The sequence below is a fragment of the Alligator mississippiensis genome, chromosome 16 (assembly GCF_030867095.1).
Source record: "Alligator mississippiensis isolate rAllMis1 chromosome 16, rAllMis1, whole genome shotgun sequence".
In the NCBI taxonomy this organism is placed as follows: domain Eukaryota; kingdom Metazoa; phylum Chordata; order Crocodylia; family Alligatoridae; genus Alligator; species Alligator mississippiensis.
Window position 1 is genome coordinate 1,521,729 of NC_081839.1, and position 52,342 is coordinate 1,574,070.

At 64.4% G+C, this 52,342-nt stretch overlaps 5 protein-coding genes and 1 long non-coding RNA gene across 13 annotated transcripts; 3 read left to right on the plus strand and 3 right to left on the minus strand.

Annotated features, from left to right (window-relative positions):
- Window positions 1-215: 215 nt before the first annotated feature.
- Window positions 216-19,329, minus strand: MEF2B (myocyte enhancer factor 2B). Of its 2 annotated transcripts, none has more exons than XM_059719630.1 (9): window positions 19,233-19,329; window positions 7,569-7,648; window positions 6,515-6,718; window positions 6,150-6,278; window positions 5,821-6,001; window positions 3,692-3,837; window positions 3,270-3,381; window positions 2,939-3,047; window positions 216-1,088 (listed from the first exon to the last, which is right to left on the minus strand). In XM_059719630.1, exons 2-9 carry the CDS (start codon window positions 7,620-7,622, stop codon window positions 776-778), a joined length of 1,248 nt encoding a protein of 415 aa, XP_059575613.1. In that variant the 5' UTR covers window positions 7,623-7,648; window positions 19,233-19,329; the 3' UTR covers window positions 216-775. The 2 variants fall into 2 exon arrangements, with proteins under 2 accessions (XP_059575613.1, XP_059575612.1); XM_059719629.1 differs by having other exon boundaries at window positions 3,270-3,384.
- Window positions 19,330-19,511: 182 nt separating this feature from the next.
- LOC132246585 (uncharacterized) lies at window positions 19,512-24,995 on the plus strand. Its single transcript, XR_009457982.1, has 3 exons — window positions 19,512-19,681; window positions 20,082-20,302; window positions 24,358-24,995. It is a non-coding gene; the product is annotated as an uncharacterized LOC132246585 (long non-coding RNA).
- A 54-nt stretch (window positions 24,996-25,049) lies between these two features.
- On the plus strand, window positions 25,050-33,564 carry TMEM221 (transmembrane protein 221). Of its 2 annotated transcripts, XM_006271036.4 has the most exons (3): window positions 25,059-25,674; window positions 30,834-30,919; window positions 31,225-33,564. In XM_006271036.4, exons 1-3 carry the CDS (start codon window positions 25,379-25,381, stop codon window positions 31,740-31,742), a joined length of 900 nt encoding a protein of 299 aa, XP_006271098.3. In that variant the 5' UTR covers window positions 25,059-25,378; the 3' UTR covers window positions 31,743-33,564. The 2 variants fall into 2 exon arrangements, with proteins under 2 accessions (XP_059575871.1, XP_006271098.3); XM_059719888.1 differs by lacking the exon at window positions 31,225-33,564 and having other exon boundaries at window positions 25,050-25,674; window positions 26,477-30,918.
- Window positions 33,454-39,667, minus strand: BORCS8 (BLOC-1 related complex subunit 8). The gene is made up of 4 exons (XM_014604023.3): window positions 39,547-39,667; window positions 37,941-38,053; window positions 34,630-34,694; window positions 33,454-33,853 (listed from the first exon to the last, which is right to left on the minus strand). Exons 1-4 carry the CDS (start codon window positions 39,581-39,583, stop codon window positions 33,742-33,744), a joined length of 327 nt encoding a protein of 108 aa, XP_014459509.1. The 5' UTR covers window positions 39,584-39,667; the 3' UTR covers window positions 33,454-33,741.
- A 109-nt stretch (window positions 39,668-39,776) lies between these two features.
- On the plus strand, window positions 39,777-47,029 carry RFXANK (regulatory factor X associated ankyrin containing protein). Of its 5 annotated transcripts, none has more exons than XM_059719889.1 (10): window positions 39,777-40,540; window positions 41,386-41,610; window positions 42,036-42,107; window positions 42,793-42,873; window positions 42,996-43,061; window positions 43,625-43,725; window positions 44,908-45,033; window positions 45,755-45,821; window positions 46,139-46,219; window positions 46,682-47,029. In XM_059719889.1, the coding sequence occupies exons 2-10, from the start codon at window positions 41,394-41,396 to the stop codon at window positions 46,738-46,740; spliced, it is 870 nt and encodes a 289-aa protein (XP_059575872.1). In that variant the 5' UTR covers window positions 39,777-40,540; window positions 41,386-41,393; the 3' UTR covers window positions 46,741-47,029. The 5 variants fall into 5 exon arrangements, with proteins under 5 accessions (XP_059575872.1, XP_019354537.1, XP_014459508.1 ...); XM_014604022.3 differs by lacking the exon at window positions 39,777-40,540 and adding an exon at window positions 40,774-40,944; XM_019498990.2 differs by lacking the exon at window positions 39,777-40,540 and adding an exon at window positions 40,774-40,944 and having other exon boundaries at window positions 42,039-42,107.
- A 1,578-nt stretch (window positions 47,030-48,607) lies between these two features.
- NR2C2AP (nuclear receptor 2C2 associated protein) lies at window positions 48,608-50,451 on the minus strand. 2 transcript variants are annotated; one of them, XM_059719891.1, is made up of 5 exons: window positions 50,332-50,451; window positions 50,146-50,236; window positions 49,884-49,953; window positions 49,352-49,420; window positions 48,608-49,064 (listed from the first exon to the last, which is right to left on the minus strand). In XM_059719891.1, exons 1-5 carry the CDS (start codon window positions 50,370-50,372, stop codon window positions 48,949-48,951), a joined length of 387 nt encoding a protein of 128 aa, XP_059575874.1. In that variant the 5' UTR covers window positions 50,373-50,451; the 3' UTR covers window positions 48,608-48,948. The 2 variants fall into 2 exon arrangements, with proteins under 2 accessions (XP_059575874.1, XP_059575873.1); XM_059719890.1 differs by having other exon boundaries at window positions 49,884-49,989; window positions 50,332-50,449.
- Window positions 50,452-52,342: the final 1,891 nt, after the last annotated feature.

Here is a 52,342-nt window from a genome sequence, read left to right on the forward strand (position 1 = left end):
TCCCCCGAGGGCCAGCACTGCAGCAGTGACCCGTCCATCAGCGGCAGCAAAAGTAGGTTGGCTTCCTGCTGCAGAAAGCCTCTGCTGGGCCCTGGGCTCAGAGAAGAGCCACTGCTTGCATCCCTCCCACCCCAGCATGGCCGGCGCAGCTCTGCCAGGGATGGGCGCTGGGGGCAGCGACTCACGCTGCAAAAAAAGGGGCACGGTGGCGGGGCTGGATGCACCCGGATTTTATTGGTCGAACCCATGGATGGAGCACAATAAATAGAAAAGGATCCCAGGCGGCACCTGAACACTGTGAACCCCCCCATCGGCCTGGCCTGGGGCTGGACCTGCTCTTGTCTGCAGGGCACCCAGCTGGGGCGGCACACCGGCATCCTGACCGTCGCCCAGGTTGTGGCTGGGCTAGCGGGCTGACGCCTTGGCCATGCAGCTGCCGCCCCTGGCACGAAGGCAGGAGGGGGGAAGACGTCACTGCGGGCTTGGCTGGCGTGGGGAGTGGAGAGGGTCAAAAGCCAGACGGGCACCCCTCCCTGGCAGGGAGCCCAGCCCCGCTCCGGGAAACGGCCCTGTTCTCCGACACTACGGACGCCGGGAACAGAGAACAAGGGGGCCGGGGGTGGCTCAGGTAGAGGGAGGGGGCCACGGGCATGCACAGGGCAGGGTGCTGGGAGAGGCACCCCCAGCTCCTTCGGGGGTGAGGACTTGCCCCTGAGTGCTGCCCGCTTGTGCCCTGCTGCCCGCCTGGGGCAGCCCCCGCTGGCCGGCCCACCCACTATCTCTGCCACATGTCCGTCACTTGCAGGCGCCGCATGGGGATGCCGCCGCGCTGCTCCTCCGCCAGGGGCCGGGGCAGGACGAGGGAGTAGGGGTACCCCTTGCTGTACTCCTCCCGCGGGTGGAGGTCCCCAGGCTCCCGGGGGCCATCGCCGAGGGGGGCCAGGCCGCTTGCGGGGGGCTGGGGGGTGGCCGAGCTGCAGCTCACTACCGGGGAGACCCGCTCGGACTTGATGTTGATGGGTTGCTGCTGGGGAGAAGAGCTGGGGACCGGGGCCGCCTCGTCGGTGGGGAGGATCCTGCTGGGGGTCCTGGGGATGGAAAGAAGAAGGCGTGAGCCATGCGGGGGCTGCGGGTCACGTAGGGGATGCCAATTCCCTCGGCACAGGGCTGAGATCTGGGCTTACGCTGCCAGCAGCCAGGGGCTCCCGGGGGGTGATGGGGGAGGGTGGATGCGTTCCCCTGGACACATCCAATTTTACACAGGCTCGGCAAACAGCCCGCAGCCCTGGGACAAGGCACTGGGCATGTTCCCAGGAGCAGGCCTTGCCGGGAAGCCAGGGGCACCGGGACTCACAGCCCTGGGCTTCCCCCTGCTATCCTTGCACTGGGCCTGCACCTCTGGCAAAGCGGCTGGGTTTGGAGGGCTCCGTTCCCACGCATCGAGGCCGAGGGGAGCCCCGTGCTTCGTGTCCAAGCATCGTGCAGCACAGCACCGTGACCGAGGCCTGGGGCCGGGGGACCTGCTCTTTGCCGTGGCCACTGGACACGTGCCACGTGAATCGGCGTGGCGGGAGAGCCCTGGTCGCTCCAGCCCAGGGCAGCTCCTGCCACCAGGTGGAGCCAGGACCTCTGCAGAGGAGGCTTCGCTCCAGCGCTGGCATCTCCCGGGTGGGCAGGCGGGCCCGTCCCTTCCAAGCAGGCATGAAGGGTGTGGCAGAAAGCCACCTTTGTTTCCCTCCCAAAAACCTCAGCTCTGCGACAATTGTAATTAGGACGGGCCACGCCGAGAGAGCCATCCTACCTTCTCTCTTTGGGTCACCCGAGCTGGACACGTTCCCGAGGGAGGGGGAACCTGCTCCCTCTGCCTACCTGACTAGCATGCATACCTGGGTGAGGGGCTTCCCTCCTGGTGGGCCAGAGTCTGCCCAGCAACTAGTGATGTCGTTCAAATTGGTTGGCTGAGAGCCAACAGGTGCTGGCCTCCACTGGACCAGGTAACTGAGGTCACAAGAGCTAGTAAGTTAAGGGCTGCCGGGGCTGGGGGGCAGCAGCCATGAGGGAGACTCAGGAACAAAGAGGAGCTGCACCATCTGAAACTTGCTCTCTCTCTCAAAACTCGTGATCGAGGAACCGCCTGCCTCCAGAGGATTCTCCAACCGCCCCGGGATGATACTTGTGAGCGAGCTACCGGAGATCTAGCTAGACATACAGCTTGCAGCAACTCCCATGCAAGACCAAAGGCTACCCAGCCAGGGGAGTTTGCTCGATGGGATTTCTCCGATATTGCTCTCCCCTGCCCCCTATTCCAGCCCTGCCCTCCGTGACCAATAAAGTTCTCCTTTGTACCTAGCGTGGGAGACTTCTTGGGAGTGGGTCTAGATTATGCCTTGGGGTCCCCTCGGTTCGGCTAAGGGAGGCCACTACTGGCGGAGGGAAGCACCCCAACTTCTTGAAGTGAATCAAGTCCCCTTGAGGGCTACTAGGCCTGTGTTTCCCAGAGTGCGCAGAGCCCGAATTCAGTCCAGACCCTGGGTGGTGGCAGTGAAACCCCGGGCTAGCGGGCATGCTCCAGGACGGGGTCGGCCAGGCGGGAGGCACCCCAGGGAGGCACTGGACGGTGGTCGGGCGCAGGGAGGTGGGTGGCTCAACGCAGGAGCACCCCCTACTGGCACGCCACAAAGGGCAGGGTCTCCCCAGCTCCCTGCAGCAGCCCCTCGCCAGGCTCCGTGCCTGCACTGCTGGCGGTGGCCGGGGAGCTTGGAGGAGGAGTGCAGTGCAGGCACAGGGTCCCAGGGCTTGGGGCTCTGGCTGTCAGGTCCCGGGCCCACCCCATGGCTCTGTCTGGAAGGGGGCGCGGGGGCAGAGCAAGGGTGGGGTGCTCCAGGGCCACGGGTCCCGACTTGTCTCCAGCAGCAGAGAGCCCCGGCGCGGTTCTTACCCCAGCAGCGGGTGGGCGGAGGCTGCCATGTCCCGGTGGTGCTGCCAGGAGGCCATGGTGTTGGGCTGGAGGAAGCTGGGGTGCACGGAGGCCTCCCCGGAGCCGTACTCTGCCAACGAGAGAGCGACAGGCTGCTCAGGGGAGGCAGGCGGGGGGAGCTGCCGGGCGCCGGGCCCCAGCACCACGGAGCAGGCAAAGCCCCTGCGAGGTGGGGAGTCGGCCCGGCTCCGGGAGTGGCCCCCGCGCCTCCCCTGGGGGGGACAGGAGGGCAGATTTGACCGTGATGGGATGGAGCCATGCTAAGGGACAGGGCGTCAGCCCAGGGGCTTACCTGACTGGCCCGAGGTGAGGAAGGGGAAGGCCCCGAGCCCTTGGCCTGGCATGCTGGCGTTGCCCGCGGGGATCACTGGGCTCATGCTCTGCAGCCCGGGATAGAGCGAGCGCTGCTGAGAAACACAAGTCTGCTCCAGCCGGGTGCCCCAGGACTGTGGCTCCTCTGCCCTACTCCTTTCCCTCCCCGGCCCCCAACCTACACATGCACACACAACTGGGCAGGGACACATGGCTGCGTGCGTGCAGGCACCGACGAACACGCGTGGCACAAGGGCCAAGTCATCTCACGTCTCCCCCCTCAATCCTTCCCAGCCCACGGCCCCCAAGCCCACCCCAGCCCCGTGTCTCCATGGGCGAGCCGCAGCACCGGGAGATGCCAGTTCCCACATGCCAGCTCTCCAGGCCGTGCCCAGCACTCACCGCTGCTGTCAGGTTGCTCCTGGCACTGGACAAGCTGGTGTGGACGTCAGCCCTGCGGCCTTCTGCCCCCAGATAGAGCGGGGGAGAGGTCCTGGTGGCCAGGGCACGGTTCAGGTTCCCGTGGGAGAAGAGGGGGTAGCCGATGCCTGAGCAGAGAAGGGAACAGGCAAGGGTCAGTGCAGCTGGGAAGCGCCAGGCTGGGCTGGGGAAGGGTCCCCAGTGCCGTGGCTGCCCTTCTTTGGGGTGCAGGGCAGGAGATGGGGGACTTAAATGCCCCAGTGGGTGTAGGGGACCCAGGTGGAGCCCACATCGGGGCTCCTTTGCCTGGAATTGGGGGAAACTCAGGCCCTCTGGGGAGGACAGGGAGAGGGCCTGGAGCTGCCCACAAGCTGCTGGCCCGGCTCCCGTGCTGGCGGGGAGCAGCGAGCGGCCGCCGAGCAGCGCACAAGGGCGCACGGCGGAAATCTCCCCTGCTCCGGAGCCTGCAAACCCACTTCCTCTGCGAGGCGGCCCCGGGGCTCGTCCGAGCAGAGCAGCCTCGCACCTGGGCTGCGGCCGGGGCCAGCGGAAGCCATTTGCTAACAGCCCCGGTGGCTGGGCCAGCCCGGGACTTGCGGGCCAGCCCCACGCGCGCCGTCGGAGGCCAAGCACCGAGTTTGGCATCAACCCCAGCTGGTCCTCCCCGCCCCTGGGCAAGGCAGGAAACAGGGTGCCCCTTCCCCACCTTCCCCCAGCCCGGCCTGTCGGCCAAGCCTGGCTCCAGCAGCGCTGCTGCGCGGTGCATGGGAGACCTCCAGCGGCCGCTGGCATCCTTCCCTGCGCACGGCTTGCCGGGGCCGACGGGGGGGCCGGCGGGAGCCTGGCAGGCGGCACAAGCTGACAGCCCCCCCTTCATTTGCTGCTTGGGGGAGGGGAAATGAGGCACCTCGGGGGGCAGGTACAGCGCAGCCCAGGTGAAAGAGGGCTGATGGGGGGCAAGGGGGGCTCCTGGCCGCTGCCCAGCCCCACAGGTCTCTCCTGGCTGCCTGGGGGCTCTGTCTGAAGGGCCCGGGTGGCTCTCCATCCTGTCCCCAGGACGAGCATCTGCTTCACTGCAACCCACCCGCAGAGAGCACGGGCCTGTTGGGCCAGAGGGCAGCTGGAGAAGGGCGGAGGGGTCTGGCCCGAGCGCCTGCCCCCAAGCACGCAGGAGAGGTGAGCTCTCCCCCAGCACTGATTACCCAGGGCCTTCCGGTGCGGGGGCGAGCACCAGGGCCCTGCACAGACCGCGTGGGCGCTGCCCCCAGCGCGCCATCTCCGGCACCGCGCGGCCGCAGCGAAGCCACATGCTCCCCCTGGCCCCCTCATCACCTCCCCGCCTGCGCCCCCGGGGAGTTTCCACTGGTCAGCCTCAGTCACTTTTTCCAGCTGACGGGTGCTTTCAAGCCAGGCTGCACTCAGCAGGGTTGAGATTTCCACCGCCTCCCACTGCTCCCAGCCCAGCCTCGCTGCAGCCCCGAGCAGAGCCAGGAGGCAGAGGGACCCCTGCCTCTCCCCTCCCCACAGGGCACTGGAGCACCCCCCATGGCAGCAAAGCGTGCATGTGAGCACGCGGGGGCGGCATGCACATGCACGGGAAGTGTGCACCGATGGGTGCGTGTGCCCGTGCGCACAGCCGCAGAAGCCGTGACTCAGCACGGTGCCGGAAGCAGCTGTGGGGAGCCAGGAGGAGACACCTGCCCAGCTGCCGCCTGCCCCCCCCTCCGCCCGTGCATGCCCAGACACAGCAGCAGCAAGCGCTTTGCACGGCCGCAGCCGCCGCCCCTCACCCCAGCTCTCCCCCCAGCGCCAAATCACAGCAGTGCCAGGGTGGAGGTGGCCCATTTCCCCCGTGGGTCCCTGCCCTACCTGCTGGGACGCTGAGGACGTGCCAAGGGCTTGGAAGCCACCAGAGTCCTGCTCCGATGCTGCCACAGCCCCCTGCCTCGGGGCACCGGTCCCCCCCTTGCAGCCGGGGAGACGTCGGTGGGTTTTTTGCTTTACCAGAACAAACCCTGTCCTGGTTTGACGGGGAAACCGAGGCACAGAGGAGAGGGGCCAGGTTTGCATGGTGTGGCTGCAGCCCAGCCCGGCCCCAACTCATCACGCACCTGGCGGGAGAGGCCCTGGGGACCGCACCGAGGGCGGGCCGTGCTTCGGGATGGCCGGCTTGAACGCGGGCGGGCGGCTCTGGTGCTGCGGCGACCCGCTGGTGCTGCTCAGGCCCCCCTCGCTCCCGGAGGGCGGCGTGCCTGCATAGGCGGCTTCGTGGCTGGGCAGGGAGGACGGCAGCTGCAGGGGGACAGCGGGGTCATGGCAGGACTTGGGGGTGCCCGTGCCTTGCCCAGACACCGTGGGCACGACTCCTCCAGCGCTTGCACTCTCTGTGGCTCTGGCCACTGGGGTACAAGGCAGGGGCAGGGGGGAGCCAGCTACTCACGTAGAGCCGTGGCCGCGCCATCGTCAGGTCCACGCCCTCGTCCAGCTTGCGAAGCTTTTCCACGGAGTCCAGCCCGTCCTCCAGCTCCAGCTCCTGGCTCTCCAGCCCCAGCCCCTTCCGCTTCAGCGTCTGACGGGGAAGGCGGCAGTGAGCGACTAGGACCTGCGTGGCCAGCACCCAGCCCCTGCCCTGCTCCATCTGCACCCCACCCCAGGGCCCACTGCCCTGTGCACTGGAGCACCGGGGCTCAGGCGGGCACCCCGCTTCCAGCCCGAGCCCCTGCAAACTTGTGTCCTGCAGGGCTCGGCTCGGCTCAGGGCCCTGGCTCCACTGCTCGCCGCCTGGGCCCGGCCCCGCGCAGGTACCTCGAGGATGTCCGAGTTGGTGCGGCTCTCGTGGGGCTCGCTGTACTCGGTGTACTTGAGCAGCACCTTGTCCATGTCGGTGCTGGCGTACTGGAAGAGGCGGTTGGTGCTGTTGAAGATGATGAGGGCGATCTCGCAGTCACATAGCACGCTCAGCTCGTAGGCCTTCTTCATCAGCCCGAATTTCCGCTTGGTGAAGGTCACCTGGGGCAGGGCACAGCGCGCTGGGCAGGTGCTCCAACTGCCCGGACACCCAGGACCCCTGGCTTTCCCCCCAGGCTGGGGCTGGGATGCCCAGTGGTGCCAGGGCAGCCGTCGGGAGAGGGCCTGATGGTGACCGATGCTCACGGGGGCCCTTGGGGGCGGCTCACCCGGGGCAAGAGGGACAAGGAGCCTGCGGTTGTGCCCTCTCCATTACCCCCCTGGCATTCACCTGGGAGCTGCCACCTCCTGGACACCCTGCTCGTGGGCCCAACCCCGGTGCCCTGCACCCACAACGACAGCCAGGTGCCAGGGCTTGGCTTCCTCCGGTCAGCAGAGACTCCTGGGCTCCTCCCAGCCCGCACCCAGGACAGCTGCCCCCCCAGCCACGAGACATGGCCTGCAAGGCCTGGGTGCAGGGGCCCGTCCTCGCCCCGCTTCACCGCGAGGACTAAATTAGCGCCTCCCGGAGCCCGCGGCTCCTCAGCTCTGGTATAAATATCCTCTGCCCCCAGGCGCATTAGGTGCATAAGAAAGCTCCCCAGGCACCGCTCTGCCCTTGCAGCAGGTGGCACGGTGCCCGCTGCTGCGAGCTGCCAGGCATTGCATGGCTGGCTGGTCCCTGCCAGAGACCTTGGAGAGAAGGAAACACAGCACCATCGGCCATGCACACACCACGTGCTCATCAGGGCAGGCCAGGACCCCACGGGGCAAAGACTGGGCGCTGGGCTGGGCCAGCTTGGGGAACTGGTTGGCTCCAGGCACTGACCGCAGCTACTAGAGCCCCCGTCGCTCTGGTCCTGCCCAGGGCAGGGGCATGGAGGCGGCTCTGGGGGCCGCGGCTGTCACTCACCTGCCGGTTGCGCTGGTCCAAGATGCGGCTGATCTGTATTTTCTTCCGCCCCATTGCTCACGCCTGGTTGCGAGGAGAGGCTGGAAGAGAGGGAGACGCAGCCCTTGAGCCGTCGGCAGGGTGAGGCGCGAGGGAGGGGACGGCGGGCACAGCCTGGAGGAGGCCTCGGACCAGAGTCCAGCCCAACCGCCTGCGACGCAGCCCGCGGGCTTAGCACAGAGCCTCGGGGGCGGCTCCGCGGCCTTCTCTCCATCGCCCGCACCTCCTGCGTCACGGCAGCTGGCCCAGAACGGCCATTTCCGGGGGCAGTTTCATTTTCGGTGGAATGTTTCAGTTTCTCAGTAAAAAAACAGAAACCAAACTTGGCACCATGGCCGCAGGCTCCCGGCGCGGCCTGGCCAGGGCCGGCGCTCGCCCAGGAACGGCTTGCGGAGAACACGAGAGACCCCGGTCTTTTTGCCAACCTTGCCCCCATCTTTTTGCCCGGTCCCTTGCGGCTCCGACCTCCGGGGCTGCCCCCGCCAGCGCCCTTCGGCACCCAGCAGGTTTCGGGCACCTGCATTCCCGGGGCCGCGGCGGGACCGCAGACCTCTCCCCTCGTGCCAAGAGGACAGAAGCCCCCCTTCCCGGTCACCAGCACCGCGGGGTCCCTCACCGAGCTGGCGTGCCAAGCAGAGCTGGCGGGCTTCCCTCTGCAAGGCCCAGGGAGGCTGGGAGGTTTCAGGCTTTATATTTTTTTTTCTCTCTCTCTCCCCTTTTCAATCCTTTTTTAAGCTACTTTTTATTTTTTCTCGCGCAGACTCGCGCTGACCTCAGACACGGCTGGGTCAGGAAGTGGCTGCCTGAGAAGGGAGTGAAATGAAAACCACCCACGTCTCTCTTACCGTCGGTGCGTGCGTGACAGCGGCGCGGGCAGGAGAGAGACCCCGAATTTCCCTGCTGCCCCGAGCGGGTGGGAGGGGCCCTCCTCCCCTGCCGCCCAGCCCCCCACACCTGGGACTCGGTCTTCCCTCGCCCATTCCCGCTCCTGCTCCGTCCACACCGAGAGCCCGACCCCGGCAGGGACCGGACCCCGGAGTCGCGGCCCCGTGGGGTTCAGCGCTGGTGGGGACACGGCTCCGTGCCGGCAGCCTCTCCTCGCCAAGCTCGACCGATGGCAGTCGGGGACGGCCAGTCTCAGCCTCTCGGGTTAGGGCTTTCTCATGGGACCCAGCCCAAGCAAGGCTTCTCACAGCAGCTTTGAGCAGGGTCTCGTCGGGGCCCAGCATGTCCTCCGGGGCACGCGCAGGCTCAGCGGGGTGCAGGAGGACACAGAGGGGGCCCAGGGGCCGGATTCCTCTCTCTGGGCCCAGCCAAGCCTCCCTCCCGATTTGGAGCCAGGCCCCGCTGGCGCCGTCCCAAGCCTCCTCGGCCGGGCCGTGGATCTGGGAAGCTGGCAAGGCCGGGAGCTCTCTCAGGACACTCTCTGGCCTGCGGTCCCCAGGGACCTGCCGCGGCCCCGGCTTCCGCTCCCAGACACCCAGCGAGAGCCTGCCGTGCCCCTCCCCACGCCGCGGCCCGGGGCGCGGCCAGGCTGCCCTGTGCCTGCCCGGTGCCCTTTCTCGTCCCGCTCCTCTCTCGGCAGCCTTCGCCATCTCCCTTGGCAGCTAAATTTAGTCTATCCAAACTAATTTTAATTGATGGAAGGAAATTCTGCTTGGGTTCCCACGGCCCCCGGCCCCGGCATGTTGTCGGCCCACGCACGACGCAAAGGTGTGCCCAGGGGACGAGCGTGCCCCGCGCTCCGATGGGAAGGGACTTGCCGGAAAGAAGCCGACGGTCCCCGGGGAGCCCTCCCTGAGGTTTTCCCAACGCACCGTGCCTGCTGGCCGAGGGCCCAGTCTGCCTTTCCCTGGCTGGCAGGGATACTAGTGCAAAGCGGGTGTGCAAGGCAGTCAAGGGAGATGGGCGGGTGGCTGAGAGTTGAGTGCACCGAGGGCTGGGTGGTGGGCATTCAGGGCTGGCTCAGAGGGCAGATCTTCCCTGGATGGGGCTTCAAGGATCGGGGGCAGGGTGTGTGCCCAGCCCCAAGCAGAGCCAGGGAGGCTGCAGCCTTGGTCACAGCAGGGCTGGGCTCAGCTCAGCGCCAGGCTTTGCCCCAGGGCAAGCCCACTGGTGCAGCACATCCCTGCAAGGATGGCGCCAGGCAAAGCCCTTGGCCTCGTGTGCATTCATCCTGGGGCAGGGGCTGGGCATCAGCCCGGCTGCTGAGCAACCCAAGCCCCTTCCTTGGCTGGACAGAGCCCCTGCGTGGATGCCGAGCTCCACGAGCCCCTGGGCAGAGCGTGCAAGCCCCAGCTGTGCCCGGTGCCTGGAGCATCTCTGCTGCCCAAAAAGGGCTGCAGGCCCGAGGCCGGCGGTGCAGGCACCGTGCTGGCCGCTGTGCCGCTGGGCATCCCGCGGGCTCAGAGGCCACTGGCTGGGTGGGCGTGGGGGGGCACCCATAGGGACAGCGAATGGCCCCCGCCGCTGTCAGGGCACCTGAGGCCTGGGCAATTAGCTGGATCCAGAACAACAGCAGTTAACGAGTCACCCCAGGGGGGTTCCCTTCTCCCCTTGCTTAACCCCTTCTATCCCAGCCCTTTCCTTCTCCATCCCAGCCCTACCTTCCCTCACGCTGGGCCGTAAAGCCAGGGCGTGTGGCTCATGGGGAGGAGGGGTCTGCACGTGTGGGTGCAGCCAGGGGGAAGCGGAGGGATGCAGTCTGCGACGCCCCAGGCAGGGTCACAGCAGCCCAGAGGCTGCCCTGCGTCACCCAGCCCCGGCCCCCCGCTGCAAGGGCCCCGCGGGGTTGTGCAGGGGTGCACCGTGGCCAGAAGGTTATTTGCTGCACTTCTGCCTCTTCCAGCACCCCCCAGCCCCGCACAGCCCAGAGCCTCTGTGATGGGGAGCTGGGCTGGGGCTTGCATTAGCTCTGCGCCTGGCTGGTGTGCAAGGATAAGGCCCCAGCTTTGAGCTATGCGGCCACCCCAAACCCAGGGTCCGAGGCCGGGCCGGGGCTCTGGCGGATCCTGCCGGCCCTGAGCCCAGGACTCTGCTCTCCGCAGACCGGCCAAGCCCCACGGCCTCTTTGTTCTTGGCCAGGAACTTTCCCTCCCCTTCCCTCCGCCGCTCCCCAGAGATGGCCGCATTTCCCCGCTGCTCCCAGGCTCTTACTTGCCGAGCATGTGAGGGCCCTTTGGGAAGGTGGGGGCCGGGGGAGCAGCACCGCATTACTATTCAATCAGAACGACGCAAATATGGGGCCGGTCCCGGGCGGCTCAGTGGGGAGAAGCATCCCCGGCTGGGGCGTGGAGCAGAACGGGGCAGAGGTCAGCGGCCCCGTCCCTGCCCCAGCCAGCTGGGGAGCCCAGGGCAGGCCAATCCGATTCACCCCCTCTCCCCTGGTGCCAGCCCAGTGCCCGCAGGCGCCGGCAGCTCCAGGGGCGGCTGTGACGCAGCCCGAGATGCTGTGGTCACTGGCGGGAGGCTGAGAATAGCAGGCGGGGGAGGCAGCGCTGGGTTTAAAGAAAGAAAAAGGGAAGTTGCAGCAGCCCCCGCGTTTGGACAGGCACGGAGTAGGGGCCTCACCGCCCCAGCCCCAGCCTCAGCCTGCCCGGGCCTTGCTGCACGTGGGGCTGACGGCAACAGGGCCCCCGGGGACCAGGCCTGGCTGAGGCATCTGCAGGCGGGGACAGCAAAAGCCAAGAGCAGCCCGGCAAACCCCTGCTCATCCAGGGGAGAGGCAGGCGCGGCTCCTGCCCCAGAGCCCCGGCCACGGCCCCCTCCCTCCCCCCGGCCTCTACAGGGTATACGGTTAATCACGCAGACAGAGAGGGCTCATGCAACACGCGGACCGGTTTCATCAGCCGCCTCCCCAAGCAGCTCATTACAGCAGCAGGAGCAGCACCTCCCGCAGCCGAGCCCGAGCTCGCAGCATCAGCTGGCCGCACTCGGGGACACCCGAGGCTGGAGGCGCACCACGTTGGCCTTGGCCCTTGGAGCTGCGGGTGCTACAGAGGTCGAGCAGCTCTCCCAGCCCCTTGTGCCTTGGAGACCCCGTGCCCCTTTCACAGCAAAGGGAGGCCTGAGGTTTCCTGGCTGCCAGGACTCGGGCCAAGCTCTGTCCAGCAAAGGTCTCATGCTTGGAGCCGCCAGCCTGCCCCTCAGCTGCCCCAGGCCAGGCCAGTGCCCAGGGGGGCAGAGGGGACCTGGTCTCGCCAGCCATGCACTTGCCTCTTGGCTTTCATTAGCTGCCACCAACCCCCAGTGCAAGGCCCTCGTGCGAGAGGGACGGCAACACAGCACAGACCAGCGTGGCGCCCCTGCCGGCCTTGTCTCACACAGGCACATCCCCCTGCCCTCCGTGCCCACGCCGGACAGGGCACGAGCCCCATCCTCCAGGCAGTGCCAGGGCTGAGCACACCTTGGCGTTTCCCATGTGTGGCTCAGAGACAATAGATCAGGCAGATCCATCCGGTGCAGACCCTGGACACGGGTCAAGCCTCCTGTTGTGCTAATGCTTCTCCTCTTAGCCGCCCGACCACTTCCCTTTCCCCTGCCTTCGGGTGCTCTCGAGGCCCCTCCTCTCCAAGGATAATGACCTGGGACCATGACCTCGTGGCAACCACCGCCACGAGGCTGGTGCCTCCTTGGCCATCTCCCAATGCCGCCAGCACACCCACGGGCCGTGCAGAGGGGACAGGGACTCATGTGGGGTGGGCCAAGCGCTGCGGTGCTCCAGCTCTGGCCAAAGCAGTGCTCAAGAGCAAGTGTTTTTGTTTTGTTTTTTTAGCCGGGGTGTGTGTGTGTGTGTGTGTGTGTGTGTGTGTGTGTGTGTGTGTGTCTGGGGGGGGTGGGGGTTATATTTTGGAAAAATGTGTGTGCATCAGGTCAAATTAGCCAGATCAGTTCCAAATCCTTTGAATTGTTCAAAACCCTTTACACGGCCCCACGACCAGCAAGTATCCTCCACCCCAGACTTTTCAGCCTGGGGCTTCACATACTTCCAACTCCTTCAGCAGGCATCCTACGTGCTGGCCTGAGGGTTCAAGATGGCCCCGAGGTTCACTTGCCAGCAAGTGCACAGACAAGCCCCTTCTCCCCCAGCCCCAAGCCCTGGTATCCCGTGCCCAGCTCAGCTCCACAAGCCAACAGGCTCCTGCTGCTGCAGGGTGGAGCCGGCTCCAGTCCCGCCAGGCCCTCCCGGCCTGTCTGGACTGCAACCCCCTCATCCGGGGCCTGGCGGGCACAGCATCAGGCCACGGCCAGGGCAGGACACCATGGCTCCCTGCCCAGGGCAGGACACCATGGCCCCTTCCTGGGCTTGGGACCCAGGGTCTAGTGCAGGACAGACCGTCCTTTCGAGATTCACACAGGACAGGCAGACACCCTAAGCTCTCACATGGCCGACAGCTCCACCACCCCTCAACTGCCCCGTGCCGCGACACCCTTCTGCACCGGGCAGGAACGCAATGGAGGCGCCCCGGAGCTGGCAGGACCAGGTCCTCCGGCAGCCGGGAGGATCATTCTTAGCTCCGAAGAGCCGGTGCGCATTTATAGGTCATGTGCATCAGGGCAGAGCATGCAAACTTCCTATTTGAAGGCCTAATTAGTGCTCTGAGATGCACCCAGCCCCCCCGAGGATGCCAATGTTTTTCCATGTGCTCCAGCAAAGCCCTGAGGTCACACACAGCAAGGAACGGAGCCAAGTCTTCCCCGAGGCAAGCGTGCGAACCCAGCATGTGCCCGCGCTGCCAACAGGCAGACCACTGAAGGGACCCCAGCAACGCAGCCCAAGATGCCCAGCTTGGCATCTTCCAGGCTGCATGCAAGGCCCCGAGCCCTCCCCTGCTTCCCGGGCCAGGCCTAGCAAAGCCACGGGTCACTGCAGGAGCAAAGCAAGGCCCTGAGACTGCCCCAAGCCCTCAGTTACAAGAAGCCAAGGCCAGGACGGATGGATTTGGGGCCGACCTCGAGACAATATGTTTTTCAGGGGAAGCCGCTTCACCTCTCCAAACTGCCCCAGCGGGGCACCCAGAGCCAGAGGCTGCCCAAGCTGCGAGCCCTGGAGAGCTCGGATCATGGCCACGCTGCCCCAGTCACACCAGGACAAGCGTTTCCAGATCAGGCTAGCGGGGAGCATGGCCGCGAGGGCAGACTGCAGTGCGAGACAGAGACAGACAGCCACAAGGACCAGGAGCCTGCGATCCCCCCCGCACACGGCCCGTGCCTGGGACTGGGAGACCTGCAAACTCTTCCCAGCTCTGCTCTGCAGCCCTGGGGCGAATCCTTTCCCTGTCCTGGGCCTCAGTTTCCCTGCCTGTAAAATGGGACCAATGCTCTGAGCATCTCCAGGGCGGTGCAGGCACCGGGTGATAATCACACTCCGATGATGCGAGCCATGAATTGGGCAGTTCCTTTCCCCCGGGGCCTCGCGCCTGCATCCATTTCTCTTGAATCACAAGCCCTGCGTGGGTGGCAGGCTTTTCCCCTGCTGATCTCGGGGCTTCATCAGAACCAGGCAGGAAAAACCAAAGGAAGAAACCGCAGAGGCTTCTGATCTGGCGCGAGCGCAGACACTAGAACGGGCAGCCTCCCGGCAGGAAACCACAAGACGAGATCTCTGCGACCGCCCGGACGAGGGCAGGGAGCCCTGACCCCAGCAACGGAGGCGCCAGGTGCCTGGTGGGGCCCGGCGGCGAGAGCCGCAGCGGAGCGGGGGGACAGCCAGGCAGCGGCTGAGGAATCCCTGGCCCCTCGCGCTGGCGGGGCCGCGGGCTCGGCGCGCGCACGGCGCTCAGCTCTGCGGCTGTCCACGGAAACGCTTCCCTCCTGGTGCCGCGAGGCTGAGGTACGAGAGCGCGGCCAGGCCTGCAGGCACCTCGCCTGGAGCTGCTTTGCTTTTGCAAACGAGCTGCCTGAGGACCGAGGCTGCAGGAGATGCAGCCCGCGGCCCCCTGCCCCAGGACGCCGGCTCTACCCAACGCGCCAGGCAACGCCATGCCGGGAAGAGCCGTTTCCGTGCCACCTGCAAAGGCCACGGGTCAGCTCAGCATCTCTGGCCGAGCTTCCATCCAAACGGGGCTTTTCGGGTGGGGGTGGAAAAAAGGATGTTTTCACAGAAAGGGAAACGTTTGCAAATCAAGGGTCATTGTCCTTACGGATGAGGTTGGGCTCCGTCAAAATCCCCCTGCACGTGGGGCTGAACAGGCTTTGGCCTAGGTGACACCCCCAAAGCAATTGAGAAGTGCATAGACAAAAAAAAGAAAATATCGCTCCTTCAAATCCGTCCTAGAGGAAACGAATGCATCCCCCCACAGCTGTCGCCCCGCTCAGCGAGAGCTCTGCCCCAGACCCGCTCACTTCATTCTGGGGGACTGGCAGCACTGGGCACGAAGCAGGATCCGGCCCAGCCCTGACACCCTGGGAAAGACCAGGCCACAAGGCCCTGTACCCTAGGCTCCCTCTGCGCCGCGGGTCCACGCCGGACTCTGCTGCACGCCGCAGCCAGCAGAAGCCGGCTCCCACGCCCAGCGCCGGCACCGCACAGAGACTCTGCCGAGCTGCTCCTCGCTCTCCCCGAGCTGCGATAACCCAGCACAGCTCCTCGCCCACCCCAGGGACCCGTTGCACTCTGTTTCCGAGGCCTCGTAAAGCAAACAGCATCCCGGTTCTGACTCAGGGAAAAGTCAAAGTTGACTAGCGTGTTTGCTGGGCTTTGACGGGCTTCCTGCTTTTTATAGCTTGTTTAAACAACAAACCAGCACAGACCAGAGCGAGCTGCGGGCAGAGGGAGAGGGGTGGAGGCCCTCCCCGCAGAGTCCAGCAGCAGAAAAGGACTGAGAGAGCCGTCTGCAGAGGACAGAGCTTGCACGGGTCTGCTCCCTGCCAGGTGGGGCTGGGCTGGAGCAGGTGCAGGAGCAGCTTCAGTCTGAGCCAGTGGGATCAGGGGCTGTCTCAGTGACTGCCCGCAAGGTCCCCCTTGCACGAGTGTGTGCACACCACAGATGTGTGTAGGAGTCGGGGCATTCATGCGGGCATCCTCATCGCACCTGGTGGGAGCAGGTACCTCCTGCCTCTCTCAAACCCCCACCTGCTTCTGCTTCAGCTCCAGCCGGGAAGGGTATACCTGGAGTCGAAAAAACTCATTTTTGCAGATATTGTGGTATCTCCTAGATACCAGGAGGGCTGCTGTGCTCTGGGATGCTGCGCAGCATCTCCGCAGGGTAGAGGCGCTGGGTTACCGCCATGAGGCAGCTGCCCCGAAGGAGCTCGGGGGAGATCACCTATGAGGGGCTGCATCGGCCTCGTGACACTTTAAGCCTTTCAGGCCATTTCTTTTCAAGGATGAGCGGCCCGTTTTGCAGGTCATGGGGCCGAAGGAAGAAGCCCCTGGTACAACACGGGAAGCAAGATGTCGGAAGAGGTGACGGGAGTGCAAGCAGCCATAAAACGCTGGTGCCCGCCCCCACCCGGGCACAGGGGAGCAGACCAGCGAAATGGGTGCACATGATTTGCATTCATGGTTCCTTTTGGCAGCATCCTTACAAAAGCCTGGACCCAAAAAAGGCCTGGAAACCCAGCCCCCCTCACAGCCTGAGGAAGCATCGCTGCTCCCCTTGCCCGAATACGACACTCGCCACGGCCCTCAAAATCCGGGTCCGCTTTATGGGTCCAGGCCTCTCTCCCTCCCACCGCTCATGCCAAACTCAGCATCAATAAAAATGCAGCCTGGTGCTGTACTGTCCGTACAGCGATGCCTGCAAGCTCAGCTCCTCATGGCAGTGACACAGAATGAAAGTCCCACGTTATTTCGATTCATCACAGCTACCTCCTTGCAAATCCGGTGATGCTGAAACTTCTGGGCAGGGTGGAGCATTTGCTGCTACAGGAATGACTGCACTGGGGGACGGTGGGGACCTGACGTCCCAGACAAGGAGAAGGAGGGTTTTTAATTCTATTTTTCTTTAATAGAAGCACATGGAAACACACATGTGCACACGCATGGGGAGTGCCAAGGCGATGGGGCAGGACCACGATCGTGTTCTACATCTGTACAGCACCTGGCACAGCAGGGGCTGGCTCTGGGGCTTGCGGGTGGTCCCACCATAGCGACATAAATAATGAAACCCACACAGGCGGCTTCCTCCCAGGTGGAGACTCTCCGGGCTTTGCCCGGGAGCTGTTTGCGGGCTCTAGGCAGGGCGCTGCTGCCTGGTGGGGGGGCTGGGGCAGAGTCCCGGCGGCTGGGCTGAGCACAGCCAGGCATCACAGGGCTGCATGGCACATGTGGCTTCATTACTGAGAGCTCTCCAGTGCTGTCCCTGGCAAAGAGCACTATCAGGAGTGCCCCCTCCACAGCAGGCAGCGCCAGGCCTGCAAAGCGGGGCCGGCGGATCGGCGGTCACCAGCGGGTGCACATGATCCTACCCACACCCAGGCTTGGGGTGCCTCACCCTCCTGCCCACACCCCATCTGCTTTGCTCCCCCTGCTCCAGTGCGCGGCATGGGCCGTTTCCAGCCAGCCGAGAGCGGGACTCCCGCCTGCCCCTGCTGCCCGCACCCAGCAGGTACCCGTTTCTAACGGGCCCATCACCTCGTATCCAGCCTCACTACCGCCCTGCACAGGGTCCCACAGGTTTCCCGAGCCAGGGCTGAGCCCTGGGCTCTCATCCCTGCCAGACGGCCTGGGGCTCCGGCTCCCCCAGGCCTGTTCAGGGGCAGGGCAGGGAGATGGGGCCCCTTGATGCCCACAGGGTTTTGCCCATGCTGCTACCAGGACAGGGCTCCTGCCCTCTTTCAGTGCAGGTGGCATATTTTCCCCTTTTACCTCCCCCACCTGCACTTGATAAAGGGCCCAATTCTGAGGAGGACTGAGCACCCCCAGCTCAGCCGATGCTGCTGGTGCTCAGCCCTGTGGGTCTCATCCTCAAAAGGAGGGCGGGCACCTCTGTGGAGGTCTCTCTCTGCTCACTCAGAGGGGATCTCATGGGTCTGGGACCCAGCACCGATAGGGTCCGTGCCATGGGTTGCAGGGCAAGCTGTCAAGGCCTCTGGCTGGACCATCTCCCTGGGACCTGGGCTGAGAGCTGCCTGGGGCTGGGAGCCGGGATTTCAAACACCCTCTTTGACCCGCTCATCTTGGCCACCTCCCTTTGCAGGGCAGCCCGTGGCAGCGCCAGCCTCTGCCCCACGCTCAGAGGATGCGAGCAGGCAGCACCAGAGCGTGCAGCTCCGGGTCACCGTTCAGGATGCCAGAACTGGGTCAGACCTGGGGGCAGGTATCTCCGGTCTTGCCCCTGACCCGAGCTGCTACCGACCACTTTGGAAGGGGGCCTTGCCATCGTGGGCACATGGTGGGCTGTCCTCCCCAGGCCGTAAGAGATGGATTGAAGCCCTGGAGCAGGAAGATTTCCCTTCCAGGCGTTGCACAGGTCTCATCAGTGAGCAGCAAGATTAACTCATTACCAGTGAAAACCCCTCTCTAAAGTTAGCAGCGCTAGGAAATGCCCCAGCACGGAGCGAGCAAAGCTCCGGACGCAGGGACTGGCTGGAAATTTATCGCAGGTGGACAGGAGACTACGGCAGAGGATTCGTCTGCACCAGGGAAGCCAAAGCCAGGAAGACGCGGTCGTGCCTGTACCAGACAGTGTGGCATGGACCAGACGGCACAAGAGCGCCCGCCTCACGCGGGCACTGGGGAAGCCCGCCTGTTGAGGCCGGCTACCGCACGCTACGAGCTGTCCCTTGGATGCGTGCTTCCCTCCGGGAAGCAGGCCCTGACCCTGCATTGGCGGGCGGGCAGCAGGACTGTACATGAGCTCTAGCAGACTCCCAGACAGGATCGGGGCCCTGGGACCCAACCTGAGTGCGCCGCCCTCCCCTTGGTGCGCGGAGCCCGGCCTGGCTGCGAAGCCCACCGCTCTGCCCAGGCTCGTGGGACATGGCTGGAGAAGGAGACTGGCAGGGGCCTGTGCAGCCACGGCGCCAGGCAGGGTTAAGTGCCACTCTGCAGATGATGCTCGTGTCCCCAGTGAGCTTTCGAGTCCCTGCAGGCGGGGCCCCTTGATTTGAAATCAAGCCTGGCAGGACGAAGACCCCTCGCCCTGAACACCCTCCTGTAAGGCCCGGTCTGCATCCTCGCGCCAAGTTTCCAACGTGAGCCGGGCCCCGCTGCGTTGCATTGCATTGCGTAGGGAGACGAGCCGGCCACCCGAGCCCAAGACCCCCCAGCAGCACGGAGCGGAGACAGCTTCCTTCAGCGCGCCGAGCCAGGACCGCTGCTTCCGTGCCTCAGTTTACCCAGCCACGCGGAGAGCCTGGGGGCAGCCAGGAGGGGCAGAGGGAGGCTGCTGCGAGGAGGGGCAGCCTCCGGCTCGGACACGGAGCACAAACACCCGCCTTACGCCGTGACCGCAGGAGCCGTTTGCAGCAGCCTCCGCGGCCACAGCGTGCAGGGCAGCGCTCGGGGCTCGGCCGTCGGGGCGAGGAGCCGTCGGGGGTCCCGCAGCCCAAGGCGCCCCTCCCGGGACAGCTCGCGTGCGGCACGCACGGATCGCGCCCGCCCCGAGACCGGGAGCAAGACATCATCCTCCCGCCCCGTCCCGTCCCGTCCCGTCCCGTCCGGGCCCCGCTCGCACCCACCTGCGGGCTCCGCAGACGTGTCCGCCCCCGGCCCGGCCCGGCCCGGCGCCCCCGGCCCCCCGGCCGCGCTGCAAGGACGGAGCGAGGCGCCGGGATCCCGGCGGCCAAAGCCCCTTTAAAGTCAGCGCGGCGCGGACGGCCGTCGGGTCCGCGGGGCGCCGCCCCCAGCCTGCCCATTGGGCCGCAGTTTGCCGGGCCGCCTTGCGATTGGAGGCGGCGGCGCGACACATTTGCATAGCCCCGCCCCGGCCCCTTGGCGGGGTGCCGCGAGCCCGCCGCGCCCGGGGGCAGCTGCTGCGGGCCGGGCCCGGGCCGGGCTGCGGCACCCCGCGCCCTGCTGCGGGGCACCGGGGAGCCTAGAGCTCGCGGGGCGCGTGGGGAAGAGACCCGCCCCTGGATGTCCCCGGGCGACCAGCCCCTGCCTCTCTGCACCTCGTCTGGCCCAGCCGGTGCGTTCATTGTAATGGGCGGCGGGCTTGTCTTCATGTGGTTTAAGCTGTGTGATGGAAAGTTTACGATAGAGGATGTGTATATATAACTCTCTCTCTCTCGATATATATAGAAATAGATTTTATTAAAAAACAATGGTATGGCCCAGCCCCTCCGTCCGGCAGGGGTGAGGGGGCCCGTGCACCCCAGTGGGGCTGCGGGGCATCACGAGGGAGGCTCCTGGGCAGGCCCCCGCAGCGTCACGGGTGAGAGGACAGGGGCCTGGGGGGCTCAGGGCACCCGAGTTGTGTCCCTGAGATTGGGAGTGTTGTCTTGCAGTCGGAGAAGAGGCTGAAAGACCTCAAGGCGCCTGGGGCCTAGACATGTCCCACCCTGAGGCTCCCCCCTGTTCCCCTCCAGGGCCTGAGACGGCACGGGCAACGGGACGCCGCAAACTGTTGTTAGTGTTCGCCGCTGCAGTCGCAGCCTCACAAGAGCAGGATGGCAATAATCCGGGGCCGAGTCACCGTGGAATTGCTGGGCCGGGGTGAGCTGCAGGGCCCCGAGCCAACCTCCCTGCCTCCAGCGCCCGGCATGGGCCAGCCTCCGACCCTGGAGCGCGGACAGCGGGGACGCAGCAGGTAACGCGCTGACCCTGACAGCTCTGTGGTCTCTGCCCGCTCGGGGCCCTGCCCTAGCCCCAGAGAGCAGCGGTTTACCCTGCCCTGCACCAGCTCGAATGTCTGTTCATGGGTGCGGCTCCAAAGGGTCAAGCCCGCACGGAGGGAACAGCTGGGCATAGCCGTACTACTGCCTTCCCAGCTCCGGCTCCCCCATACCAGACTGTGCAAGCAGCCTCGAGCCGGAGCCTTCCCCGGGGTAACAGAGGCAATGGGCTGCACTGATCGGATGGGTCCATCTGGGGGTGCCCCATGGAGCCCACACAGCTGTGTCAGGGTTGCAGGGGATGGCATCGACCATGCCAGGGTCACTGTCAGTCTGCCAGGCCCTTAATGCTACTACCTCTCTGATGGATCAACCATTTATAAACCCCCAGCGCAGCCTTTGCTGAGCCTGCATGCTAGCAAGACCCAAGGACCCTCAGTTTATACCCAGGCCCTTTTGCCGCAGGCTGCCAAGTGCTTTGGGGGAAAGCCAGGCTCTTCCCTTGCCTTTCCCTGGAGCGGAGGGAAGTGGCACCCTGCCCTGGCCTGCAGGAGTCCCGCTGGGACCAAACCAAGCAGAGACACTGTGAGGGCTCCTGCCCCACGAAGGGGAGACTGGGGGGCAGAGGCCTTCCCCTCCTCCCACCCGGTGCAGCCGTCACTGCTGTTTCCCAGCAGCCTGCTGATGAGGTTTCGCTTGGCGGGTAGCAGGCAATAACATCTGTCACCGCAGCGGCTCCCACCACAAGTGACGCACCTGCCGCCCGAGGGGAGCAGGGCAGGGTGATGCTCCAGGGGAGAGAGCTGCTGAGACTGAGTGCTGACACCTGCCCCAGCTCATGGCCTAAGGCTTAGAAGGGGCATGGCCAGAGCCGGCTCTCTGTGGCCAGCGGAGCCAGGACCAAGCAGCCCTGCCCTCTCTGTGCTATGTGCCAATTTGCTTCTACCAGCTGTGCCCAGCACGTGGATCACTACCTGAGGCACACTCAAGGCAGGTTCTGGCTCGGGGCATCACCTGACACTCTAGCAGACACCAGCTCAGATTGCACCTGGAGCTCGGGCCCTTGGAGAACCCCCCTCAGCCTTTCCAAACCCCCTTCCTCCCAGGCTGCGGCCAAGGGCTCTGCATCCCCTCCAGCCGCCCGCCACTAGCTGGAGAGATGGGGACTGGCAGACACAGGTGGAGCATGCATGGCACAGCAGTGTGACAGCAGTGAGCCCAGGCAGGCATGTGCCATGGCTGCGTGCTCGGGGGAGCTGCACCCCAGCGCAGAGCAGCAGTGCCGTGGTCCCGCGAGGCTCTCGCTCCAGTCTGAAACCAATGAGCCCCTTCTAGATGGGGGGAGGGGGCACCTGCAATGGGCCCCGGCTCTTGGACCAGGACTTGGGTGACCGGTTTCTCCTCCCAGTTGGGTCTGTGTCCTGCGGGGTGGCCGTCAGCACGCCCACGCCCCATGCCAAGCCAGCCTGTCCCCTCCCGTCCTCCACAGGGTTGGATGGCAGGGACAGTTTGTGACCCGGTGCCTGCACAGTGCCTGGCACAGCCCAGCGGGCTCCCAGTCTCTGGCCAACAATGCGCTGATCGTGATCGCTCCCTGGGCTGCAGGTTTGGGTGGAGCTGAGCTCTGGGCTAGGTGAGAAATGGGGCTTTTGGCAGAGTTTCGCTCTGAGTCCCTGGGCCTTTCCAGTCTGCCAGCTAGGGGAGGGCTTTGATCTTCTGGGGCATGAGGAGAAGAAAAGAAGCTTGTCCTCTACCCTGCCAAGTCTAAGCAGCCGGGCAGGCTAGGCATCGCCTGCACAGCCAGCTCTGCTGGGGCTCCACGAGGGCTTGTGAGCACAGACCCACTCACTGCCTGCCCCTGCCCACCCAGTGCCCACTGGCTCCATGCGCTGCAGGGCGGTAACGAGCTGTCCTGACGGCCCGGAGAGAGCAGGGTCCCTGGGGCAACACAACTGTTTACAGCAGCTACGTGGAACTGATGCAACTTCTGGGCTCCGGTTACATGAGAGGAGCTGCCTTGGCACCAGGTGGGATGTGGGATTAGAAAGGGCTTGTCAGGAAATCAGCTCCGTCCCCTGCCCCATGCAGGCTCGGCCGGCTCGCAGGGCTGGCATGCGCCTGCCTCCAGGGAGGGCTGGTGCGTAAGGACACCCCCTCCCAACAGCCGCGCTGGCAGCAGGGCTTCCCGGGACCCGGCCAGCACCTGGCCGTGGCTCTGTGCCCAGCCCCGCTCCAGGGAGCAGACCGACCAGGAAAATGCTCCCATGGGATGTACCAAACCAGCCCTGCCACAGTGGAGACTGAGCTCCAGCTCCTGCTCTGGGTGTGGGCGGGGGGCAGCTGGGCCTTGGGGCTGCCAGGCCAAGGACAGACTGTCCCCCTGCCAGCGGGGTGCGGGGTACAGCACATGGCAGCTGGAGCTCCTCCTGGACCCCAGGCCCAATCCTGGCAGGGCACGAGAGACCCGAAGCTGCTTCTCCCATCACAGAGGTGCAGCAATGGGGAGAAGAGGATGGGGTGAGGGGGGGAAGCCCACCCTGCCAGCAGCACTGGGGAAAGGGGACCTGGCATTGCCTCTAGGGCCGCGGCTGCTGCCTGCAAACCCCGGGATTTGCACAGGGCTGCAGAGTGCAATTAGCAGGCTGTTAATTAGCATTGCTCCTAATCTTAATTGATCCTGGAGATGGGTTTTATGGGGTGGGGGAGAGGCTGTGTTAGTGCCTATGCAATGACACCCAGCACCCTGGGGTCTTTAAAGAGCTGCTGTACCCAAGAACACCCCTGCCCTGGGCAGAGCTGGCACAGAGATGCCCCCGCCCGGACACAGATGTGGACACGGGACCTCCACCCGGCTGCCCACGGCCAATAGTCCAGCCACTCTGTTCTGGGCACCAGCACCAGAGGCAGCCACTGCCCAGGTGGATGCCTTTCCCTGGGGGTGCCTTGAGGAGTCTCCTGGAGGTGGGTCCAGCTGAAATCTGCCCCCGAGGGGCTGGGGTGGGGGGCTCCAGCCCTCACCTGCCATCTCTGTGTGTGTCTGGGGCAGCGAGTCCCAGCCAGGGGGGCTGCAGCACCCTGGGGTGCCTCGAGATCCTCTCAAGGGTGCCCTAGGGCACCACACAAGGCCAACACTGCTAGCTGTGCACGTGGTTCACAAGACAAGCCCAGATATTTCCAACAGGAGTCCGGGGCGCTCGAAGCACCCTGCCCCGCTGTGGGCTTGCTGAGCGTGTCACGACACCAGAATTGCTCTGTTGCTTTTCTGCAGTCCACAAGCGAGTGCGAGGGAGGAGCTGGCATTTTCCGAGGTGTCTCAAGTCCTGCAAAGGTTGAGAACCGCTGGCCTGGGGCTTCACCCTGGGCCTGCCCTGCTCGAGGCCTCACTGGAAAGTCTCTGGCTCCCTCTGGAGGCCTTTGCTCTGTAGTGGAGCCAGCGGGTCAAGGGCAAGGCCAAGCCCAAGGCCAAGGCCAAGGCCAGGAGCGAGCTCAGCCAGGCAGGAGAGGAGGATGCTGGGGGGGGGATGGGGGACACACACCTCCCTGAGATGGGAGAAGAGGAGCCGACACCCTCAGAGCCAGGCTGCAGCTCTGCTGGCTTTGGGGGCTGGGCTGGGGGTGAGGGACTGTCTCCAGGGGGGAGTGGGTGCTCCTTGCAGGAATGGCTCGGGGCCTTTCTGTGCCACTGGGTGCTCTGACCCTGCCCAATGGTGCAAAATGGACCAGGGAGAACCTGGCGGACCAGGGGGTCTCTGCTCCCCCTGCCACCTGTGCCCAGCTGACCACCCTCGGGGACGGATCCAGGCCCGGTGAAAGCTGCAACCATCAGAACTGCTTCTTTGGCCGTGTTTGGTGAGAAAACACTCCTGGGGTAGACTGGACTTGATTATAGCTTGCTTTATTCCTTCATGCAACAGCCTACCTGTCATTTGCCTATTAGCTCTTATCTAATTAATGAAGCCTTTCTGCTTAATATCGATGGAAGTGTCGTGTCAATCCTCTTAAAGCACTAAGTACCCCATTTTCATTGCAGCACTCGCCTGCAACCGCAGGGACCCGTGTGCATTCGCCCTGCCAGGGAGCCGCGCAGCCCCCCAGAGAGGCTCAGGGGCCTGGGCTGGCTGGTGGAGTCGGCCCCCATGAGCCAAGGGCCCCGACACCCCTGCTCTGCGGAAGGAGCCCTGCCATGGGGACGGTCCCCTGAGCCAGCGGCGCTGCAGCTGGGAGGACCGCTGCCAAGGGAAAGACCCTTCCCCTTCTCCCAGGCATTTCTGCTCCAGGACAAATTCAGGAGCTCCCAGGGCCCTGTGCCCGGCTGAGGCAGGCACCTCGGGGACCCGCTCCCCTTGCTCGCTTCTGGCATCATCCCAGAGGACACCACCGCCCCGCGCCAGCCCGCAGCAGGGAGCTGGCTACACCCCTGCTTCGTCCACACTTCACGCCTGAAGCTGGTTTTAAGCACTCCTTGCGCGGCTCAAAGCCAGGACTGTCCGAGTCCCAGCCACAGCTGCTGCCCCGCTGCCGTGGAAATCCCCGGTGTCCCGGGGTGCTGGGCCGGCGAGGGGAGCGCGAGGGCCCGGCTCGCGGAAGGACTCCGGCTGCCGGTGCCCCTCGCCCTGGCCGCACGCGGGGCAGCAGCTCTCGCGGGGGCGGCCCCAGGCCGGGCGGGACCCCGGGGCTCCGAGACATGCGGGGCGGGGGGGGGGGGCTGCGTGTGTGTGCACGTGTGTGCGCGCGTGGCGGGGGGTGCACGTGTGTGGGCGGACGCGTGAACGTGTGCGCGTGCACCTGTGAGTGCGCGCGCGCGCACGTGCCTCTGTCTGTGTGCACGCACGTGTGTGCGCCTGTCTCCCCGTGTGTGCGTGCACCTGTCGGTGCGTGCGTGTGCACCTGCGGCTCAGCGGGGGCATGTGACGCGGGTCTCTGCGTGTGCACGGGGGGTGCACGTGCGTGTGCCCGGGCGGGGCGGGGCGAGGTGAGGCGAGGCGGGGGCAGCTGCAGCCCCGCCCGCTCCGGCGCCCTGGCTCGGCGGCTCGGCCGGACTCTGCCCGGCCATGCGGGCCCCGTACCCGGCGCGGGCGCTGGCCGCGCTCGTGCTCTTCGGGGTGTTGGCCGCAGCCATGGCCGTGCTCGCCTCCAGCCTCATCTTCCAGCTGCAGGCGGGCCGGGAGCGGGGCCGGCCCGGGGCCGGGGCCGGGGCAGTGCCCGAGGGGGCGGCCGCCGTGCTCCTGCCGCTCTCGGCCGCGCTGGCCGCGCTCTGCCTCGTGCTCAACCTCAGCTGCCTCCTGCTCTGCCTCCTGCACGGCTACTGCAGCGCCGAGCTCTGCCGGGGCGACGCCGAGCCCGACAGGTACCGGGGCCGGGGCACAGCGGGGACCCGAGCAGCCCCGGGTTGGGGTCGGGCTCGCCCCCGGCGCTTGGGGGGCGACGGGGCTCCTAGCTGCTCGCCCGCCTCGGCCCTGCCCCGGGCAGAGCGGCGCAGGCCGGCGGGTGCGTGCCCCCTGTACCAGCTCCCCGGCAACGGGGGATTTCTGACTTGCCAGGACCAGGTGGAGGGGAGGAGCATTCAGCGAAGGGTTAACAACCTTCCCCGGGAGGGAGACCCCCTTTCTCCATGACCCCCCCTGCAGCCACCTCCCGGCTCCTGGGCACTGTGGGCCCCAGCAGGGGTAAGATAGCCCCTCCATGGGGCACCCAGGCACCTTCCCCGCCCCTTGGCTGTTCTCCAGGGCACTGGGCCAGGACTCGGGAGCTATGGGGGCCGTTCCCCACCCTGCCACAGACTCCCCAAGTAGCCTCGGCCAAATCCCTGCATCTCCTGCTGCATTTGCTTCCCTGCCCCCCATGAAATGGGAATGCTGGGGGCTGCGCCAGGGCTGAGGCACTGGGGTATTGTAGGGGTGCAGGGTGGGAAGCAGTGGGGTGAGGGAGATTCCTAGCAGCATTTCTAACCTGTCTCTGAGCAGGGAGACCTCCCCTCCTTCACAGGCCATGAGGCCAATGCCTGTGGGCTGTGACTCGTGGGGTGCCACTTAGTACCAGGTGTGCGCGCTTGTGCCCACCAACTTTATCAGCTGCCTTCACATCTGTCTGCACTAACCACTGGTATTAACACCTCCCCCCTTTAAACACCTGCTAATATCCTTGCGTAGATGCGTGTGTGACAGGAGTGTGTCTCGGACAGCGCTGCCTGCCTGGGAGAAACTATTGGAGCAGAAGCCCGGGGCTGGAGGGTCACCAGCACGAGCACCTGGTCCCCTCACAGCGCACAGGCTGAGAGATGCAATAAGTCGGTGGAGCCTTGGCTTTTTTAACCTCCTGCGATGGTTTCCAACCACCTGTCTGCAAGCACCTGGGGGGCCCAAGACCCCTAAATGGTACCAGAGCCCTCCTGCGGGTGATAGAGGCAGCAAAGTGCCTAACGTGCCCCCCAGCTCACGGGGTGACAACTGGGCAGAGAACCCAGGAGTCCTGCTGTCCTGCCCGTCCTGGGGCTGGCTCTGCCCTCGGCTACCGCAGCAGCGGTCAGCCTGGCTTCGTTCCCACCTCCAGCTGCTCCCGCCGGCTCTGGGTTCGGCAGAGAGCCTGGTTACCTGCAGCAGCAGCTGCCTGGGAGCCAGACCTTGTCCTTTCCCCTCCCCAAGGATGGCACCAGCCCCCCAGATTGCAAGAAGGTTTGACAACAGGAGGCACAGCGCCTGGAAGCAAGATCTGTGGGTGAAAGCCCAGGTCCGAAGCCTGGAGCCCACTCTTCCCCCTACCCCGGCCCTTGCCAGGCTCTTCTGCCTGCGTCCCAGGGCATTCAAAGGTGACCTGCAGGGAACAGACTGAGGCAGGGCCCTGGGTCATTAACCGCGACACAAGTCGACTTAATCATTACCAGCGGGTTTACTGCTGCACCAACACTTCTGGAAACACTGTCCTGCTCCCGTCCCCTCCCAGACTTGGGGCAGTTGAAGGCATCCTTAGTGCAGGGCTGAGTGGGCCTTGCTGGGCTTGGGAGGCAAAAATAACTGTTTTTTGCAAATATGAAGCTCTGAAATGCATCCGGGCGGTGGCTCAGTGACTCGGCGCCCTGCACAGCTCTGTCAGGGGCAGGTGCACAGCCCCACGGGAGATGGGGCCACTTGGGGAGCCCAGCACAGATCACAAGCGGGTCCCAAGCTCCAGCACCCATGGCACGGGGCACTGCAAAGCTGAGATCCAGCTTGGTGGTAAATGGACTCAAGTCAGTTCAACAGCCCAGAACAGTCCAACACGGGTCCGACTCGCCCAGAACTAGTGTCTCACTTCAGTCCTCGCAAGCGAGCATGTCCGATTCTGCAGACACGTCCCGTGGACACCTTGGACTTTGCAGAAACGGAGCTTCCTGCTGCAGGGTTGTTGGAGTGAAATATTCCCGACCCGTTGGAAACTCGGCTCAACACCTGGTGCCAACCTGGGCTCTCACGCTGCATTTCTGTCCAGAGTCCTGCCAGTCACCTCTAGGATGCTGGCAGAGCTGAAGCGGGCCAACCAGCTAATTAGACGGCTCCAAGCAAGCTCGTGCATGCAGGAGGGAGGGCGCCGGTCACACGTATGGGGTGGGGGCTGTGATTCAGTAGAGCCTGGGGGTCGTGGCGGTCACTGCCTGAGTGCAGAGCACGTGCCGTCCGGAGATGCATGCGCAGGGGAGCACGGAGGAGTGGAGTACCATCCTGCCCTCCGTGCAAAGCATCAGCGAGACCATGGCTGGATCCTGTGTCTGAGCTGCAGAGAGAAAGCCGTTGCATTAGCAAGGGCTCAGCCGGTGGGAATCCTGCCTTCCCGTGTGAGCAGAGAAAGGTGCCACGAGTTTGGTTAGTGCAAGAGGTCGGGGGCGGCCGGCGATTCCTGGTGGCAGAGGGCAGTCTGATGCCTCTGACAGAGGCAGGGCAAGTCCCTGCTCCCCACAGGGCACCTTGGCCCATTCGGGGTGAAGAAGGTTGCTCCCAGAATGATTTGCCCCGAGCAGTTTGCACCACTGCCTCACCCAGCTCCTCAGGGCCGTGGGGGCTGCCACGGCTCCGCCAGAGTCCCCACGTGAGCCCAGAGGACGACGGGCCCCGGAGAGGCAGCCTGTCCCCGGCGGGCCGGGTTCTGCTCTCGCTTTCACTAGCTGACCCGGTGCAGGACACTTGGTTTGCACCTCTGGCTCCCACCTGCAATGTTGGGGGGGAATCGGGTCCCCCTCCCGCGCAGATGCGTGCGTGTGCACTTGTGCATGTGCCTGTGCGTGTGCGGAGCCGTCCGACCATTTCGACGCTGTCCATTTGCAAACGGCGCCCAGCCCCTGCAGCGGCCGATGCTGCTCCTGTACAGACATCTCGGCAGGAAAGAGTTAAGGGGGCAGCTTGGCCCCGGCGAGCCCCGAACGGCACCTCCCTATTGTGCCCCAGCCCCGGGTCATTAGGGATCCGCTCACGTCCCAGGCTCTTTCCCACGCTGGGCCTGTCACCCTGAATTAGTGCTCCAGTTTCCAGCTCGGCGCTCAATAGCCCCAGCCGGGAGCCCGTTCCTCCCCTCCCGCTAATCCCCCAATCATGTAATTAATAACACAAAGTGGCTTCTCTTCCCCAACGAGCCGCGCGGCGCGGGAGCTCAGCCAAGGTCTATTAGCGGCTCCTGACGCCTGGCAGCGACATGTTTAAGGACAACAACAGATGGACCAGGAGAGAGCGGGGGCAGCCTCGTCCCCCTGCACCGCCTCGGCCTGGCCAGGGCTGGGGGCTCCTCTCCGGTTGGCTCTGCCTTGCCTGCGGCCCCAGGCCGGGGCGCACATATGGGGATCAGTGCCACTGCCCGCCGAGGGCCTGGCCCTCGGGGCACCCGGCTTCTCCCCAGTGGGAGAACAAAGGAGGCGCTGCAGCCCCATCCCCTACAGCTAGCTGCTCCTCTCCCGGTCCCTGGGCCACCCCTCCACAGGCCCTGCTCTTCCTGCCCCCCAGGGCGAGGCTCCCAGCTGAAGGCAGGTCCATGGTGCAAGGCGCTGGGCTGGGTCTGGCCCCGCTCCCCGTGCGGAGACGTCCACCCTGCCGCAGCCACGACCTGGCCGTATGCTGCCAGTGGGAAGCCAGGGGCTGCCTGGCCTTTGGAAGCGGAGCTCCCTTTCACCCTGGGGTCAAGGTCGTGGGGCTCCCTGCCAGGCAAGCACGCAGTGCTGGGGATGGATCCGGGGCTTCACCCCAGGGGGACGCTGGCTCCGCACCTCGTAGTAGCGGCTGATGGTCCCAACCGAGGGCCGCATCTGCCAGCCCCTGCCCCGGTGCTTGCGAGGCCAGTTGTGTTGCGAACGACCAGGCCCCGCTCGCACAACTAGCCGGGACGCCGGCTCCGTCAGCACGAGCGGCCTCCTTGGCCAGAACTGGAGCGCGGAGGTCCTCGAGGTCACGGCGAGGAAACAAATGATCCAGGGCAGCGCTGGCGCGGCGGACAAGAACGGCTATTCATTGAGCTCTCCTGGTCTCTGGAGCAATGAATGCTTTCTGCCGAGGTGGGCTGGGGCAGACGGAAAGGGACGGCATGTGCGGGCAGGAGCGGCGCGGCCTCGCCAGCTGGAGCGAGCTGAACGGTCAGAGCGGGAGGGTTCAGCTGCTCTTGTGCGGAGCATGAAATGGAGACGGAGAAAGGAGCAGGGCCTGGGATACGTGCACACGTGAGGCAGAGCTCTTGCAGGACGCGCCTGGAGACACCGGGCCTGGGCTCCGAGCCATGCAAAGACACTAACCCAGAGGAAGAAAGTACACGGGACCTTGCCTGACTCACTGAGGCTCTTCCCTCTCCAGGGGTTTGTTAAAGGAAGGAGAGACCGGTGCCCTCACGTGACCTCCCTGCTCCTGCCTCTCCACTCCTTGAAATCGCCATTCAAAAGCCTTGAAACTTGCCCGCCTCTGAAAACCCGAGCTGGTAAAACAGGACCCGTCCCAGGCAGAGACGGAGCGATCTCGTGCAGCAAGGCCGGCTGGGAACCCAAGGCACAGATAAACACGTGGCCCCATTTCATGGAAGCGTTTGGTTTCCGTGGCTCGGTGACGTCTCCATTGGACTCCCCGTGCTCCAAATGCTTTTGTCGCGTTTCAAAGCCGTCCCGAGCTGGGAAGCTGGAGCATGAACACAGGCGGGTTGGAAGGAAAGACCGTGACAGCTCAGAAAGGTGCTAGCCTCCAACATGGTGGAGACAGCCCCTTTCCCAGCAATACCAGTGCTCCCATCAGAAACCCCTCTGCAGACGCACCTTGTTAGCGGGGCCGGGTCTGAGCCAGCCGTGCCCTGGCAGAGGTGGCTGGGAGGCAGGCACTGGTCACCATGGGCCCCTTGGCCAAAGGGGGTTGATGCCCACTTAGGGCTGAACCCTTTTAGGGCTGTCCGGCATTGCGAGGGGGTTGCGTTTCGGGCTGATGCTCAGCCAACACAGCGACGGCTGAGGGAATGGGCAGGGGAAGGGCAGAAAGCCTGCCCTGCACACAGACCATGATGGTTCTCCTCTTGCAGGGCCGACTGGTTCCTCCTGGACAGCCGGACCGTTCGCCACGTGGCTGTCGGCTTGTTCTGCTGTGGAGTCTCCATCTACTTAACAGGCAAGTGCTGCCGTCCCCCTGCAAACCCCAACAGCCTGGTCCTGGGGCGCACGGCCCCGGTGCAGGCAGCACGCGCGTCTGATCCAGGCTGCGTCCTGCCCCTCGCGCCAAGCCGCTGCCTGCAGACCAGGAGCAAAGGATTTTCCCTTTGCAGCGTGTCCCCGGGCTCCCTGGGGCCAGGCGATTCCCTTGGTGGGGAAGCAGGAGTTTGCCACGCGACCCCTGGAGAACCTGGTGGCCAACCGCCTTGGCGAGCAGCAAGGCTGTGGCAGCCTCTGCGCTGACACCTTCTCCCTCCCTTCCAGCTCTTGCCATCTACATGCTGCTGCTCTTTGAGATGGAGACGGGCATCACCGGCGCCTGCATCCTGTCCTCGGGCATCCTCGTCCTGCTCATCACGGTGACGCACGCCCTGGTCCGGGCCAAGCAGGTGGCGCGGCGTGGCCGGACCCAGCTTTCCCACACCCTGTACGAGAACGACTCTGCCCAGCACAGCGAGGTTCCCGCCCGCCACCTCAACAACAGCAAGAACGTGGCTGTGCCCCGGCCCCGGCCCGAGATCCACCGGGAGTTTTCCTACCCGCCGTTCCTGGAGCGGAAGGCGCCCCTTGCCTCGCCAGCCAGCAGCACCGTCAGCTCGGCAGGGAGCCCTGGGGCCCTGCCTGAAGGGAGCTGCAGCCTGCCCAGGACCCACCGGACGCTGTCGGCGGAGTCCGGGCTGCTGCAGGCGCAGGGCAAGCCCTGGAACGGGGTCACGCAGGAGATGAAGAACGTTCTGGCACGCAAGCCGGTGGCCGCAGGGAAGGATTCGACCCTGGTGTGAGCCCGGAGCAGGAGCGTTTGGCCCCGGTCAGCCACCTGCCCCACCGCCCAGGCCGGCATCTCTCCTGGAGCTCACGCCAAGCTGGTCCCAGCCCAGCCCAGCCCAGCCCATCCCCGGCCTCCCTAAACCTACGTGATGTGGGGGAATCAACTGACTTGCCACGAGAAGGGACTTGGCTCCACTCCCTGCCTCCTCCTCCCACCCAGAGGGGTTTGTGGGGGCACAGACAGCTCTATCTGCCTCCTATCACTGGCTGGCAGCTCCTGCCCCAGCCCTCTCCCACCGGGGCCTTCGCTGCTGCTAGCCAGCTTGGCAACAGGCTGCCCGCTCACAGACGGGGCGCTGGCTCTGCAAGGCCACAGCCTGGTGCCACCAGTGCTCCATCGTGCAATGCCTCTAACCCTCTCCACAGTGGGGCAGGAGCAGGGCTGTCTGGACGGCCCTTTGGAGCCCTGGAGTGACCAGTGAGGGGCTGTTGCAGGGAAAGGAGTTTTCATCAGGGCCTCAGCACCCCACCTTTGCCCCTTCTCGCTGTTGTCCAACGCTTGCCAGGCTCCCAGCACCCTTGCCCCTTGGCTGAGGGCTGCCCAGTGCCCATCTCAGGGCACCAGATGATCTTTCAGCAGAACGCCAAGACCTGAGAGCTCAGGCATTTTGGAGGCTGAGACCCAGCCAGAAATACCCTGCAGGGCAGCCTGTAACCACTGAGGAGCCGGGAAGGGCCAGTGCAAAATAAACCATGCTCTCCCTTTGCAGCACACAAGTCTCAGCAACTGCATCAACCAAAGGAGGGACAGCCGGCGAGGCTGCAGCACTGATGCCCAGCGCTTTCAGCCTGGAAACAGGCACAGGCCAGAGGCTCCCGAGCAAGAGCAGGCTGACCAAGCAGCAGGCTCTGCAGAAGGTGGGGATGTCTCACCAGTGGCTCCAGAGAGCACCGACCTGGGCTGCAGGCAGAGGAAGGCCAGGCTTGTCTGCAGTCAGGAGCTGGCAGGAGGACTTGTGGCTTGCGGGGCAGCAGAGCTGAAAGAAAACAGCCCACCAGGCGATTTGGACGTCAGCACTTGGAGAAAGGACAGAACATACCAGGCTTCTTCCAGCGCTGCTGCTAAACCAGGGCGTGGGTGCGATGGAGGTTAAGCACGGCCCGTGGAGATACGGCTGTGGCCTGCCCCCTTCGCTAGCAGGTGTCAGCCAGCCAGGCCCCCAGGGACGGGGGCACCACAAGCTCCGGTGCCACGTTCCCCATGAAACGTGAGAGCTGGAAACACTCCTTGGGGTTTAGGTGAGGGGCAGCTGCTGGCAAACCAGCAGCATAGCAAAGCAAGGGAGCCCACAGCCACAACCATCCTCCTGCCCAGAGCTTGGCACTGCCAGCCTCAGCTCTGAAGCAGGGGCAGGACATTCAAAGCCAGCAGGGAGGTGGCAAGGGCAGCCAGGAGCCGGCTGTGCTGTTGAGGCCCTGGGGGAGGGAACACGCCAGACTCAGACCAGCCAGTGCCAGACACTTTAGTAGCTTTGCTCAGGCTGCAATCAGAGCAAATCCTCCAGCTCCACCAACCAGCGCCACAATCAACCCCCGCCCCTGACAGCCATACAAGCGCCAAGTGACAAGCCCCCAATCCAGCCCTTCACCCTGCTTCTCTCCCCCTCACCCCGGCTGTTAGTACAGGATGCCAACATCATGCAGCACACGTCCACGAAGGAATGCTACCAGCCAGCAAAACAACCCCGTTTTTAATCCCAAGGGGCTGTGTTATGCTGCAGCGAACCCTTTGTAAACAGGCTGTTTTCTTTGCCAAGTAAAGCGAATCTCAGCTTCCCTGCTGCATGAGCCACTCGTTCTATTAAATACTAGCAGGAGGTTGTGTTACTGCCAGAACTGCTCAGCCCGTTTGCATGTGGCAGCGTGAAAGTCGCAGAAGCCTCTGGCCGGCAGAACAGATGTTGCTGGGACCCGGGCAGGCGGTCAGCAGCACTCGGGGTCAGGTGCCCTGCGCTACCTGCGGCCCTGCGCTGCGTTCAGCCGATCCTTCATGGCGATGGCCTGCTTGAGCAGCCCGTCGATGCTCTTGAAGTACACGCTGCTGTCCGTCATGTTCTTTATGGCACTGCAACAGGTGGGGCAGGAGGGAGAGGAGGCGGTTAGGAGCTTTGGGGCTGCGCTGCAGTAGAAAACACGTGCTGCCGGGCGAGGGCATCGCTCACGAGGAGCTCCAGCCTCATGCAGCACTTGGCACCTTCCAGTGCTAGCGAGTGGGTGGATTTGCTGGGAAGGACCGACAGGCCCATGCTGCACCGAAGGCAGTCGGTGCTGACAGTGCCCTCCTGGCCCTCCTCTCTCTGCTGAGGTGAGGCCAGTTAGTGCCAGCTGGGGCTTGACTCACCCCTGTCTTGCACCTACGTCAGTCTGAAGGGAGCGGACACTGCCCCCAGCCCCATTTCTGTAGTGCCGATGCTCATTCTGCACCGGTGCGAATGGCTTCGCGTGGCCCATGGCAATGTTGACCTGTGCCATCTGGGAGCGTGCAGAGGTGTCTTTTTTGGAGCTCTTGGCTCAACAGAGACATGCTTGGTTCCCTTAGAGGGTTTTACACCCCCTCCCCAACAGGTTACTCATCAATTCAGGAGTAACCCACAAGGACTCCTGTCGCTAGCAGCTGGGAGGGCACCCTCAGCACAGAGCTGAGCCACGGTCTGTCAGCGGGGTTCGAGCACCCATGTGCTGGAGCTGCGAAGACACCAGCACCCTGAGTTGGGGAGTAGGAGCGGGGAGGGTGAGCTGGAGACTTGGCCTCAGCCTTGACCAGCTCCTCCTGCTTACGCAGGGTGGGGCCGTTGCCCAGGGAAGTGCAGTCTCCAAAGTCTTGCTAGCCCTGTCACGTACCTGCAGGCGTATTCCACGGTGTAGATGGCCCCTTGGCTCTGCTCCTCCCAGCTCTGCATGTCTGACTGCAAGGCAATCACAGAGAAAACAGAATGAACCTTGTGTCACAAAAAGCAACAGGGCTGATGCCTGCAGGCCAGGCAAACGCCTTCCCCGTGACCCACACGGCCCACACCCAGGTCCTCCGTGTACACCTACGTGACACCTTGGGACAGCGCTGCCGGTCCAACGGGGAGATGTGCTCAACCCAAGTTCAGGGCAGCCGTGGCCACAATGAGTCATTTGTGTGCCTTGCTCAGAAGCAAGTGGCCTTCCCCTGCCCTGACCCAGGGGCTCAGTACTGACCCTCTGCTCAGCAGGGAGGACTGAGGTGGGAGGTCAGGGTGAAATGGGGCTGGGGGAGAGGATGGGAGAGCAGGTCCAGCAGAGGGGTGGCCAAGCCACATCACTCCCCGAGCAGCCTGCCTTTGGTCTCCGCTTGTTTCACACATTGCTCGTGTCTGGGGCCAGGTTGTGATGCCTGTTTCCAGCACTCTCGATGCTTCCTGGGGCTTTCATGCCCTTCATTAGGAACAGGAGCCGCCCCCCCCCCCGAGCTCCGGACTTCTTAATCTCCTCTCAATGCCCTTTCTTAGAACTCCCAGGACAGCTCCTCGGATGCAGTTAATCACTAAAGCCAGCTAATGATATAGCCGAGCGCTAACAATGAATTACGGGAGCACAGCAGCAAATTAATGAGGAGTCCTGGGCTCCTGTGAGATCAGGGGAAAGGCAGGAGCAGGGCTTAGCAGCCCAGTGCCGGCACCGGGGAGCACCCGGCCCCGCGTCGCCCGTATCTTATCAGCGAGGAGTTAAGTGTTAAGTCTGCCTGGAGAGTTGGAGATGCAGGAAGGTATTAAGATGATTTTAATCAATCAGAGAAGTTGCTTGTTGTGCTGGCACAGAGGTCACCTTCTCCCTGCACCAGCCTTCCCCACGCCGTGCCCCACCCCACTTTATCCCTATCTTTAAAGCCCCTGGGAATGTCTAAGCCCACATCTCCACAGACAGGGACGGAAAGCGGATTACCTCCCTCTAATCTGCCCCCAGCCTGTGCCACATTTTCCCTTGCAGCACGTTTCTTTGCATCGTGGCCACTTGAGTTTTAAATTGTCTGAGTAATGGGGCTTCCAACACTTTCCTTGGGAGACCATTCCTGGGTCTGCTGTGGGTCCCTAACCAGAGCCGGTGCCACAGCAAAGCTTGAGCCGCTAGGCAGTCGACTCTCGAGGGGACACGAAAGGTTGCCCTGTCGTGGACCAGCGACCTCAGGCCACCGCTGCAGCAAAGCTTCCTTTGATCCATCCCCCTGAGCCCCAGTGCTGTTGCTACGAACATGCCTCACTAGACCGGGAAGCTGATTTCTTGACATCGAGTGTCCTTCCCACCACAGCGCGGCACTTGCAAAGCCTCCCTTTGCTTTAAGTCTTTTTAGAAGTAACAAGAAACAAAAGTCACGAGGCAGAGGCAGGTTTGAGCTAAATCAGCCCTGACAGCGGGTGCCTGGAGCGCAACCGGCCTGACACCCTCAGCCTGCGCAAACCCGCGAGGCCTGCATGGAGCCGACGGGCCCTGGCAGAGCAGATGACAGAACCCGTCCAGATCTTGTTAAAGGTGCCGGCAGTGATGATGGCTGAGCCCTTCTTCATTTCAAACAGCCGCTTGTGAACGGAGTAATCAAGTGAGCACGAGAGAGAGCAGACGAGCCAGCCTGCCAGCAGAGACCTTGTTAGGGGGAGCCGGCGGGAACGCTCGGCACCTGGAACCCGTTGGTCAGCAGGGAAGAGTTTAAACACAGCTTATACCCGACTCGCAGGGAATGGATCCCAGCCAGCTGGGGCACCTGAGACCACGGCAGACACCACACTGTGTGGCTTATTAGAAACTGTTCCCTGTTGAGCCCCAGGGACAGGGGTCGAGCCAAGCTGAGGTGGTGCAGCGACAGGTCACAGTAGGTGTCTGTGTAGCCGTCGCTGCCCTGATGCAATGAATCCTTCTTTTTTCTCCATCTCCCCGCTTCTTCGCTCTACCACTGACAGCGGGGAGGAAACCTGGGAACTATTCTAGAGACCAGATGCAACACAGGCTCAGCCTGCGGTGCCTGCTCTGCTCTCAGGTACTCCTGGTTTACTGGCAGCACCCTGGAAGCCACGGGCGTTATGAAGACATGCATCAGCGTCCAGCCAGGTGGGGAAAACCACCATCCACCCCATGGGATTGCTGGGAACAGACTGGGACCCAGGTTCACCATCCTGGAGCTGCTGACACCGGCCAAGTGCAGTCCAGGCCGAGGACTACCTCAGACGTATGCTGCAGCTGAGGAGGGTGGGACACACTTGTGGCTACGTGTTGTCCCGGATCCTCTCGGGACCTCACGTCACTCGTCTGCGGTGACCCCAGTGTCAGGCCACCAGGACAGACAAGGCTGAGCTCAGACGTGTCTACGCTGTGTGCCAACACCTACAGCTGCAACTTTAGCATGGAGAGGGACCAGTGGTGGGGGCTTTGGCTGCCTGACCCACCTGGCTGCCAGGTCGAAAGGAGGTAAGAAACACCAGCCACTCTCGTCCAAGGCCTCGAGACGGCAGCAGCCAGGAACGTGGCCCCAAGCGGAGTCTAGAGAGGCAGCCCAGCTCTGCAGGGAAGGGGGAGAAACCAGGGACCCAAGAGGCATCCCGCCTGGATGCGCCCACAGTCTAACACTACCCTGCGCCTGGCTCTCGTGCTGCCGTCCTCCTGGGTGGCGGGCCTATGCCCCCTCAGCAATGGCAGCCGACCTCTTCCTTCTGCCGGGCTGGCCAGATGGTTTGCTCCATTCCCTGTTGCTCAGGGCACGTTCCCTGCAACCGGGGCTACGTGGATTAAATCAAAGTGAGCAACAGCTCAGGAACAACGCTACAAGCGTGTCCCCGCTCCCAGCAGCATAGCCCGGCCAGGCCTGCGCGTGTAGCACGGGAACCTCTGCAGCCCTCCCCGCACGGACACGTGCTCAAGCGTGCCTGGGAGAAGCCAATAAATAATTGAATACTAAAGTGCCACAACTCCGGTTCATTCGGATGCCCAGGCGATGAAGTAAAGGTAAGAAACGGGGCCTGACAGGGCATTCGCACAGGCCCGAGGCAGCGAGCTACTCCTGTAGCGGTGTTCCTACTGAGCTCCGACGGGCAGGGGAGGCGGCAGGGCCGGCACCGAAGCACGTGCCGTCCGTGTGCACCCGGGCAGGGCAAGCGCGCAGCTGCGGGCTGCTATTTCCGGCTCCGAGCGCGACTCACCTTGTGCTGGGCCAGCTCAGGCAGCGACCGCCTCACGTGCTCCTGCAGCCGGTACAGCGCGACCGACGGCTCGTTGGCCAGGACGTACATGCTCTCGGTGAACTTGTCTGTAACTAAGGGGAGGGCAGCGCCTGGTTATGCCACGCGGGCAGAGCCCCGGCCTCCGAAATCGCTCGCCCTCCCGCTGCCGCCTCACAGCGCCAGCCGAGCACGCGCAGACGTCTGCCTCCGAGCTCGCCTCGGCCCCGGCTGCGACAGCGCCAGGGTTTGCCTGGGCACGCCGGCTGGCCCCAGGCCCGCCCCTTCCCCTTCCCCACGCACGAGCCCCGGTCCCAGCTCGCGAGCTCAGCAACCTGCCAGCCCTTCATCTTTCCCCCTCGAGCCGGAAAAGCCCCGCGCCCCCGCACTTCCCCTTCCCCTAACGGCGCCGTGCAGCGCGCACCGCAGGCAGCTGCCACCAGCAGCTGTGGATCGATCCCTCCTGGGTGTGAAACGCAAATGCAAATACAAGTGCCGGGCGCTTCCCGCAGCGAGTCGGCCGCGAGCTGCCCGCTTCCTCTCGGTAACGAAATTCAAGCGTTTTCACCGGTCCCTTTTTAAGGGAACTGGTTTTGTTGTCCGGCTTCTGTTTAGCCGGCGAGAGCTTGCGTTGCCGCGGCGGGGAAGTGCCCAGCTTTGCTGACGCGACCGTGTGTGTGTGCGTGTGCCCGCCGGGGCGCACCGCGCTGGGGCGGGGAGATGCCCCTTGACCCCTGGGGGTGACACCCCCTTGACCCTTAGGAGTGTGACACCCCCTTGATCCTGACCCCTGGGGGTGACACCCCCTTGACCCTTAGGAGTGTGACACCCCCTTGATCCTGACCCCTGGGGGTGACACCCCCTTGACCCTTAGGAGTGTGACACCCCCTTGATCCTGACCCCTGGGGGTGACACCCCCTTGACCCTTAGGAGTGTGACACCCCCTTGACCCCTGGGAGTGTGACACCCCCTTGACCCTGACCCCTGGGAGTGACACCCCCTTGACTCCCGGGAGTGACACCCCCTTGACCCTGACCCCTGGGAGTGTGACACCCCCTTGACCCCTGGGAGTGACACCCCCTTGACCCTGACCCCTGGGAGTGTGACACCCCCTTGACCCCCGGGAGTGACACCCCCTTGACCCTGACCCCTGGGAGTGTGACACCCCCTTGACCCCTGGGAGTGACACCCCCTTGACCCCCGAGGTGACACCCCCTTGACCCCTGGGAGTATGACACCCCCTTGATCCTGACCCCTGGGAGTGACACCCCCTTGACCCCTGGGAGTGTGACACCCCCTTGACCCTGACCCCTGGGAGTGACACCCCCTTGACCCCTGAGGTGACACCCCCTTGACCCCTGGGGGTATGACACCCCCTTGACCCTGACCCCTGGGAGTGACACCCCCTTGACCCCTGAGGTGACACCCCCTTGACCCCTGGGAGTATGACACCCCCTTGACCCTGACCCCTGGGAGTGACGCCCCCTGCATCCCTGACGGTGTGACACCCCGGACCCGGACCCTTGGGAGTGTGACACCCCGGACCCGGAAGCTGCCCCCCGCCCCCGCCGGGCGCGGCGCCCGCTACCTTTCTTCACTTTGAGCTGCATCTCCGGCTCCTCCATGGCGGCCGCCGCCGCGGAACAGCCCGGACGGCGCCAGACGGACGCCGGCTCCAGACCGGAAGTCCTCCGCCGCCGCTTCCGGCGCGTGGTGCGGCGCCCCGAGCGTCCGCCGCTGCGGAAACCGCACCCGGCGCTCGCGTTCCGCCGCCTTTTGTGCCCCCCCCACCCCCAACCCCACACAGCTGCTCAGCGCCTCGGCCCGGCCTCCTCGCCCTCCCCGCCGCCCGCTGTGCTGGAGCTGGGACGGGGCGCAGCCCCCACGGCCGCCCCCAGCACCGCGCAGCTCGTGACAGCGCCCAGAAAATCCAGAGCGGGGAAGCGGCGACGTGAGGCTGGCGCTGGTCCTAGCCATGTCGCGCTCGTTGCTAACGACCCCGCCGTTCAACGAGGAAAGACGTGTGGTGGAAAAGGCCCCGGGAACAAGGCGGCGTTTCGGCCCCGTGAGGAGCCGGCGCGGCGGCGGCGGCGCCCGGCGTCGTGTGGCAGCGCTGGAGGGCTGGGCACGGTCCCTGGGGCCTGCGAGACGGGGCCCCTGCCCTGAGCCGCCCCTGGGGAGACGCCGGGCCGGCTCCGCGGTGGGCACGGGGCGGATCCAGGGGTGCCCGTGTACCCCCTTGGCTTCCCGCTCCACCCAGAGCTGAACCCCAACCGACGGCAGCAGCAGCTGCATTGCAACGCAGGCGGCACCGAGGCAGTCCGGCGCATCTGCACCTGCCTCTGCACCTTCGCCGGAGGGAAAGTCATCAACCCGTGTCTCGCTGGGAGCCCAGCACATCTACACCTGCCTCTGCATCTGTAGCTGCATCTGCAGGTTCACTGGAAAGTCACCATCCAGTGTCTCTGGGAGCCCAGCGCATCTACACCTGCCTCTATATTTGCATCTGCACCTGCACCTTCGCTGGAAGGAAAGTCACCAGCCGGTGTCTCGCTGGGAGCCCAGCACAGCTGCCTCTGCAGGTTCACTGGGAAGTCACCGGCCCGCGTCTCCCTGCTTCCTGCCGCGACCCCTCTGCCCTGGGTGTCCCGGGGATCCGGCCGGCCTTTCCCCGCTGCTCCTGCCCCCTCGCTGTTGTCTCCGGCCTTCTCCGCAATAGCCGTGCCTGGCCCCGCCTGCTTGCCGGGGCAGGAGCCGAGCGCCTGGTGGCCCCGCCGGGCTCGGCACAGCCCCGGGGCGGGCGGGCAGGCGGGGTCTGGAGCCGCGCCTTTCCCACGCTCCGGCTCCGGCTCCGGCTCCGGCTGCCCAGCCTGGCCCCCCACCCCGTATCAGCAACAGCCGGGCCCGGGCAGCGCCCCGACGGGACCCCCGCGCTGGGCCGGGCCGGGCTGGCGCCGCCCCTGGCCACTGCCTCGCGGGACGACAAGTTGGTTTCAGTTTTGGGGCGAGGGCGGGGAAGCGGCAGCGGTGGGTGCAGGGGGGGGCACCCCGCAGATGGGCGGGAGCGGCTGGGGCGAGGGCGAGGGCGGACGTACGGGGGGAGCAGAGCCGCGCGTGCCCACCCCGTGCGGGAAACTCTGCACGGCACCGAGGAAGTCACGAGTCTCCCGCGCAGCGCGGGAAAATCTCCAGCTTTTGCAAAAAACCGCGGTGCCCCACCGTTTGGGGTGGGCCTGGCGATGGGGAGCCCTGCCCTGTGCGCCCCGGAGAATAGATCCACCCTTGCGCTGCAAGGTGCTGCCCGGCTCCCCCGTGAGCTAACCAGCAGGCACGTGCATCCCTCCATGCCCTGGGGGAGGTGCGCGCACGGATCGGCGTCCACCTCCGTCCCAGGCGTGTGGTCGGTGACTTTCCTGTTAACTTGCAGTTGCGCCCATGGAGGGCAGACGGACGGCACCCAGCCCCTCTGCGCAGGGCTCCAGCGGGTGCCAGAGCCTGAAGCGCGGATGTGAAGAGGAGCGGGAGGCGGAGGAGTTGGCCGAGGCTGCGGCTCAGGAGGATGACGAGCCGGCCGCGGTGTTTCCACGTCTGTATCCCTGCAAGCAGGAGGATGTGAAACGGCGCTTTGACCAGGCCCTCCCTGATCACAACGGTGAGCAACTGCCCGGGAGGGATGTGGCGGGGAGTTTGGGTTCACTGTGGCTGAGAGGCCCCCCGGGAGCTCACAAGATGCGGGGCAGAGGGGCTGGACTCGTACCCCAGGGGCATGTTGTTATTGCCGCCTGACTCCCGCGGGTTCTGGGGACTGAGGCAGGAGGCCGCTCTGAGCTGTAAACCCAGCCCTAGCTCTGCCATGGCCGAGTGCATCGGAGCTGCCACCCCAGCCGTGGCCACGTACGCACCCCAGCCGTGGCCCCTGCATCCCCTCAGCTGCGAGGTGGCAGAGGGGGGTGGTTGGTAGGGCAGGACCCCAGGGCTGGTATCTCACCCCCGGGCAGAACGCAGGCCTAGGACTGGGACAGTTGTGGTCCGATCTCATCATCCGGGATAAGCTGTCACTCGCTTCTTCAAACAAAGCAGGTTCGTCCCTGACCCCCTCCGTGATCCCGGCGAGCCAGCAGCGAGGCAGCGAGGCCTCGGCCCTTGATGGTCAGTATGTCTGGGCTTCGAAGCGGTGGCCCCAGCGTAGCTTCTGGTGGGATGTGCGCTGGGGGGGGCCTGCACCCTCACATCCCTGCGCTGTTGAGCATGTAGCGAGATGAGGCAGGCAAGAGGCACCCATGACAGGCAGGGAGCTTGGAGGGGCAGAGGTTTGGTACCCTGGTCTGGGCCAGGGCTTCGGGATGCTGTGCTAGAGCTGGAGGCTCCAGCAGGAGCTGTAGCTTGCTTCCACCCATCAGGGGAAAAGGAGGCCTGGAGCGTCTCGGGTTGAGCGGACAAATGCCAGAGGCTGCTCTTGATGATTATAGCTTAAAGCTCAGTGCATGGGGCTAGTTCCTCCCCGTGGCAGAAGGGGATAGCATCGTGCTTGGGGTCATTCAGTGCATTATCTCCCGCCCCTGCCCACCCACCCCAGCCCGGACCAGCCCAGCTTCTGCTCTCCAGGACATAATCTGTCCCTTTCTTTCTTGGGGCAGTGGCAGGTGACAGGCCAAAGCTAGAGCTCCTGGAGCCCCAGACTATCGCAGGTGTCAAGTGCTGGGTGGGCTCCGTTGCCTAGCATGGCCCGGGGCGAGCAGAGCCCCTGGGGTACCATGTGCTGCTCCCAAGCCTGGGACAGGGCATCAGTGCAGGGTCATACACGCTTTAACTCTCCTTCCCTCCAACCAAGCAGGCTTTTCCCTGAAACATTCAACCACTCTGACCAACCGGCAGAGAGGCAATGAGGTGTCTGCCCTGCCGGCCACGCTCGACAGTGAGTAACAGGGCCTGGGGGTGTGGTGGCTGGCATGGACGGTGCCCGTGGGGAAGGCTGCGTGCCCCATGCCACGTGCGGCCGCCTGCCACTGTCCTAACCCTGTCCCCTTTCCCACCCAGCTCTGTCCATCCACCAGCTGGCGGCACAGGGGGAGCTCAGCCAGCTGAAGGAGCATCTCCAAAGAGGTGAGTGCCACCCCTTCCCTCAAGCGCTGCCCTTCCCACAGTGCCCAGCCATCCCCGCCGCTGCCTCCCAAGCAGGCAGTCCCACCTCTGGGTGAGAGCTGTGGGGTGGGGGAGCCAGGATCCCTGGAGCTGGGCCCAGCTCTGGACCACAGGGGTACTTCGTAGCAAGCACTCTTGGAAGAACCAGGCTCCTGTTGTCTTCCTGCTTTGGATTTTTCTTCCCCAGGTTCCTTTCTGTACATCTCACCTGCTCTGTCCTTCCCCCAGACTTTGCCCTGAGTCACTGCCTCAGTGCACGGCAGGCGAATATGCAGGGTGCAGCTGAAGAGTGCCTCCCTCTTGGGGAGTGGGGAGATGTCCCTGGGATTTGCTTTAAGGATCTGAATCATCCTGTAGAGGAGCACACAGGGCTGGGGCCCAGGCTGGGAGTTGGGAACTCCCTGTGCCCCGGGTGAGAGTCACGTGGCTGCCTGGGCCGTGGCTTCCCCACCTGTGAAATGAGGCTGTGTAAGTGCAGGTGCTGGGAGTGGCTCATTTGCGCGGGGCTTTTTTTTTCTGCATAGGTGAGAACCTGGTGAACAAGCCTGACGAGAGAGGTTTCACCCCGCTAATCTGGGCCTCGGCCTTCGGGGAGATTGAGACTGTCCGTCACCTGTTGGAGTGGGTGAGTGGATGGCGTCAGCGTGGACAGTGCAGTTCTAAGTTAGTCCCTGTCCTTGGGATGCCCCCTCCCCACCCTGCCTAACCCCTACCAGCAAGGCCCCAAATGCTGGCGTGCCCCTTGGGTCTGTCCCACAGGGATGGAGATCTCTTTTCTCCCCCTCCACCTAACAATAGATTGCCTGCAGGTCTCCAGGGCAGGGGTGTCCACAGCCCCCAGAGCTTCCCAGTGACTTTAGCCACTGGCTCCTTTGAGCAGAGCAAAATGGAAGCGCGATTCCCCACGGGAAATGGTCTAGGGGCTGGCGTTGAGCCGTTCTCCCAGTCACAGAGCCCATGGGCGAAGTCAAGACCACTAAGAACCTTATCTTATGGCCAGAAAGAGCCGTTTGTAATTAAATAGCTGCTTGTTGGTAATTCGAGATGAGGCTTATCACGGGGCTGCGTAATCCCCCCTCAGTGTGCTGCCAAGGCATTGTCCCGGTAATGAACTCTGAGCCGCACCGGCCTCATGCTGCGCCTTGGGGCCCTCAAACGTGCCTGCTGTTGAGATGCATTTCTGGCATCCTGGGGGGAGGCACAGCTCCTTGCTGATGGGGCGTCCTTCCACGGGGAACTGCTGGCCCTGCGGATCCAGGGTTTTGAGAGCTGCAGGAAGTTGGAAGCTCTTGAGGAAGAGTTTGATTATACGGCTAAAAAGCCAAGGAATAGGAGCTGTGGAACAGCCCAGCCTGGTTCACAGGTGAAGTGAGGGCAGCAGGTAGAAGCAAAAAAGCCGCATATACCAATAAAGACAAGGGAGAGGCCGAGCCACCAGCAGGAGCTGCAGGTTATGAAGCATAGGGCATCAATAAGGGATGCTAAGGACGTGCTTCAGGCTGGGAGGGAAGGGCTGGGTGAGCGAGGAGGACAAAAAGCCTCTACCCTGTGGGGAGGGGTCCAGGGCCTGGAGCTTCCTGCCTGAGCTGTGCATAGGGCTGGAGGCAGAACAATGGTCCTGAGCCTGGCAGGGCAGTGAGTAGGGAAACCTGGTGTGTGCGTGGGGCAGGCTGGAGCCTTTCCTCTGATTAGTTCCTGCAAGCCTCCGTTTTAAGCAGCTTAAACAGTGAGACACAGGGCTGCAGGCAGCTGCCCACCCCAGCCCCCTCCCCCCGACCTGCTGGCTGAGGCCCTGTGCCATCCCCAGGGCGCCGACCCCCACATCCTGGGGAAGGAGCGGGAGAGCGCGCTGTCGCTGGCCAGCACAGGGGGATACACCGACATCGTGATCATGCTGCTGGAGAGGAATGTTGACATCAACATCTACGACTGGGTAACTCTGCTGCGGCCCCGGCCTTGGAGCAGGCTGCCTGGGCTCCAGCGGCAGCTGCTGTTAAACGCACCTCTAAAAAAACCCGGCAGCTGCTTCCTGGGTGTGATCCAGGAAATTCAGGAAGGAGAGGGCAGGCCTGCACAAGGCCGCTGGTCTGTGCATGCAGAGAAGGAAGAGCAGTGCACGTAGCAGAGTCTGGCGCTGCCGCTGCAGGGGCCAGGTGGTTGACCTGGCGGAGGCGGATCTCTAAGAGGCAGGTTAACATCCCTCTTTGCTCCCTGGGACAAAGTGGCCCTGCGAGCCCGGGGGCTGCCTGCAGAGAGCTTGAGCTTGCAGTGATTTACAGACCCTGAGCAAATGAACCAGGAACTAAAAATGCCGTGTTGCCTCATAGAAGGAAAATCCCTCCAAGCCCTGAAATTGGCTGGGGAGTGCCAAGCCACCTGGACAGACAGCCAAGGGAAAGCCTGATGGGCCCCAGCCCTCTCGCCCCGCGGGCAGCAGGGAACAGCCCTCCTTGGCGTGACCAGGCGCAGCAAAGCGTGGCCTCCTGTGATCATGCCTAACATCCCCTCGCAGGATCACTGTGCCAGGCAGCCAGTGCCCCCAGTAAACTGCCGGGAAGCCCCAAGCAAAGCTTGCCCTTGGCCTCCTGGGTGCACGGGTGTTCGGGGTGGGGGAACACGGGGCTCTGCGACAGCTGCCTTCTGTTCCCTTGCAGAACGGCGGCACCCCCCTGCTGTATGCGGTGCGTGGCAACCACGTCAAGTGCGTGGAGGCTTTGCTAGGTAAGGAGACGCTGCATGTGCCGTGGTTTGCCAGGGGCAGATTGTGTCTGGCGGGTCTGACCTGGGGAAGGCGCTGAGTTGGCTTGGGGAGGGCTGGTGACTTTCTTTCTTGGGGCAGCGGCAGGTGACAGGCCAAAGCTAGAGCTCCTGGAGCCCCAGACTGTCGCAGGTGTCAAGTGCTGGGTGGGCTCCATTGCCTAGCATGGCCCGGGGCGAACAGAGCCCCTGGGGTACCGTGTGCTGCTCCCAAGCCTGGGACAGGGCATCAGTGCAGGGGAGAGGGTGGTCCCTGAACCCGTGCTCCCATCTACCTGCAGCTCGTGGAGCAGATCTGACCACAGAGGCCGACTCTGGCTACACCCCTATGGACCTGGCTGTCGCCCTGGGACACAGGAAGGGCAAGTATCCTGCAACACTGGGAAGGGGCCAGGAGTTCCCAGCAGGGTCCTATCCCTTCACTCCCATCTGCCCTAACCTGGGACTTCTCCAGAGACTTCTTTAAGTGGAGCAGAGGCAGCCAGTAGCTAGTAGGGGCTGGGTATGGGCCATAGGATGGAGCAGGAATAACTCCAACCCCTCACAGGGCTGCTAGAGACCGCAGGGGGTGGACAGACGAAACACTGCACCGTGTTAGGGGGAGGCTGAACCACGGTTGTCTTGTTCCAGGGCAGCCTGCCCTGGGTTTAGCTTCCATTGCAGGAGTGTAGACACACAGCAGTGACCCCAGATCAGCTGAAGCTCTTTTCACTCCATCAGGGCTCTGCCTGTCCCGGCTGGGTTAGGGAGCAGGCACATGCTGCCTTGTGCCCCACCAAACCCTCCTGGGACTTATTGCCTTGTCTCTCCTTTCCTCCGATCAGTGCAACAGGTGATTGAAAGCCACATCCTCAAGCTCTTTCAGAACAAGGGCCTGGAGTGACCAGGACTTGGAGGCCTTGGCTGTGCCTTTCCAAGGGACTGCAGGTGCATCGGATGGAGCCAACCGGGCTGGATCCCTGCAGCAGACAAGTGCTTCAGATGCAAGGCTGGGAGGTCCCTGGTGAGGCTGAACACATTGACACTCCCAGGAGTCTGGCAGGAGCTGCATCCGTGCCCAGCACCAGACCTAGCTGTTGTGCCCCCGCCCCAAGCAGGGCCCTCACCTGCTCAGGGCACACCGTCTGCCTGTGCTAATGTTGCATTTTGGAAGTAAATCCTCCAGCAGTCTGGCCTGGCCCCATCTTCTCATGCTGTCTCGGGGGCTCCGGTCAGCCGCGTTCTGGGGCTTGTTTGGGAAGATCACAGGTTAGGAGCCAGTTCAGCCCCAGAAGCAAGGTAGAGCAGCCCCAGAGTTGCTCCTACTACATTGACTGAGAACAGCCTCTGTGATGTGGCGAAGCCGGTCCCATCTTCTACCACAGCTGCATGGCCCGGTTCTACCCCACCGGCAGGAGACCAGCTCTTACAGCAGTTTCACAGCCCCATTGAGTACCCTGCTGGCAGCCAGGCCCCTGCTTGGGCCTGTGATCAAGACTGCCACAGAGGTGAGGCAGGTTTCCAAAGGGTGGCTGAGGAAGGCGTTCTGGCCATCTCCAGAGTCAGGGCTCCCAGCCTTCGCCCTGGGAGCCTACACTCCGGCCACAGTATGCCAGCCTCACTCGGGTCCTACATGTGCCTGCAGCACTCATGGGCTAATGCACTGGAGCATGTGTCTGCACCAGGGCTCTGGCCCCTACCTGCCAGGGGCTCAGAGCTCCTGCTTCAACCTAGCTCAAGGTCAGCGCATCTATGCTGTGCTGCCCCATAGCTGCCAGACCTGCCTAGAAAGCATCTCTGACCAGGCTCCTGTGAGAGCTTGCCCCAGAGCTGCCTGCTGCCTTCATCTGAACCCTGGCTCCCAGCTGATTAGTCTCCCAAACAGGTGGGGCTGGCCTCACCTTAGAAGGGCTAGCTGCCCTGCAGCACACACCCTCCCTGGCACTTGCACCTGCCCAACATGCCCCTCCAGCCCCAGCACCCGCCATCTGCACTGGGACCTGGGCCAAGCCCCGCTGCAGCCATCGTGCATGCAAACCTGCATGCTCCAAACCCCCAGCAGCCCAAGGGGTGCAAGCCTGGCTGGCTCCCGGCTCCTGCATCTCGCATTGCCTGGCTTCCTTGAGGCAGCTGAGAGGGGGCTTCATCCCAGAATGGGACGAACCTGGAATAGTGAATCTCCCCCTCGCGGTGAGTGCCCTGGCAGCCAGTCCTCCAGCCGCCGCAGGGGGCAACTCGGACGCTGCCCCTCGGCTGACTTAGGGCACCGAGATGTCTTTGGCTACAAAGCTGTGAACTTGGGGGCTATTGTACTTCCCACAACACACACGGCGAGTGTGCAGATCCACTTTGGCTGCGTTGCTGAGCTCATTTGCTGCAGACACAAGCAGAGGGCTCAGCTTGCACCAGAGCCTAGCAGGGAAGGGCTGGGTAGCCAAGCATGGACCTAGGCTCTCCAGAGCAGGCAAATCCCAGGGCCTTCAGCAGGGGCTCCTGAGCCAGACGGATGGCAGCAGCAGCCAGGGCTTGGCTCAGCCAGACACCAGGCCTGGAAGCTCACGGCAGAACGGCGGCAGGATCAAACCCACCACCCAACCCAGCCCAGGGTCACCTGCTCTCAGCACCCTTAGCCAGTTGCAGAAAGGTGAGTAGGAAGAACCAGCCGAGTCCAGCCAAGGCCTCAGGCTTCACTCAGCAAGGGCGCAGGGAGAGCAGGTTCACAACAAAGTATCTGATTCTTTTAAATCGCAAAACCTCTCGCTTGCCCCAGCTCAGAGCCACGCGTGTTTATTCCACCATTAACAGGAGCTGCATCTGGCAGAGGCCTCCACCGAGCATGCCGTTAATTCACAGATTTACCAGCAAGGGCCCACGTGAGGCTGGGATCCAGGGGTGGAGTGGTGCTCTCCGTGCCCCGAGCCCGCAGGGGTGCAGCAGGTCCTGCAACCTCACCCTGATCATGCACTCCTTGGTGAGATGCGCTGACGGAGCATCCCCGGTCTGCTCCAAGCTGCTGTTTCCAGTTCATTTGGGCCCCTGTGCCCAGGCCCAGGGACCCGGCTGGCACAACAGCATGTAGGAGAGACCCACCTGGCGCGACCCCTTCCCCACATTATAGCTTCTCCCCAAGCACGCTGAGGTGATACACGACAATCCTCCCGAAGAAGTCCGTGCTCCTGGCAAAGGTGATTCTCAACCTGTCCAGCGTGGCTCCCTGCACCGGGAAGCTGTAGGCAGAGCGGTAAAGGAAGAAACGGGGACAGAGGGGTGCACAGATACAGTCACCCACCCAGCACCCCACATACCCCTGGGGCAGCTACCCGGTGCAGTGGGGGCGTCCTGGGCCACTGCCCAGGGAAGGGTGCTCCCACCCTCCTTTGCCCCCGTGTAAGGAGGCAAAAACTGCCCCGTCCATGCCCCTCCTTGTGATTTTCCCCCCATTAGAGCTGGGGGGTGGGGGCAGGACCCGCACAGCCCTGTAGGTGTAGCCCAGCCCCAGCGAGACCAGAAGGATATCTGCAGGGCGTGAACGTCATCGGGGTAGAAATCCAGTATCTTCACCAGCTCCTCACCCTTCCTGCAGCCTGGATACCAACAGGAGAGAGGGGGACGGCTGTGATGGGCTTGGCTGCACTGGGGCCACCCTAGCACCAGCTCCCTGCCACTGGCACGGGTGCTAGACAAAGGCAAGTCTCGGCCCCAGGCTGGGGGCCATAGCTCAGGGCTGGACAAAGCGCTGCCACCCTCAGACACTTGGCACTCGCACCCAGGGACCAGGAACGGGGGAGACGCATTTAAACCCTTATTCAGGCTGGATGCATCCAGATGCATGCTCAACACGGCGCCGTCTGCTTCGACGCAACCCCCTGCGCAAGGCCAGCACCTCCATGCTGCAGGAACTGACAGGCCCGGCCCAGGCGCCGACGACAGGAGCTGGGGGTCGAGCGCCGGGAGGCACCGAGGGACTCCACGCACATCCCCGCTCCCTGGGACGGGGGGGGCTGTGCTGGGCCCCGGCCCCAGAGCGCGAGCCCCCGAGCACCTCACCTTCCAGCGTGCACAACCGACAGGCAAACCCGCCCTGGAACTGCAGCTGGAGCCGGGAAACCTGGACGGTCTGCGGGAATTCCAGAGTCACCCACTGGGAGGAGCCCTGAAACCAGGGACGAGCCAGCTGGGCCCCGAGCCAGGCACAGGCCCCGCGCCCGGAGGCTGCCCGGCTCCCTACAGCCCCAGTGCCCGGGGCACCAGCAGCCCAGGCGGAGGCAAGGCCCGGGCCGGGCCCCTCGGCCCGCGGGGCCCAGCTCACCTGGTCCGAGCTCCAGCAGGTCTCCTCGCTCCCGTCAAACATGTGCTTCTTCCCAAACTGCTTCGCGTCGCGGTGCAGCACGGAGCTCACCCTGCGGGGACACGAGGCCGGGTTCCCCTGCAGCCTGGGGGCAGGGGCTCGGGGAGCCAGGATGCCCCCCAGGCGGAGGGGGCCGGGCGGGCTCACCTGCTCGCCGTCTCGCTGCAGATCAAGGGCGCCTCGGGCATGGTGCCGGGGCAGGGCCGGGCCGGGCCCCGAGCCGCGGCGCGGAAGTGCGCGGGGCGGAGCGGGGCCGGGCCGGGCTTGCTCCCGCCCCGGAGCGGCCTGCAGCCGGCTGCCGCCACGAGGGGGCGCTGTGCCCGCGCGCCGCCGGGAGGCGTGGGAGCGCCGCCCGGCTTTTTCCCACGGTGCCCGCCGCCGGCCGCGGCCGGGCTGGCACCGGGGCAAAGCCAACGACCGAGCCAGGGCGAGAGCCCTGCCTGCCCCTCTCCTCCCGCTGCCTGCCCCGCAGCTAGCTAGGCCTGGGCTGCCCGGCTCCCAAGCCTGGCACCAGCTCGGGACTCGTGCCCTCGGCCTGGGGAGGCGGCACCCCTGGGTTGTGGGCGGAGAGGTGCCCGGCAGCGAGTGAGCCCGGCGGTAATGAGCAGTGGGTTAATTAGCAGTTCTGCTGAGCAGCTCTGGTCCAGCTGGTCGGCTCCACTTCGGGCCTGGACGTGCTGCTAATTAAAACGGTCACAAGCTGGCAGACAGTAGGTTCAGACTGGACATCAGGAGGCACTACTTCACGGTCAGGGCGGCTAGGATCTGGAACCGACTTCCAAGGGAAGTGGTGCTGGCTCCTGCCCTGGGGTCTTTAACGGGAGGCTGGATGAACACCTCGCCGGGGTCGTTTGACCCCAGTGCTCTTTCCTGCCCAGGCAGGGGGTCGGACTGGATGATCTCTCAGGTCTCTTCCGACCCGACCTGCTGTGAAACTATAACTGGAACGGGCAAAACTCCGCCGGCCGCCCTGCAGCAGCTGCGCGGTGGCCACCCCAAGCCCTGGCTGCGCCCCACGCTGCGCCAGGCAGGCAGGCAGGCCTCTGTCTCAACAGCCAGCCCGCCAAAGCCGTCCTGCAGCCGGGGCACCTCCCTCTCTGCCTCCACACAGCTGATAGCCGTGCCCAGACAGCCGTGGCACTCTCCTTGCCCAGCATAAGTGGAGGAACATGGGGGCAAAGAGCTGGCTCGAAGCCCTGAGGCCAGGGGTGTTGTCTGGAGGGGAGCAGAGCCTGATGCCTCCTGCATTAGTCCAGCCTAGCCGGTGCCACCAACCCCAGCAGCTACCAGGGCCCCAGGACCTGCCAGCCCATGTGTCCCATGCACAAGGGCCAGGCTGTGCCAGGGGGCTCAATTCACCCCACCAGACCCAGAGCACGTGGCACCTGTGGGGCTCTGGCTGCTGTGCGAGCAGGGCAGATTTGCCCTGAACATCAAGGGGGAAATTGCACCCAATGGAAACGGCATGGAGATGTGGGCCTCAGCCGCACCGCAGGGTGCCAGGGGATGAGGCAGCAACATCTGAAGGCTGTGTAGGCGCCCAGCAGGGGAGAGCTGTGGGCCGGGAAGGAGCTGAGCCCTGTCAGAGCAAGGAGAAAAACACCCGCTGATGAGAGGGAAGCAGCCATCAAGTTTACTAGGTATAACGATCTCCGCGAGGCAGCCGGAGGAGGGGCTGGGCCTGGGCCTGGGCTGGGGCCCAGCCTGTGCACACTGGCCTGGGCAGGGACTTGTGTGGGGTGGGGGGCGAGGGTGAGGGCATGATCCAGCTGCCTGGTCACGTAGAGCCACCCAAAGGCTGCTCTGCCTTGCAGCTGTGCTGGGCAGCGGAGAGGAGCCCTAGCACAGGGCAGGCCTCGGTGCAGGGGGGTCTCCAGGGCTGGCTCCTCTCCCAGGGGGTTTCAGGGGCCATCGGTCTCCGCCGTCTCCCCCGGGCCCTGCTCCCCAGCTCTTATGTGCCCCCAGGGCACTGTTTGCAGCTCCCCACCCGACACTCGGAGACGTGTGCACCCACACCGGGGACGGCTTCGCGGCCTTCTCCCTGGTGATTCATCCCTGCGCCCCATCCCTGGCGCCGCGCAGCATGTGCATGGTAATGAGGGCCCGGCTGCAGCCGCACCGCCAATCGTGCTGGAAATCTGTTCAATTAGCAACTTTT

What these genes read in the sequence shown, in the direction of transcription:
- MEF2B (XM_059719629.1), bottom strand. Translation starts at nt 7,622, where the DNA reads ATGGGGCGGAAGAAAATACAGATCAGCCGCATCTTGGACCAGCGCAAC. An exon ending in CCAACTCGGACATCCTCGAG is followed by an intron (nt 6,279 to 6,514) that starts GTACCTGCGCGG and finishes CTTCCCCGTCAG; the next exon opens with ACGCTGAAGCGGAAGGGGCT. An exon ending in CCTCACCTCGGGCCAGTCAG is followed by an intron (nt 3,048 to 3,269) that starts GTAAGCCCCTGG and finishes TCTCGTTGGCAG; the next exon opens with AGTACGGCTCCGGGGAGGCC.
- TMEM221 (XM_059719888.1), top strand. Translation starts at nt 25,379, where the DNA reads ATGCGGGCCCCGTACCCGGCGCGGGCGCTGGCCGCGCTCGTGCTCTTC. An exon ending in GGCGACGCCGAGCCCGACAG is followed by an intron (nt 25,675 to 26,476) that starts GTACCGGGGCCG and finishes ATCCTTGCGTAG; the next exon opens with ATGCGTGTGTGACAGGAGTG.
- BORCS8 (XM_014604023.3), bottom strand. Translation starts at nt 39,583, where the DNA reads ATGGAGGAGCCGGAGATGCAGCTCAAAGTGAAGAAAG. An exon ending in GCAGCTCAAAGTGAAGAAAG is followed by an intron (nt 38,054 to 39,546) that starts GTAGCGGGCGCC and finishes CCCTCCCCTTAG; the next exon opens with TTACAGACAAGTTCACCGAG. An exon ending in CTGAGCTGGCCCAGCACAAG is followed by an intron (nt 34,695 to 37,940) that starts GTGAGTCGCGCT and finishes ATTGCCTTGCAG; the next exon opens with TCAGACATGCAGAGCTGGGA.
- RFXANK (XM_059719889.1), top strand. Translation starts at nt 41,394, where the DNA reads ATGGAGGGCAGACGGACGGCACCCAGCCCCTCTGCGCAGGGCTCCAGC. An exon ending in CGAGGCCTCGGCCCTTGATG is followed by an intron (nt 42,108 to 42,792) that starts GTCAGTATGTCT and finishes CCAACCAAGCAG; the next exon opens with GCTTTTCCCTGAAACATTCA. An exon ending in GTGCGTGGAGGCTTTGCTAG is followed by an intron (nt 45,822 to 46,138) that starts GTAAGGAGACGC and finishes ATCTACCTGCAG; the next exon opens with CTCGTGGAGCAGATCTGACC.
- NR2C2AP (XM_059719890.1), bottom strand. Translation starts at nt 50,372, where the DNA reads ATGCCCGAGGCGCCCTTGATCTGCAGCGAGACGGCGAGCAG. An exon ending in TGCAGCGAGACGGCGAGCAG is followed by an intron (nt 50,237 to 50,331) that starts GTGAGCCCGCCC and finishes GTGTCCCCGCAG; the next exon opens with GGTGAGCTCCGTGCTGCACC. An exon ending in TCGGTTGTGCACGCTGGAAG is followed by an intron (nt 49,421 to 49,883) that starts GTGAGGTGCTCG and finishes GTTGGTATCCAG; the next exon opens with GCTGCAGGAAGGGTGAGGAG.